The 70,391-nt window shown below is 43.3% G+C and overlaps 3 protein-coding genes and 4 non-coding genes across 10 annotated transcripts in view; 3 read left to right on the top strand and 4 right to left on the bottom strand.

The window, feature by feature from the left end:
• Positions 1–8,342, top strand: part of ZNF212 (zinc finger protein 212) — a 15,418-nt gene extending 7,076 nt beyond the window's left edge. Inside the window, exons 4-5 of one of the 2 annotated variants that reach the window (XM_074193444.1) lie at positions 1,520–1,624; positions 5,194–8,342. In XM_074193444.1, the coding sequence (XP_074049545.1) occupies positions 1,520–1,624; positions 5,194–6,077 (989 nt within the window). In that variant the 3' untranslated portion in view covers positions 6,078–8,342. Of the gene's footprint in view, positions 1–1,519; positions 1,625–5,190 lie in introns of both variants that reach the window. The other variant, XM_074193443.1, reaches the window with a different exon arrangement.
• A 6,670-nt stretch (positions 8,343–15,012) lies between these two features.
• On the top strand, positions 15,013–25,769 carry ZNF783 (zinc finger protein 783). 2 transcript variants are annotated; one of them, XM_074193442.1, is made up of 7 exons: positions 15,013–15,093; positions 16,323–16,706; positions 16,796–16,922; positions 17,183–17,299; positions 18,140–18,190; positions 21,565–21,681; positions 23,389–25,769. In XM_074193442.1, the coding sequence occupies exons 1-7, from the start codon at positions 15,070–15,072 to the stop codon at positions 24,222–24,224; spliced, it is 1,656 nt and encodes a 551-aa protein (XP_074049543.1). In that variant the 5' UTR covers positions 15,013–15,069; the 3' UTR covers positions 24,225–25,769. The 2 variants fall into 2 exon arrangements, with proteins under 2 accessions (XP_074049543.1, XP_074049541.1); XM_074193440.1 differs by having other exon boundaries at positions 18,062–18,190; positions 23,389–25,766.
• A 676-nt stretch (positions 25,770–26,445) lies between these two features.
• LOC141492775 (zinc finger protein 783-like) lies at positions 26,446–49,502 on the top strand. 2 transcript variants are annotated; one of them, XM_074193437.1, is made up of 6 exons: positions 26,446–27,056; positions 31,509–31,898; positions 32,344–32,470; positions 37,141–37,254; positions 41,626–41,742; positions 43,252–49,502. In XM_074193437.1, exons 1-6 carry the CDS (start codon positions 27,033–27,035, stop codon positions 44,448–44,450), a joined length of 1,971 nt encoding a protein of 656 aa, XP_074049538.1. In that variant the 5' UTR covers positions 26,446–27,032; the 3' UTR covers positions 44,451–49,502. The 2 variants fall into 2 exon arrangements, with proteins under 2 accessions (XP_074049538.1, XP_074049537.1); XM_074193436.1 differs by having other exon boundaries at positions 43,249–49,502.
• Positions 49,503–56,126: 6,624 nt separating this feature from the next.
• TRNAC-GCA (transfer RNA cysteine (anticodon GCA)) lies at positions 56,127–56,198 on the bottom strand. The gene has a single exon. It is a non-coding gene; the product is annotated as a tRNA-Cys (tRNA).
• Positions 56,199–57,064: 866 nt separating this feature from the next.
• Positions 57,065–57,136, bottom strand: TRNAC-GCA (transfer RNA cysteine (anticodon GCA)). The gene has a single exon. It is a non-coding gene; the product is annotated as a tRNA-Cys (tRNA).
• A 7,438-nt stretch (positions 57,137–64,574) lies between these two features.
• On the bottom strand, positions 64,575–64,646 carry TRNAC-GCA (transfer RNA cysteine (anticodon GCA)). Its single transcript has one exon. It is a non-coding gene; the product is annotated as a tRNA-Cys (tRNA).
• A 4,036-nt stretch (positions 64,647–68,682) lies between these two features.
• TRNAF-GAA (transfer RNA phenylalanine (anticodon GAA)) lies at positions 68,683–68,754 on the bottom strand. Its single transcript has one exon. It is a non-coding gene; the product is annotated as a tRNA-Phe (tRNA).
• Positions 68,755–70,391: the final 1,637 nt, after the last annotated feature.

The following is a 70,391-nucleotide window of genomic DNA, read 5'->3' as shown; positions in this document are numbered from 1 at the left end:
TCCAATCTTCAGGGTAATGGAATCACTTATTTGTACTTTTTTCTTAAAAAACTTGCTCTTAGAGTGAATTTGTGTTCCCTTCCTAGTATACACCGAGTAGAGGAAAATGAGTCAGAAGGTTGTAGAGTATGGCAAAGGGTAAACCAGCTTACCTTGACTTGAACAATTTATAGTTGTATTTTAAAACTATTTGTTGTTAATGTTCCATCTAGTACCTCCCTCACAGATTCCTTTTTGGAGAATTTTTCTGTGAAGCTATTGATTCTGTTCTCTACTCTAGGTCGACAAGGCCTTACATCATAATTAAATTGCTCGTGAAAACCATGTCTACATGTATTTATTTGCTTGTTTTTTTGTTCATTCATTTTTAAATTTGTTCACTTATTGATTTGTTTGTTTATTCATTCATTCATTCGTTTATTTATTTTCAAGGCAATGTGGTTAAGTGGTTTGCCCAAGGCCACACAGCTAGGTAATTATTAAGTGTCTGAGATCTGGATTTAAACCCAGGTACTCCTGACTCCAGGGCCTGTGCTTTATCCACGGTGCCACCTAGCCACCCCTATCTCCATATCTTTATAAAGTGAAAGAGGTAAAATTATTTTCCTGGGAACATTAAACCTTTAAGTATTAAGAGTCAGCAATCAAAATTAGGTCTTTTGATTTCAAGTCTTTTTTATTATACATCTTTGTTTTTGCTATAGTGCATGGATCTCTCTTTTGTATTAAATCAGTTACTCTTGTATAATAATTATAGCTATAAACTTCTTGAGAAAAGTCTAAGTCATTCTGTATCTTTGTATCCCCAGCAATAGTGCTTTAGTACTCATTCAATAAACAGACATCCTTGTTTCACCCCGATCTTATTGGGATTGCTTCTAGCTTATATCCCCATTACATATCATGCTTGTGGATGGTTTTAGATAAATGCTGTTTGATCATTTTAAGGAACATTCCATTTATTCCTATTCTGTCTAGTAGAAATGGGTGCTTTTTCAGCATCTATTGAGATAATCTCATGATTTCTGTTAGATTTGTTAATATGTGGTCAATTATGTTTTCCTAAACTTTGTCTTTTAAAATATCAAAGATTTTTGGGAAATAAAAATGCACAAAATAGAAACACTTGATTATTAACCACGTGGGCAAAATAAGTTTCATCTATCATCTGTAAAATGGACTGGAGAAAAGAATCACAAACCATCCCAGTCCCTTTGCCAAGAAAATCCCCAAAGGGATTATGAAGAATCGGACATAGCTGAAAACTAAACAACAAAAATAACATAATCTATGGATTTAAGTTTTATGTTATTTTTCCAATTATATGCAATGGTAATTTTTTAGCGTTCATTTATTTGAAAATTTATGCATTCCATAATCTGAGTTTACAAAGTGATTTAGGCAGCCAGGAAGGGAGGAAAATAGTAATAGTTCTCCTAAGGCCAAACATTGGGGATTTTGGTCATCAATCAGTAAGCATATGCTCAGTGTTTCTTTTTTTTTCCTTCCTTGTTCTCAGACTGTGCTATTTCCAACCCTGAGATCCTGGCCAACCAGGAAGAAGGATCTGGTACAGAGGAACTGGGGGAATTGGCTGGGGAGAGCCCTGTTGATCTGTACCCAGGTGAGTGGCTCCAGGAGACTTTCTACTGCAACTTAGAGTAGTTGTTTCCACTGAAGGACCTTACTCTCCTGCTTTCCTCTGGAACCCATCTTTGACTACTTTGGGACAGATTGTAGATGAGGTCTTTCCTTACATTATTAATAAATGTTAGTTAGCATTATAATTATACTTTTATTCAAAGGATCCTGGACAATGCTGGTCTTAAAAGTAAAAGACTCAGTTAGAAAATGGATAGATTCTGATGTGTTCCAGATCACTAATTCTTTAACAGATGACATTATTTGTAGTTAAAAAGGGAACTGCCAAGACTGAATCAGTGCTGTTTCCAATATCTGACTTGGGTTCAGTCAGTGGTCAGTAGGCATTTTATGAAGCACTTAACCTGGGACAGTCCCTGTGCTAAGGACTGGAGTTACAAAGAAAGGCAACACAGGAGCTCACAGCTTAATGGGGGAGCTAACATTGAAACAACTATGTACATATGGGCAGGTCATCTCAGAGAAAGCACCATATTTATTTTATTGCTTTAATAATATTTCCCCCCAATTACATATAAAGACAATTTTATAACATTCATTTCTTTTAAATTTTGAGTTTCAAAATTTTTTTCAGCTACACTTCTCAATCACTTCCCTCTTTGTGATAGTAAGCACTTTGATATAAATTGTTCTTGTTAAATCATGCAAAACATTGCCATATTTATATTGTGAAAGAAGAGACCCAAAGAGATGACAACAAAGGGTACAAAGCCCACATGATTGTCTTCATGGATGCTCTACTTGACTTTGATTTATGCCTTCCTTCATTAGCACTCAAGCAGTTCTCTTTTAAGGAAAGATTAGGGGGCGGCTAGGTGGCACAGTGGATAAAGCACCAGTCCTGGAGTCAGGAGTACCTGGGTTCAAATCCGGTCTCAGACACTTAATAATTACCTAGCTGTGTGGCCTTGGGCAAGCCACTTAACCCCATCTGCCTTGCAAAAACCTAAAAAAAGAAAAAAAAAGGAAAGATTAAGGGCAGATCCTTTAATTCTCTCACACAAAATGAGACCCAAGTTGATCAAATCATAAATTTCTGTTGCAGAGCCATTTTACCTAACCTATCCTCCACTAGCCAAAATGCCTTTTATTGGGCCATTCAGTAAATACTTGTAAGACTTAATCTCTGGCTGTTTTTCCCCAGTCTTTCTGTGACTCTCACCTTCTCACATTTTTCATGCACCTTTGTGAGTGCTGTAGCAGCAGAAGCCACAAAGATACTCATGAATACTCTGATTCCTACCAATGAGGTGGGAGAGGAGGGAAAATTTTGAAATCAGCATCTAGTTCCAACCCCTTGTTTTTCAAAAGAAAACTGAGGTTCAGCCAGGATAAGTGACTTGCAGGTCACATGATGGCAGCCCTGGTTTGAAAGCATTTCCTTGAACTCTGATATGACTTGCTTTTCATTATTCATACCCAATACTTTAGCTAGAAAGAGAACTGCAGCATATGCTTTTTTTTTTTTTTTAAGGTTTTTGCAAGGCAGATGGGGTTAAGTGGCTTGCCCAAGGCCACACAGCTAGGTAATATTAAGTGTCTGAGGCCGGATTTGTACTCAGATACTCCTGACTCCAGGGCCGGTGCTCTATCCACTGTGCCACCTAGCCGCCCCCAGCATATGCTTTCAAACAAGATTTGTATTATGGATGTTTCTCCTTTTGGGGGGGGAATGTGTTGGGTCTTCATTCCCAAACAAATAATTCTTGTAAAATCCAGGCAATTTGTGATATACTCCAGTGACAATATCACATCTGTCTCTGCTTTTATTTACTCTCTCTGAGTTTCCTCACATACCTTCTAAATAGATGGTATTGTTGCTCTACCCCCTTTTAAATATTCTTTTTCTTTTGTATAAGGTCCTAACAGCCATATTCAAGCTATATCCCACAAATCTTATGAAGAGAGTGAGACCCAAACTTTCAATACTGTAGGCACCAGAGCTGTGTATTACCCTTCCTCTTCTCATGTTCATTTGGCCTCTCTGCCTATATATCATTCATTCTCACTACATTTTTTTTTTTTTTTTTTATCACAATGACCAGTCTGGCTTGAGAAAAAAGTAACAATAACCCTTACTGTTGATTCATTTAAATAAGCAGAAGTCCTGAAACCAAAAGTCAGAACTTTTTCTCACACCCCATCAGTAAAAAAATTTTATTCCTGCATCCCCAAAACATATGTATTTACTTAATTTAAGTTAAATATACGTACAATTTTACTGATAATTATGTAAATATATAAAACTTAAAAAATAGAAATTAAGAAATGAGATAAACATGAAATAAGAGAACCAACCACTAGAGTTTCTTAAGGTGCACAGCAGATGATATGATCAGACTTAAGCTTTAGGAAAATCACTTTTTCATAAGTCTGTGTGAAGGTTGGGTTAGAGTGAAAAAAGACATGAGGCAGGGAAACTAGTTAGAAATTTATTACTGGTGATGAGACCTTGAACTAGGGTGATTGCTATCTGAAAGGAGAGAAGATATAAATAAAGTTTTCACTTTATATAAGTGGAATCTTCCACAAAGTGATTTTTACATAATGCAAATGTGTCCATTCCTGTGGGGAAGGGAGGGAGGGAGGGTGGGTGGGTGGGTGAGTGAGTGAGTGAGTGAGTGAGTGATAGGAAGGAGGGCTTGACAACACCATTCAAAGCCACATGGGGACTGGGCCCAGGTAATTGAGAACAGGAGGATGAATATGCAGAGGGTGAATGGGGGAAGCCAACAGGGATATAGACAGGGGAAGATACATGATACTTGTGGGGAGGGGTTCAGGGACAGACATAGTTACCCATCAGAGGACTGCTGGAAGACAGTTGTAGGAGATATGAGTGTGGTTAGAATGGGGCAGAGGTCTCAAGCTAAGCCTCCAATCTAGGACAGTGGCAGAGCTGTCTTTTCCTGTGTTCTTTCTGCTTTCACTTGGAGGTTTTTGGTTTTAGTTTGGTTTTTGGTTTGGTAATGGGAGGGGAAAGTATGGAGTGAAGAACTTAGGGGCAGAAATGGAGAAAAAAATACAGTAACTTTAACAGGTTGCTTCAGGTTGTTGCCCTATTTCTTGTAGTTGAAGGATGACACACCTAATTCTCCTCTAAACCCTGAAATGCCTTATTGTTCTAATACGCTAGAAAAGATGGTAGAAAAGTATTTTCACGTTTCCCTTCTCAACACTATGGAATAAAAGGAGCTTGAAGAAGAGGTGAAAGTTGAAGGAACATTCAAATAAGGCAGGAAGAAAGTTTTAAAACAAGATATTTTAGAGTAATCCTAAAAGATATAAATAGGATGACAGAAAAACCAAAAGTCAGACAAATATATATAATGGCTTTAGTGGTTTTAAGTGCTAAGACTAGTTTTCTCTTGATTTGCTGTAGATAAAATGTTACATTCCTAAATCATTTGCTGTTTTGATAACTTCTAAGGAGCTCTTTAAAGGCAAAGTTTTAAGATTTTTTTTTGTCTAGTCAAATGGTGTTAGATTCTATTTCAATTTTTTTGTTTTTCCTCTTTTCCCCTACAGCAGATGGAGTTGTGATCAAACAGGAGATGAAGTACCATCAAGAAAGTCATGAAGACTTTCCTGGAGAGTTTTCTGGTAGTGTTGAACAGCATACTTTGCTAATTCCTGAGCAGGCTGCAACTTGGGATGGTCAGGACCACTCCATCCTTTTGGAGACTGACCCAGAAGTTGCTAAACTGCAAGAAGCTATTCAGTGTGACCAAGACCGAAGTGATGCCAAAACCTTGGGCTTTCATCGAAAGCGGAAATCTAGTGGGCAAGCCCGATCAGGTCAGGAGTGTAGACAGGGCATGAGGTTGAAAAGGAGTCTGGCTCACCCTCGGAGCCCTCCAGCCACTGGTGCATATGAGTGCTCTGAGTGTGATGTCAGTTTCCGATACAAGCAGCAGCTGGCTGCTCATATGAGGACCCACCCTGGTTGGGGGTCCTTTGGGGATCCAGAGCCTGAGGAGAATCTACGGCCCAGGCCCCAACTCAAACCTCAGTCCAAGAAGGTGAAGCCGCACCGGTGTGAGGAGTGTTTGAGAAGTTTCAGTTGTAAGGCAAGCCTTGTGACCCACCAGCGATATCACCTGAAGGAAGGCTCAAGTGTGGGCCAGCGAGTCCAAGAGAGGTTCTCACCCAACAGTCTAGTAGCACTACCAGGCCACATCCCTTGGAGGAAGAGCCGCAGTTCACTTATCTGTGGATACTGTGGCAAGAATTTTAGCCATCCTTCTGACCTGGTGCGGCATCAGCGCATCCACACAGGTGAACGGCCCTACAGCTGTGCACAGTGTGAGAAGAGTTTTGTCCAGAAGCAGCACCTATTACAGCACCAGAAGATCCACCAGAGAGAACGTGGTGGGTTGGCCCTGGAACCTGGAGGGAATAATAGATTGCTCTAAGGATGCCGGTCCCTCATTTATCCTTGGGGCAGGGGGGGGCCGGCATAAGCCCCCTGTGAAAGTCACTGTGCAAGGGTGAGGCAGCTCTCAACTAGATCCTGCTTTAGGGCAAGGTGAGCTCAGCCACCCCTTTACTGTCCTCTCTCCTTTCTCAGAACAAGCACTAGACTGAGCCCAAACTCTTCCCTGAAAACCATGCTGAGATGGGGTAGGTAGCCTGAGAGACAGGCTTCCTTATCCTTCTTTCCACCTGCTGATGAGTCAGCCAGTCTTTGGAATCCTTTGTGCCTCTGTTTTTCACACTACCCCAGGGCTTGTGAGTTGGAATTTGGTCTTCACAAGAATCCTAGAATGAAAATTCTCAGATGTCCCCTTCTACCCCTCCAGGTGATCAGTGATTACCTTCAAGGCTTGTTGGGATGTTTTGTAACTGCCTCTGGGGGGAGCAGGGCCAGAGGTATTAGTTCTGTGGCAGGAAGTTGGGAAGCACAATACTGCATTTCTTTTGAAAAAAAGTTATATTTGGTGTTAACATGTAGAAGGATTAACTTAAATGAGCCACTTTGCTTTCTCTGTTGATATCTGTTTTGAACTCAGTTTGAAATTTTTTTCATTTAATTTTTAAAACCAAGTTTTTTGACAGTTGGATTTTTTATTTTTAATTCTAAAAGAAGTGGTTGTTCCTAACAATGGAACTGGGCCCACCCTCTAGGAGGGAATAAAGGTTATGAGATTTCTTTAGTGTTGCTTTCACTGTGACAAATCAGGAAGCAGTGGATATGTTTCTGATGTCCCTCTGACTAGCTCATAAGTAGGAATGGCTTTGTCTATAAAGGATCAAGAGGAAGAGATAAAAAGATAAACATCCTGAAACTCCTGCAGAGACTGTGACAGCATACTTCACTGGAATAAATGTAGAGTCTAGTTCCAGAGCTTTACTTGTAAGGAACTGGGTCTATTTCTTCTATGACCTTCTGTATGTATGTGTTTATGACCTTAGTTGCTCCATGAGCATCTGTGGCTTTGGTTTATTAGGGTTTTTCAGGTTTCAGAATTGGCTGTGGGTCCTAGTTTCAGAGGGTCAGTGAAAGTAAGTATTCAGTTCCTCGCCTCGGAAGCTGCTGCCAAATGCTCATTACTATTACTGATGTCTCTGATGGGAAAAGAGGGAGAAGGTTCCTGGGACAGACAGGAATTCCTTATTGTGCTCTGCATAGAATAAAATTGTTAACTAGCAAAAAGCCCTTATCTGTTCTTTTCCTACTGTCAAAAATAGCTTTCCTAGTTTTGGGGAGCTGATGTGAGATAGGCAGCCTTACTTGGGGTGTCACAAGGAAACCGTCCCAGAAGCTTGGACTTAAGACTCTGGAGTCAGTAACTTTGATTGCATTTAAATCCATGTCATCTATATGACTCAGGTTTGTTCTGCCATGGAACTAAACTTCCTAATGTTTGTGAGAACATTCAGTGTCTTCTCAGCTTTATGTCCTTTCCCTAAACATCTCCCTTTTAGTCCAATACCCTTTTAGTCCTCCCAGGATTGGATTCATCTTAGTTTTTGAACATTTGTTTTATAAATAAAAGTGATAGCACTTCCTCTGAACTATCACTTGGACAAAGGAAACAATATTTGGTAAGTTTGGTGATAACTAGTATACCCTTAAGGGTTCTTAGTCCAACTTCACCTTGATAGTACCATTGTAATTAAAATGAATAAAATCTGCCTGGTGAGATCACCACAGTTTAGTCAGTTTTGTAGTGTTAAAATTTTTAACTTGAGAAAGACAGTGATAGGTTGATGAATGCTTACCACATTCACAGGAGATGACTTATAAAAATTGATTAAATTGTAGTGGGAGATATCTCAGGCCTGAGAACCGTATCTGGACAACCTAGGAAATTAAATGAACATTCAGAAAATTTATTATGCATAATGCTCTGAAGCAAAGGAAATTTAATGTTCCCCAGGGATACTCTGATTATCTAAGCCATGTACCAGGGCAAAGATACCACATTTGGGATCTTCTCTTTGAGCTGCTTAATAGGTTCCGTCAGGGTGGTTCTAGATGGCTTTAAGGACAGACTAGCTGAACATGGCATTGCATGTTTAACTTCATTTTTAAAACTTTGTAGAAATCCAATGGGAAAGCATTTAAAAAGAGAGATGCAGCAAGAGCAATTTTTAAATACCTCCCCCTCCAAAAAAAATTACTCAAATAATGAGATCTTAAGTTCTCAGACATCGAACAAAATATTTTCTTTATTGAATCTTGAAAATTTTGTACAAATGTTTTTTACATTAATAAAATATTCTTGTTTAAGAGTAAATGAATGGGTGGCTAGGTGGTGTAGTGGATAGAGCGCCGGCCTTGGAGTCAGGAGTACCTGAATTCAAATCCGGCCTCAGACACTTAATAATTACCTAGCCCTGTGGCCTTGGACAAGCCACTTAACCCCATTGCCTTGCAAAAACTTAAAAAAAAAAGTAAACGAAATAACCCCCCATAAATATAAACTTAATTGAGTGATAAAGGGGAGAGAAAAAAATTAAAATTAAATGTAATAGAAGTAGGTATGGACAGGTGGCACAATGGATGGTGCACCAGCCCTGGAGCCATGAGCACCTGAGGCCACATCCAGCCCTGTACACCCAACTTATCACCCAGCTGTGTGACATGTAAGCCACCTGAAACCCCACTGCCCTGCAACCCCCCCCCCCAAAAAAAAAGACCCAAAATAAAATAGTAATAGTAGGGGTGGCTGGGTGGCAGATAGAGCATTGGATTGGCCCTTGAGCCAGGAGCACCCGGGTCCAAATCTGGCCTCAGACATCCAATGATGATCACCCTGCCTCCAGGCAGGCCACCCAGCCCCATCTGCCCTGCACCCCCCAAAAAAATAATAAATGTGCTTGAGTCTTTGTTCCAACAACTGTCACCAGTGGATCACATTCTTTATAAGTCCATCGCAAAAGTTACTTCCATATTTTTCCAGCGTTGCCATTACTGATCGCAACTCCCTCATATTTCTCCACTACCATGTACTATATTTTCTCTGTCCTTTCACTCTGATTCTGCTGTAGGGTAGCTGGTGCAGCAGACAGATCTCTGGTCCTGGGGCCAAGAGGCCCTGAGCCCCCATACCACCCCTTAGTCCCAGAATCCACCTGGCCCTATGGTCCTGGGCAGGCCATCCAATCCCAGCCCCTTGCTAGAAGTAAAAAAATGTTATATCTGACCACTGTCCCCCCATGGTCCATCCTCTCCTCCATCACATCCCCCCTTTCCCCTGTCCCCCACCCCCCTCCTTACTCCAGTTGTCTATACCCTATTGAGTATATATGCTTTTTCCTCTCCTAGCCACTTCTGATGAGAGCGAAGATTCCCTCATTCCCCCTTGCCTTCCCCCCTTCCATATCATTGCAATAGCTCATTGTAATAAAGAAAAATCTGAGATATCTTGGCCTATTCCCCCTCTCCTTTTTATTTCTCCCATTACATTTCCCTTTTTTTCTATTGACTCCATTTTTTTCACCATATTTTATCTTCAAATTCAGCTCTCTCCTGTGCTTCAACTATAAAAGCTCCTACCTGCTCTATTAACTGAGAGGGTTCATATGAGTACTATCAGTGTCATTTTTCTATTCAGGAATACACGCAGTTCATTAAGTTCCTCATATTTCCCCCCTCCAATCTCTATGCTTCACCCGAGTCCTGTATCTGAAGATCAAACCTGTTCAACTCTGGCCATTCCAACAGGAACATTTGAAATTCCCCTGGTTCATTGAAAGTCCATCTTTTTCCCTGGAAGAGGACATTCAGCCTTGCTGGGTAGTTCATTCTTGGCTGCATTCTAAGCTCTTTTGCCTTCCAGTATATTATATTCCAAGCCCTATGAGCTTCCAGTGTAGCTGCTAAATCCTGTGTGATCCTGACTGCAGCTCCATGATATTTGAACTGTATCCTTCTGGCTGCTTGTAATATTTTCTCTTTGACTTGGGAGTTCTGGAATTTGGTTATAATATTCTTAGGGGTTGGTTTTTGGGGATCTCTTTTTTTTGGGGGAATTGGTGGATTCTCTCCATTTCTATTTTGCCCTCTGCTTCTAGAATATCAGGGCAATTTTTCCCATAGTAATTCTTTGAAAATGATGTCAAGGCTCTTTTCCTGATCATGACTTTCGGGTATTCCAATAATTTTTAAATTATCTTTCCTAAATCTCCCTAAATTCTATTCTTCGAAGGATTTGTTCTCCTCAGAGTTTTCTTACCTCTTTTTCCATCTGGCCCATTTTGCTTTTTAAAGCATTCTTCTCAATAACTTTTTGAACTTGTTTTATCCATTTGACTCAAGCTGGTTTTTAGCATGCTATTTGCTGACTTCATTTTCATATTTTTCCTGCATATCTCTCTCTCTTCCCAGTTTTTCTTCCAACTCCCTCATTTGATTTTCAAAATCGTTTTTGAGCTCTGTTATAGCCTGAGCCCAATTTCTGTTTTTCTTGGAGTCTTTAGATGCAGGAGCTTGTGCTTCCTCATTTTCAGACTAAGTATTTTGATCCTTCTTGGGCTCATTTGCAAAATATTTCTCAATGGTGTTCCTCTTGTTTCTCTGCTTGCTCATTTTCCCAGCCTGGGCCTGGTTTGGGGTGCTTCCTGAGCTGTTGGGAGACTCCCACAAGAGTCTCCATGTGTGAGGCTCTGTCTTCCTTCCTGGTCTGTGAATGACCATATGCGCCCCCCCCTCTGCCACCGGGCTGAGGTGGAGGGGGTCCCTGCTGGTCTATTGGGGGGGGGGGCCTAGGCTGTGATCAGGATCTAAATGTGGTCAGAGCCCCAGAGTCCTGTTCCAGGGACAGAGCTCTGCAGTCTCTCTTCACTCCCCTCCTCATGGGCTCATGCCCTGGGGGCTCCTGCTTACCATCTCTGCCTGCTTCTGTTTCCTGGAATTTGGCTGTGGTGGCCAACTCTCTGTGTCCTGAGGGCTGGGCTTCTCGTGCTTGCCTTGGCTTAGGTCCCCCCATTCTTCCCCCAGTTTGTGCCTGGTGCTCTCGGGATGTAGCTCAGGAGACTCCCCCGCTGCTGTGAGCCGTGGCTTCCAGTGCCCTGGGGATGCCTCCAGGAGACTGAAGTTCTTTGGCTCTGGCAGGCTGCCCCTCCAACCCCAGGGAGCAGAGCCTTTCAGCTCTTTTCCAGGTTACCTTGAGTAGGAGAACTGCCTCATTGGGTCCCTCTGTGGGTTCTGTGTCTCAAAAATTTAGAGTCCTTTGCTTATGAGTTTTATGAGAGAGAGAGCCTAAGACATGATCCTTTCTTGTTGCCATCTTGGCTCTGCACCCCCCCCCCCCCCAATCTTGCAAATTTTGAGTTGCTTAGTGAACACTAGAGTTCAATGAAGACACTATAGCTTGACCTGAGGCAAAAACAACTGGGGTTTAGATCACTGGATTCAGGGAGAGCAACCATTCATATTCAGGGAATACCTAGTGGGCAGTATTGGGATAAGAAGGCAGAAGACAAGGGATTGACTCCCAGCAGGGGTTGCTGATCCTAGGAATGTGTCATAACTGGATAATAGACTTGCCTCAGTAGAAAGCTTGGTATTTGAATAGGTATCATTACCTGATGTTTCTGTAGTAGTAGCCTGTCTGCTGCCTGACCTTACTACCTTACATACCTAAAGAATTTGCTGGGTTAATTCCAGAAGAGTGCTTAGCTTAATAAAGGCTGATGATATTTGTCAGGATTCTGTTGGCTGCTGCTATAGATAAGGTAGGTAGACCATAGATTGCAAGTAAATTAATACTGCAAAATAGTGGTGTCTTGAGATGAGTCATTGCCTATTGAATCACAAGAATATGAGTCGCAGTGAGATGCCTCTGTCCCCTGCAATAAGAGGAGCTGACTCATGAGAAAGTTGCTGAAGAGATGGAGGTCTGATATATGGCCAACAGAGTCAAAATTATACACTGAACATGGTAGACTGAGGATACCGAAGGGTGGGGGGGTGCTTGTTCCAACAGTTTTGTCAAACAGCTGGTCCTGAAGCTGACAGTATTGGCATGCAAAATAAGAGGCCACTGTAGATTTGCCCCAACACATTTATGGGACAGTGCCCGTGGGAAGTTGGGCAAGGCCTTTTCTCCTTGAGGAGAGGTCTGCTATCAATTCCACTGTAAGGACTGAAGGATGTTAATGACACTCCCATTTTTATCCCATTCCTTTACAATCTGAAGAATTCTGAATATTGTTGCATCTGATACAGTGGATAGAGAAGCTGAGAAATTCTATGAATTTATCAAAACCATCCAAATGGAATCAATATAAACTATATCCAAAGGAAGTATATAGAATGGAGAATTTGGATGTGTGATAGTTTCATTAGTATAGACAAGTGAGGAAAAACATTTAAAGTTGCCTTAGAAAGCTAAGAGATGTCCAGCGGCTCTCCCAAGTGCTGCCGTGCTTTGACATCAATTTTTGACAGCATGGAAAGTGTCCAAATCCTTGGTGACCACACAGAAGCTCCACACCTTAAAATTGCAAATATTTTTTTTTTTTTTTAGATTTTGAAAGGCAATGGGGTTAAGTGGCTTGCCCAAGGCCACACGGCTAGGTAATTATTAAGTGTTTGAGGTCAGATTTAAACCCAGGTACTCCTGACTCCCAAGGCCAGTGTTCTATTCACTGTGCCACCTAGCCACCCCAAAATTGCAAATATTTGAGAAAAGAAACGGGAAGTACATTGGTACATGACAAAGTGAAAGTGTTTATATTTTGAGAGAAAATGGTATTACTGATGTGATCATTCTTAAATCTATATACAGTTAGACCACTGATTTGTTAGAACAAAAATCAAAATTAGTTCAAAGTTAAGGATATGAGTCATTACCAGTTTTGAATTTGGAAAAATGAAAATGAGAAAAATTGCAAACTGGCAACCTTACCTATTTCAAATTAGTTATTGATGCCAAAAGATAGAATGTGAATGGAGTAAGGAACATAAAACTATAAAGCCAGAAACTATCAGCCAGTAAGCAAAACTTGATCTGGTCAAGTAGTGTGTCAGGGACTTAGAATAATTGTAAAATGTTAAAAGAATGGATTGGTGGAGATGAAAGAAAGCTTGGTGAAAGACCTAAAAGTCATAACACATTTAAGGTTGAAGCTGAAAGGATGGCAAACATGAATTTAAAAATTTCTATAAAAAATTTTTATAGCAAATTCAAGGTTGAAATGTCACATTTGGATTCATTATAGTTCTGGGATGTCCCAGTGGAGGAAGCAGAAATGACTGAAGAAAACCTACAGAAAATACATTTAGTTTTGCATTGAGTGAATTTATGTGTTTGGGCTGACTTAATTTTGAGGGCATTAAGGAATCAAATTCTCAAGGTTTATGAAGGAGAAGAAAGTAGGCATAAAAAAATCTCAAGATCCTCTTACTGAAATAGGTGACCAAGAAGGTCTCAGAAATGGCTACTGAAGTGTATGCTTTTTTTTCCCACATCTATACACATTTTTATCATCCTTGGCACATTGAGGGAATCCATGAGTTTAAGGGAACAGAGATAACTGACTCAAAGGCATGAAAGATAAATCTATTGTGTTCACTGATTGTTGGCCATAAAAAGCATTTGATTTTTGTTAAGCAAAACATTGCTCTTCAAAAAAGTCTATCCTAATGAGATATCTTAAAAGAGGTGAAGACAAAAGAACTTTGTTCAGCGATCCTCAAAAAATGGATGGCAAGTGGAATATAAAATACACATGCATGTCAAAGGTTAGATGAGATTTTCTTGAAGTGGTGAGATTTTCCAAGTATTCCTGTTTGTGGATGATGTGCTTCATGCATCAAGCCCTCGAATATTGCAGAGACTCCTGAGATGAGTAACCTTTTCTCATGGAACAAAATTTCTGTTGGTGAGTGTGGTAGTAGGAATATTAACTTTGAAGAACTGAAGCTATTAAGCATCCACAGGCTTTGAAATCTGGGCATTATCTGCCTAATAGCACATTACAGATGAGAAATTATTAATGAAAAGTAGTAGAAAAAGTCAGAAAAAGGCATCATTGGAAAAGTTGGGTGTATAGAGGGACAGCCAGCATGCTCTTGGTATCCATTCATTGTAAGGCAAATGTGAAGAAGGTGGCAGCTTAAGCCCTGGGGCAAATTTCAGGGATGACACAAATGAGGGATTTGGGTAGGTTGAGATCTGTTTTTCACATTTAAAAACTAACCAAGTTATTCATTTCTGGCAATACTAGACAGCATTTTGACGACTCAGGCTGTATAATTTTTATATGTTTTAAGGCCTGTAATGGGTAATTGAACAAAATTCCCCCAAATTTCTGCTTTGAACTAATACGGTACGGTATTCCTGACCCCCTTTTGCTTATATTTAAACTCTTCCAACCTTCCGTCCTCGGGCTTTCCTTCTATTTTAGTAGCTTGGGTGAGTCTTGGGGTCTGTGTGGGCGCCCTTGGGTGGGAAGCGGCACATGCTGCTCCCCGGAGCCGCGGGGCAGCGCCGCGCGCAGGGTCGGAGCCCGGTGCCAGCCGGGGAGGGCGCCGGGAGCCGGGCCCTGGCAGGCGGGCCGGGGAGCGGCCGGGGCTGGGCCTGGAGGAGGGCCCGTCCGGGTGGCCTCCGTCCCCACACCCGAGGCTCGGGCCCCGCCGGGCACGGGCCCGGCTCTGCCTGGCGGGGCGGAGCAGCGGCGCCCCCCGCCATCTGCCGCCGGCCGCTTCGGGCGTTCCGCGCGGGCCGCGGGGCCGGGCTCCGGGGCCGGGCTCCGGGGGCCGCCTCCGAGGGCGGCCCGCCGCGCCGCGCGGTCCTACGGGCCGCAGGGGGCGCTGTCGGCGGCGCGGCCGGCGCTCTGGGCCGGGCCGCACGTGTCCCGGGGGCCGAGGCGGGGCTTGCCGGGAGCTCGGGCCGACTCGGCCGCCGCCGCTCCGTGTGGCCGGTGCCCGCCCGCCCCGGGCCGCAGGGAGCCATGGCCGAGGCGGAGCCCGCTCCGGTGAGCCCCGCGCCTGGGCGGCGGAGGGGGGTGCGGAGGGGCAGCGGCGGCCCGGCGCGGGGCATGGGGCTGGGCGGGGCGGCGCCCCCGGGCGGGGGGAGCGGGACCCCGGGCGCCTCGAGCCGCCGTGGGAGGCGCGGAGCGGCCCAGGCCGGGCCCTGCGGCGGGCGGCGCGCGGGGCTGGCTGCCCGGAGGTGCGGCCGGACGGGTGGGGCCTCCACGCCGGGCCGGCATTGCCCGCCGTCTGCCCAGCTCCGGGCTTCCTCCTCCCGCGCACCGCCGGAATAATGGCTTCCTTTTGTAGCCAAGGCACCTCCTCCCCCATCCCTTCCCAGAGACACCTTATCTTTTGGAATAAAGGACAGTTTGGCAAAACTAGCCCGCGGGTCACAAAAGTCTGGCAGAGAATGAAACACTCCAGTCCCATTTCCCTCTGCAAACCAGTGAGGGAAAGGGGCCAGCTTTGGTCATTATAACAGCATTACAATCAGTTTTAATCTTTTCAACATGTTTACTTTGATCATTGTAAAGCATCAATTATACATGTTTTTTTTTCCTGGCTATACTTACTTTGCATCCGTTCATTTAAATTTTTCCATCCTAATTTGCACTCACCAGGCTCATTATTTATTCAACTTCAATATAAATCATATAGCACAATTTGTATAGCTATTCTCCGATGGATGGGCATCTACTTGGTTTTCAATCTTTTTTGCTACCCTAGAGATCAGGTACATTGATTTTGGGACTTGAAATGAACTGACAATAGATACTTTTTGGCCTCCATTTTTTTGTAGAAAATTGGCAAAAAACACAGAAATCACTATAAAGTTCAGATTGACAACAATTGTAATTTATAGCATTAGTAAGACTAGGTAGGTGTTACCAAAAAAAGGTGGAGGACAGTGGAGGTCAATTTACCTCTTAGGATATTGTAATAATAAGGCAATGTGCATTAAAAGTGGCATGATATAAAGCCCTACAATTATCTCCTCCAGTTTTGAGAATACAGTAAAAGTCAATTAAAAAATATTGATTTAATGACTTCCAGTCCTAAACAGAGAGGGTAGGTGTGCAGGTTTCTCTGGGAAGGGCATGATGTGGAGGGACATACTAGGAGACTTCTAGAGCTCTGGTTTCTTTTAGGAATGGTAGAAGATTTAAAACAAAAAAACCAAAATGGGTTATCCTGTGATTCTAAGACCATCTCTAATTCCTTTTGCTAATAGGCCCTTGAGCGGAACCTACAATCTGGATCCCTGAGATCGCTGCAGGTGTCTCCTGAGAAGGACTCCTGCCTGCCCTCCCCAGAGATCACCCTGTGGACTGTAGTAGCTGCCATTCAAGCTGTGGAAAAGAAGGTGGATTTGTGCCTCACCCGATTATTTACTCTTGAGGGTCGGACAGTGACAGCAGAGAAAAAGCTGGCAGACTATGAGAAGGTGGCGGTAGAGATGGAAAACCAGCTGGAGGGTAGGTGGGCCATGTTGGGGACCCTGCTTCAGGAGTACGGGCTGCTCCAGAGGAGGTTGGAGAACATGGAGAACCTGCTGAGAAACAGGAACTTCTGGATCCTTCGGCTCCCTCCGGGCAACAAGGGCGAGGTTCCCCAGGTAATCCCCTGGAGCCTAGGGATGGTGGGAGCAGGTGAGACCGAGGTGGTGTGTATGTGTGCGAGGGTGTACAATGCTTGTGGTTTTAGGTACCCCTGACCTTTGATGATGTGGCCGTGTATTTCTCGGAGCAGGAGTGGGGGAAGTTGGAGGAGTGGCAGAAGGAGCTCTACAAGCACGTGATGAGGGGCAACTATGAGATGCTGGTCTCCCTGGGTAAGGTCCCAGACTTGGCCCCTATTGAAGAGCTTCTCGGGTTTCTACGATGCCTGGATGTGACCCAGCCTCCCCTGCCTTTGGGTCCTGACTTGGGGGAGGCCCAGGCTTGATCGCTCCATAGGCAGGGGAGCATGTTTGTCACTCATGAGTTCCAGGCCGACTTGAAGTGCTATGCTTTGTTATCTCCGTGGTTGGGTCTCCCTAGCCACCTCCAGTAGTCAGACTGATTATGTCTTCTTCCTCCATCCTGTGCGTAGACTATGCTGTTTCCAAGCCTGATATTCTCTCTCAGATTGAGCGTGGAGAACAACCATGCCTTCAGGACCGGTGGGGCTCAGATGAGGAAGTGCCAGGTCCTGGAAAGCTAAGTCCTAGTAAGTATGAGGACTCTGGGAATGAACTGCTCATTGGAAGTATGACCATTTATTTTTATTTCCTGATTTGAGTGAAGTTTCTCCATTAGCACTTCCTTTGTACCCTTGGGAGGGTGGAATTTGATATTGATGTCAATTTGTAGTTTCCAAAGGCAAAATTGTGGCTCAGAGTGGGGGAAATGGTGGCTAAAGTCACACCAATAAAGACTAGTTAACTGTATGACTCCAGATACGTAATCTAAGCAGTTCCATCTCACTCAGTTCCTCCTCATCCCAGCTGTTCAGAGCCTCGTTATTTGTATCCATATCAGCTGCTTACTCCCAATGTTTACTAACATTCTTTTCATTCTGGGAGACTTTGTCTCCTGGAATCAAGGGCCATTCCCCTTCACCCCATTAGTGTGTAATAATAGAAAACACTGGATTGAGAATTTAGAACTTCAATTATAGGGCTGTTTCTAGTGCTAAATAGTAAAATCATTTCATCATCGTGGGCCTCAGTTTTTTTAATCTTAAAAAGAAGCCACTAGATAAGATGGTTTCTAACATCTTACCTGGTGCTAATGTTCTAGATTTGATTAGGAGTCTCAGAGAGGTCCAGGTACAAGGCAGGCAGTGGCTCTGTGCATAGACAGTATCCCAGAGGAAAAGAACTGCCCAAGAATTAGGTTATCCAATAGAAATCTTGGGAATAGGGCAGATCTACCCTGGAAATGTGTCTTCTACTCAGTATTAGTTATGTACAATTTCCCCCTGCCCCAGACCTACCTTCTCCAGAGTATATTTCCAAGCAACTTCAACCTGTTCAAAGGGAAATAAAGGAAGAACCTGTTCCTATAGATCCTCAAGGCGCAGAAGCACAAGAAGACCTGATTGAACCAAGCCTCCCCGGTGAGTCAGAACATGGGGTGGGAGCTGAAGGTGGATAAGGAACCTTTGATATCTGGCTTGGGGGCCCCAGGAGCTGCTGCTGCCTTCCTCCAGCTGAAAGGGAAGACAGGGATTTTCTGAGGGCAGTGAGTTCATGGTCAGGGCCCATTCTTGTAACTCTCTTTGAACAATAACATAAGTAACTCACAATTTCATAGAGATTTAAGGCTTACAGAATGCTTTTCCCAACTCTGTGAGGACAGTAAGTTTTAAGTGTTTCACCCATTTGGCGGTTAAAGAAATGGAGGTCTACATAGACAAAGCCACTTTTTTCATTTTTTTTTTTTTTAGGTTTTTGCAAGGCAAATGAGGTTAAGTGGTTTGCCCAAGGCCACACAGCTAGGTAATTATTAAGTGTCTGAGACCGGATTTGAACCCAGGTACTCCTGACTTCAGGGCCGGTGCTTTATCCACTATGCCACCTAGCCGCCCTACTTTATTCATTTTCATATCACAGTTAAATGTCAGAGCCAAAGTTCAGATGATTGACCTGACTTCTACTGACCAAGGGAATCTAGTGTTCTTTCCATTATTCTAGCTTGGACTAGTTTTTTATTCACTGTTTCATAATTGGATTATTCATTTTCCTATTTCCTTGCCTTTGCTCAAAATAGCCCTTCCACTTTTTTTTTTTTAATCCTGTTTCCTCTTGAAAAGCCCAGTCAGTGTCTCATGGAACAGTACAGCAAGCCTTAACTCTGGCGTCTGGATTTAGATTCAAATCCAGACTCTGCTCCTTACCATCTCTTCAGCTACTCCTGGACAATTCACTTCATTCCCTGGGTCTCAGTTTTCTCAACTGTAAAATAAGGGAATTGGACTAACAAGCCCTTGAGGTCCTTTTCAGCCCTAACCCTCAGGTCCTGTGCTCTTTTTGCTAGACTACCTTGGAACATTGTCCTCATCCTAACCCCTTGGGGCTCATAGAAGTTAAGGGACTGACTTGTGGTCAATCAGGGAATAAATGGCCAGGCTGTTACTAGAGGTTCCTGTCCTTGAACCAGACTTGTATTTCCCATTTAGCTCATGCCACATAACATTTATGGGTTATACATGCAAGTGATCTATCTCGCCAACTAGAGGAAAAGTTCTCTAGGTAATGTTGATTCTATCTCCTACTTCCTATCTCTCATGCTCTCTAGAACATGGCCTCTCATCCAGCAGGTTCACAAAAATAGGCCTTCCCTGTGCAAAGACCTGTGCTAGGAACCATCTCAGGCCCTGGAAAGGATAACATAACAAAGTGGTGAAGGCCAGCTGGGGGTCAGGAGCTCCTGGGCTCTAGTAGGGCCTTAAGTAACTCTCCAGAGGAATAGGTTGTAAATAAGATGAAATCTGCAGCAGTGGAGAGCCTTTCTACCCTCTTGTTTGTGTGCTGATGAAGTCACAGGTGTGGATCCCGGTTTAAAAGGATCCATCCATACCAGCTGTGACCATGGGAAAGTCACCCTCTCTCTCTGATGATAGTTTTCTTATCAGCAGAATGGGAATAAGTTATACTATCTATTTCACAGATTTTTTTATGAGGAAAGTACTTTGTATACCTTAAACTTCTATATAAATGTTAGCTGGTTCTCCTCTATTTATGAGACTTGATCTCTTTTTTAAAATTTTTTTTTTTTTATTTATTTAAGGCAGTGGAATTAAGTGACTGTGCCCAAGTGACGCAGCTAGGCAATTATTAAGTGTATCTGAGGTCGAATTTGAACTCAGGTCCTCCTGACTCCAGGGCCAGTGCTCTATTCATTGCACTAACTAGCTGCCCCCATGATCTCTTTCTTAAAGGATTTTTCAATCTAGTTAGGAAGATAAAATATATATATATATGTATATATATATATATATATATATATATACATATATATATATATATCATAAAATTCCCTTATTTCATAGTTGAGGAAACTTAGACCTAGGGAGTGAAATGACTTGTCCAGGATCAGTTGAAGAGGTAGTGAGGATTGGAGGTGGGATATGAATCCAGATCCTGACTACAGGTAGGGCTTATTGTACTGCTCCATGAGACACTGATTGGACTTTCCAAGAGGAGGCAGGATTTTAGGCTGGAGAAATACATTGAGCAAAGGCACAGAAATAGGAAAATGCCTATTATGGATGGGTTTTGCATCTTTTGGGAGGGAAGGTGTTTGTTTAAGGGCATAGAGAATAAGTGTATTAGATTAGATTAGGAGAGATCAGGATGGTCAAGAAAGTCATTTTAGCAAAAGTAGGACTTGAGCTTGATCTTAAATGATGATTAGGATTTGTCTTGGCAAAAAAAAAGGGGGGAATCATATTTCTTTGGGGTAGAGGAAACTAGAATTAGAATTGGGATTGTGCCAGATGAGTTTGGGGACTGAGTATAAGTTTTATTGCAGCAGAGGAAACAAGGCAGTCTCTTTTCAAAGATATTTAGGAAAAAACTCCCTGGGGTTGTATCTCTAGAGATGAAAAAAAGAATTCCTTCAGTTAGATTGATACACTTTCTGCCATAATTTAATCTCTTTTGCTGTCAGGTAGACAGACCTTCACAGGCTTGAAGAACAACTCGACAGCACTGTACTTTGAGAAAGACAGAAGCCTCTCTCTCTCTCTCTCTTTTTCCTCCACCTTGCTTTCTTAGGACTCAACCTTACTGTCCCTCTCCCTAGTTACTTTCACCTCACTTTGTTCCTTTCATCTTCTGCTTTCTGAATTTTCTTACTGCCGTGTATGTATATGTGTGTGTCTGATCTCTGCCATCAGGTAGTTTCCCAAGAGTAGGAGCTCTAGAGAGAGAGCTTCTTTGGCATCTCTTAGGATTTTGAGCCTGGGGCAACTGTTCCCTCACGGGGTTAGCTTTAGGAGGACTGTCTTACTCCTGACCAACTCTGTGCCTCTTTAGGGCTGGGTCAGATGAGAGAGTCATCCACATTCTTCTGGCAGTCTGTTCCAGTCTATCCTTAGGAATCTGACTAGCCCATGTTGGGATTAGGGAGTGAGGCACAGTGGTTTATTTCCTAGGACTGATTAGAGAATGTGTATAAAACCTAAAGCATTATAGAAATGTCAGTTTTTGTCATTAACAGGCTGACAGCAACCTGGGCTTCTTTGCCTCCGAGATGTTGGCCTCATTAACTCTGTGCTCTAAGCTCCTGAGCCATGGTTGATGGGTGACTGACTTCAGGTCCTCATCTGGAACCCGATGGGGATCCTCCTTTACCAGTAGGTATCTGCTCAGGGTGTGCAAAGATGTTTCACACCTGCTGGGAAACAGTGATGCTGAGTCCCATTCTTGTACCAGTCATGATGTCCAGCATCCAAGGAAGACCTTAATGGGATTCTCTTTCTCACAGAGCCTCTCCCAGCTGGCATCAATGTTTTGTCCTCGATTAAACAGGAGGAAGAACCACCAGGTGGGGAAGAAGCATCAGTCTTCCCACAAAGGGAGACCCTGCCTTTCCTGAGACTAGGTAAGTAATAGAGGAAGGGAAGATGCATGTCCTCAGTGCCTCCCAAGTGCCACACACTGCTCTGATAATGAGCATGTTACAAATATGATCTCATTGGATCATCAGAATAAAGCTGGGAGGGAGGGGCTGTTAAAATCCTTATTTTGTAGATGAAGAAATTGAGGAAAACAGGGTTAAAATGACTTTCCTGGTGTCACACAACCAGTAAGTGACTGAGGCCTAATTTGAATTAAGGTCTTTCTGACTCCAGGCTCAGTGGTCTTATTTACTGAACCAAGGTATCCACCCTATAACCATTGCCCCAAATAAAAAAGTCAGCCCTAGTTGACTGACTGACTGACTGACTGACTGAGGGTGATCTCCAGAGGTTCTGTTTCCGTCCTCCTCTTCCAACTTCAACTCAGCTCCTTGGTTCTGTCCCTAGGGAAGTTTTGTGGCAGGGATGGGATTACTTCCTGTTCTATGAGATTTGGGAAACTTAGAGAATCTAGATTCTAAGTTCTTTCTCTCTTTAGCACTTAATCACCACTTGGGACTCCTATTTGTTCACTGACCATTATCTTCAGAATAAGGTGTCAGACCTCATTTATCCTCATTGCTAACTTCTCACTGACCTTACTATAGAATAGAATGGATTCTACCCCAAACAAACTAAAATGATATCGAGGACCTCTTGTCTGTGTTGAGGTTGGATGAATCTTGGACTCTAGGCAGAAGACTCACACTGACATTTTGGGCGAATAGTAAAGAGGGAGGGAGTAGTAGTGGGAAGAGGTCTAACTCCTGCCTGTAGCAGTTTTCTAGGAGAAATGAGATCTTCCATAGTTCTCTCTCTCCTAGTTTAGTCCTTCTCTAGCTCCCATTGCTGCTACTCTACTTCAGGCAGTCAGGCAATATTTATTTTTCAAACATCCATTATGTCGGAGACGGAATGATGAAAATAATAATTCACGATTTATGTAATGCCTTAAAGTCTACACACCACTTTGTTTATGTTATTTTATTTGAGATGATAGAATCACAACCCTTGCCTTCTAGAAGTACAAACTATTTGAGGAAACAATGGTACAAGGCAAGATGGAACCAAATGTCGGATGGTGTGGTTCAGACTGAAGTGCTAAAAGAATTCAGGTAGAAGAGATGGTCATAGGGGGGATGAACAGTCAGGGAAGGCTTCAGAAAGGGGGTGGGATGTGAATAGACCAGAGCCACTGCTCCAGAGGGTGGCCCCTGGGTGGGCTCCTTTGGTTGTGTTCAGGAGCTCTCTGACTTTGCTGAAGAGTGTAAACACCTTTCCTACCCCTTATTGCCAACAGGCCTCTACCTTTGACCTTCTCTTACAGAGCTAAGAGAGAATTCCAGTTGGAAAAAAAACCCCACTGCATTCTTTGAAACTTAGTTCTTGTTACTTGCCCTTGACCATTAGTCCTTTCACCATCTTGCAGTGTGTCTTTGGGAAAATTACCCTACCTCTCAACTTCAGTTTCCTTATCTGTGAAATGAGAGCATTAGACTTGATGATCTGCAGGTTTCTGCCTCACATATGCTGGGATTCTGGGGCATTGAATGTGGAGAAGGGAGAGTGATTAAGAAAAATTTCATGGGAGGAGGGTGTAGGACCTGAGTTTGGGTACAATTTTGAGTAGCATGGAGGTGGAAATGACCCTGGTTTGTTTGAAAGTCTCTATGTATGGATTCTTTCAATAGATAATGGACTTGTGAGCATCAAAACAGAGAGTCCAGTGGATGAGGTAGACCCACAACAGCTAAGCTTGGAGCAGGGCTCCAGGGCAGCAGAGGACATGGTTCCAGACAGAGGCAGAGAAATCGTGGCTAACCCGACTGAGTACCCTTGCTCTGGTCTGCCAAGGAGTCGGGGGAGGGAGAAGCCCCCATCCCCTGTTGCTAGTGAACCGCCTCGGGTCCTCCCGCGCCGGAGAGAGCGGGCCTTCCCATGTCCAGATTGTGGTCAGAGCTTCAGACTGAAGATCAACCTGACCATTCACCAGCGTAGCCATGTGGAAGAGGAGGACTGGACATCCCAGGGCACCTGGCCAGATACATGGGAAGGGCCTCCTGCCTCCTTGGAGCCAGGGGAGGTGGTGGTGCCTGGCCCCATCATCCAATGGCTCCCGGAAGAGCCAGAGAGCCCCCAGTCCCTGGCAGGAAGGCCTTGCCAGGAACAGCGCCCTGCATCCACCCGGACGTCCAAGCTGTACCACTGTAGCGAGTGCCTGCGCCTGTTTGAGCAGCGCAAGAGCCTCTTGCTGCACCAGCGCCTGCACACTGGCAACAGCCAGGGCTGTCCCACTTGTGCTTATTGTGGCAAGGGTTTCCGGCGACCCTCGGATCTATTTCGGCATCAGCGCATCCATACCGGTGAAAGGCCCTATCAGTGCTCTGAGTGTGGTAGGACTTTCAATCGAAACCACCATCTGGCTGTCCACATGCAGACTCACTCCAGGAAGCACCAGGACGGCCCACACTGTGCCAAAAAAGGAAGCCTGGCCCTGACCCGCCCCAACCGGGCTGAGGAAGGTTGAGCCCCAGGGGCCCCCAGGCTGGGGGCAGCTCCTCCCCTTGTGCTGGGGCCTCCTGCACTGCTGGTGGGGAGAGCTTGCCATCTTCCTGCTCTCACCCTGGAAGGCCTTCCTCTCCCACCTGCCTGGCATTCCTGTGTGGCAGAGCTCTTGCCCTGAAACAATTTAGGAAAGTTTTTCTTTGTGGCAGTCATGAATGTGGTCAGACACCTACATTTCCTTTTCTCCCAGTCACTGGTACTTGTTCCTCAGGGTCACTGAACCCAGAGGATCAAAGGAGATGGGCCCATGGGGGTGGGGAGGGTTATCACTGGGCACAATTGGTAGGCTGGGGGAGTGCTGGGACCTGGGTGGGTTATTTGGCCCTTCTCATAAGCCCACTGAACCCACTGTGGCACATCCTCTCCTATGGGAGCTCAAATGTGTGCCCAGGGACCATTTTATAACCTCAGGACTTCAGAGTGATGTGCATTTGGGTTGATAGTTTCCTTGAGGAGAATCACTGTCATGATTTTTCCTTTTTTTGTTGTTCTGATGTTTTGTCTTGAATCTCTTTTTCCAATGGATTTTTTTATCGCTTGCATAAGTCATCTGAGTTATCTCAAAACTGTACAGGACTGTGTGGCCTTGGGCAAGCCACTTAACCCCATTTGCCTTGCAAAAAAAAAACTGTACAGGAGAGACTTGGTAGAAGTTGACACACAGTGGCTCTGGGGTGTGCGTGTGTGTGTGTGTGTGTGTGTGTAGAGGTTGACATGCATCTGGCTCTGAATGTATATGTTATGTGTATATGTATGTAAATATGTAAATATATAAACACATGTATTCTGTATGCACGCAAGTCTTTGTATGTCTCTAGTGTATTCAGCTACACATTTGCACACCCACATGATAAAGCTCAAAAAAAAAGCTTCAGTCTTCATTTAAGAGGACTAAGCCTTGAGCTGGCTAGGATTCTGGAACCTGTGATTATAAACCTTAAATCACCAGAGTTAGGTGTGGCATTTGACCCTTATTTTCCCTAATGTTTTCCTTCAAAATTCTTTTACATCCCTACTATTCATAATCATCTGACATATCTATAGCTCTTGATGGTTTATGAAATGCAGTCTTCACAGCTGAGGTATTTGAGGCATGGATTATCATCCTTTTATTGATAACAAAATGAGGTTCAGGACAGCCTAGCTTAGTTGGACATTCAAACTTGCTTCCAGTGTTTTCTGCACCATACAGTGGTCTCTATTCTTTTATCCAAATTTGATGTGTGCTTTTGTGCAAAAATCAGAAAGGATCCAGTTCTCCTGGACTGTAGCTGTTCTTGATTCTAAGCTAACCTTTCTCTGCGGATAACAAAACATTAGCTGGAGGGGTAGAATCCTCCTCAGCCAGAGGAAGGCCATTCACCCGGCTGCCGGCCACCTCCAGTCCACTCTGCCCAGGGCCCCTGGCCTTGGCCTTTGAAAATCTCACTCATCTCTCAAAAGGGCCACAGCCTGTGGTGGAGCGGGGCTGCCCCCGGATTAGATGGCCTCGGGGTCTCGGGGGAGGCAGTGAGGCCAGCCCGACCCGGAGGCCCGGCCTTCTGGCCTTGGCCGTTCGTTCAAGCCGCAGATTGCCGAGTCGGGCGCTGCTGGGCGGCGGGTGACCCTTCCCTTCTCGTTCTTGGGGAGGCGCCCCCGGCCAGCTTTGCCCCGGTGCCCCCGCGCCAGACCCACAGGCCCGACTTGGCCCGGGACGAAGCCTTCGGGAAGGGCCCGAGGCCGCGTGGGGAGGGCTTGCTAACTGATTCCACTCGGGACGGCCCCGGCGCCACGGGGGGCTGCGCTCAGTCCCTCTCCCCCGGCCTCCCGGGGGTCTGGGGGGCCCCGGCGCCCCCGGGGCGGTGGGAGAGGCAGGAGCCGCGCCCCTCCCCCGGCCGCCCTGGGGCCCGCGAGCCCCGCGCGGGGAAGCGCGCTTCTTGGCCCCTCAGACCGCGCGGGGGCGCGGGGCTCCTCTGGGGCCTCCGCGGTGTCCGTCCGGCCGGGAGGCGGCGGGAGGCCCCGCGCTGCCCCTCGAGGCCCGAGGCCCGGGCAGGCCGCCGGGGCCGGGCCGCGCAGACGGGATGGGCGGGGGCGGCGCCTCCGCCGTTCGCTCCTACGGGCCCTGGGGGGCGCTGTGCCGTCCGCGGCCGGGGGGCGGCGCGAGCGTGCGTCCTTCCGCAGCAGCCAATGAGGGCCCGCGCTCCCAGGATGCAGCGGCTAGCAACACGGCGGCAGCTGCGGCAGCGGTGCGGCTGGCGCTGCAGAGGGAGCTGAGCGCAGCGGGCCGGGCCGGGCCGGGCAGAGCCGAGCCGGGCAGAGCCGAGCCGCAGCGGGCCGAGCCGAGCGAGACCGAGCCGGGCCGGGCCGAGCCGAGCCGCAGCGGGCCGAGTCGAGCGAGACCGAGCCGGGCCGGGCCGAGCCGCAGCGGGCCGAGCCGAGCGAGACCGAGCCGGGCAGAGCCGAGCCGGGCCGGGCCGAGCCGAGCCGCAGCGGGCCGAGCCGAGCGAGACCGAGCCGGGCCGGGCAGAGCCGAGCCGCAGCGGGCCGGGCCGGGCCGGGCAGAGCCGGGCAGAGCCGAGCCGCAGCGGGCCAGGCCGGGCCGAGCCGCAGGTGCTGCCGCAGAGCCGGGCCGGCGCCGCCGAGCGCGGCCCAGGAGCCCGGGCTGTAGACCCGCGCCCTCCCCGCGGCCGCGGCCAGAGGCGGCGCCCCGGCCCCCGCGCGCAGAGAGACGAGGCCCGGCTGCCCGGAGCCCGCGCGTCCGCGCCGCAGCCGCCCAGCGAGACCGAGGGTCATGGCCGAGGCGGCCCCCGCCCCGGTAAGAGACTCCCCCGGCCCGGCCTCCGCCGCGGCGCCCCCGCCCCCCGCCGGGCCCGGCCTCGGCTTCTGCGGCGCCGGCCTGGCCACCTGCTGCCCGAAGCGGGCCCGCGGGGCGCCGGGGCCGGGCCCCATTGTGGCCCCGGAGACGCCGCCCCCCGGGGAAGCGGCCCAAGGGAGTTCTAGATCCTTCTAGACAGGGGGACAGTTGAGGGCAGTGCTCGACCCCCTTTAGGGCCTTTTCTTGACTTGCGCAGCAGGTGAGGGAAAGACGGCCCTGCCCCCCCCTGCGCGTAATGCCCCATCTCTGAGGAAGCGGCCTGTTGATGGAAGAAGACCCCCAGCCCGGTGTGAGGGTGAGACTCCGACTCCCCTGCCCTTTGAACCGAATGAGCCTCCCCTCCTGGCAGGCCGGCCCAGCCGCGCAGGGTCATCAGAGGCGCCGTTCGGGGATAAGCGGCGGTGGAGCTGGATTTTCAGTCACGCACCTGCATCTGAATGAACAAGTTGCCAATCGCAAACGCTTAGAAATTGCCTACCAGGTGCCAGGCATTAGACAAAACGGAGAAAAATATGAAAAATGTTAGGCAAGCTCCTTCTCAGGGATTATACAAGGTATTTGCAGAGAAATGCCATTACTTAGGGCCTCTGGGAACATAAAGGAAGCTGGGGGCGTGGAAGGCTAGAGGGAGAGCATTTCAGCATGGGAGACAGCCTTGACAAAGACTGGCGAGGAAATAGAACGTACACCAACTAGACTGGAACGTTAAGTCCATGTGCGAGAGTAATGTGTTGACCTAGAAAGATTAGCTAGACGCTCCCTAGTGATAGAATTTCTCCAACCAAAGGCCTCAAAATACATGGGTTGAAGGGACCTCCTGAATGTGGGAGAGTGATGGGTTTGTAATTTTCCCATTATAAAGAATGGTTGAGGGGATTCTTAAGTTTATCTTCATGCTGAAAACTTCCCAGAAATATGAAGTGTTTTTGATGCATAGTTTAATATTTTACTGAAAAATATCCCTAACATTGACATTTTTCTCTTAGAACACTTGTTCTCATGGTATAGAGCACCTTATTAGACAAGACACTTCACTTCTGAGCCTTTGTAAAATAAAGGATTTGGACTATATGATCTTTAAGGGCTCTTCAGGTCTAAATTCTAATACATTATGGAATACCATTTGAGGAACCTTTAGTCCACTAAATCCAAGGTCTTCCCCAAGATGGCCAATAAAGTTTGTTCTTTCCTCCCTAACCTGCATTCTCTGCTTGATCCTGTGAATAAAGCCTATTCTTCACCTTAGTTCATATTCTTTTTTCCTGTTGCCCTTCAAACTTGGAATGCTCTTTTTTCTTCCTTTCCATTTTTCTAAGTTTTATCCATCTTTCAATTAGTCTATTCTTTTCAACCTGTCTCACCTGTTTTTTTTTTCTGAATTTTAAAAACACTTCATCTGTCATTTATTTAACACTTAGTTCTTTTCTCTTTCTTTTCATAAATGTTTATTCTGTCTTTCCAAGTAAATGATAAGCCTTTTTAGGAGACGTCTCCCATGTTACCTATCACAGAATGGGTGCTCAAGAGAGCTAGAGGAATCATTAGAAGTCTTCAAAGCCAGTTCCTTTCTGGGAGAAAGTAGGTCCAGAAGAGAGGACCCTGAGTCCCAAGTTATTTTATCAGGTATTTCTTGTGCTGTACTGTTTGTCAAGTCATTGTTTTCCTTTGGAGTGTAAGCTCCTCAAGGGCAGGACCTGTTTTGTTTCTGTCTTTGTATCCCAGCACCTACAGTAGTACCTGGTGCAAAAGCAGATAATTCATAAATGATTTTGGACCCACTGCCAGGTCCACATGAGTCATGAGAGAAGGTATTAGAGTCCTGGGACCCAGCACAAAGTATCCACTTAATAAGGGCCTGTTGAAAGAAGGATAGCTAGAGCAGGTTTTCATTTAGTTGCTTTGAATTTTGGCCATATCCTGCCTTTCTCTGTCACGTCATACTTCATGCCTGGACTGGAGATCCCCAAGAGGTATGTACTGGTAGCATCAAAATTTTGAGACATCCAATCCAGGTCTGTAGTGTCAGGGTGAAGATCCTAAATTGCTTATCCCTTTCCTGGCCCATCCAAATCTATGAATTTCCACTGTTTACTAGTGGATCAATGTCTTTAACATAGGAAGGGTCTGTGGTATAGTAGACAGAATGCTTTTGCTTGGACTCAGGATACTTGGGTTTCAGTTCTTAGTTCTAATACTGGTAAGTCACTCAACATCTCAGGACCTCAATTTCCTCATCTGTAAAATGGGAATAGTTGTATTTTTGCTATCTCATATTATAAGGAAAGTAATATGTATATATTAAGATACTATATTTCCATGTAGAAATGTGAGTTGTTGCTTCTCTAAAATTATGCCTCCATTTCAATCTGTGTACTGTTCCCCCACCCCAAAACCTTCACTGATTGATCTCTCCTACTAGATAATTGCCCCTTTATTCCTAGATCTCCATAGCACAGGTTTGTATCATATCAAAAAACTATTAAGGTAGTTTATTCACAATTTAATTGAAAGTTAAGTATAACCTGAGCTACATTTTAAAGATATTAAGGGAACTTCTCTTGAGAAATCTTTTTACTAAATCATAGACTAGTCCCTGATTTCTGTTTTTTATATTGGGATTCTTACACTTTTTTGAGACTTTTTTCCTAAAAAATTTATATAAATTTTATTTCCCCCTTTTTTTAAAAAAACTAAAGTCATCCACAAACATGAGCATTTCTATAGACAAAAAGACAATTTTATATATGAAACAATTATATCACACGATGGACCTTCTGTTCTGGTCATACACTGCTTTGATATCTTTTATGCTACTTTGTATGTGTAATTCCATCTTTTGTAGCTGTGGCCTACTTTTATCCAACATGTAACCCTTTGGTTACCTTTCAACAATCTGCATTTTGTTTTCTGTGAGACTGTAGTATCTTGTGATTTGAAACCATAGTGTAACCCTGGAAGAATGTTGGTATTATGAAATGTATGGTATTTATGGTTCCTGATGCTTTGCATATTGTAAATGTATAATAAATACTTCATTAATTCATAATGGAGTTATTTTAGATAGAAACTTAGGGTTATCAAAAGCTCCTAGAAACCCAAGTGCCAAAGTTTCCTTCTTCCTTTTCCTCTTTCTCTCCTGTCTCCATTACTCTTTTTCCTCCTCCTTATCTTCTTCCTCTTCATTTCTGAGACCAATTCATTGTCCATCTGCATTGTGTATCTATAATATATGTACTGTTGAACTAACTCTATTAGATTGTCTGTTTACATCTCAGTCTAGGCAATAGGTTTTCTTTATCCACTTTTCTTTTTCTTATGAGGATAGACCAAATCCTAATACTGACATAGTTTATTTCAGGCTCTATATGTTATCCATATAGTACTTCTTGAGTCTTCTATGTGCAAGGAATTGTTGGGGCTTTGGGGAAACATAACATTGAGATCTGACTGCACCTTAAGGTGCTCTCTCAGTTCCAAGAGAACCTAGGTTTCTCAGACCTTCTTACTGTTGATTAACTCAGTTTCCTAGTAAACAGTATTTACTAAGTATTTAGAAAAAGAACTAAAACTCCATGAGGACCTTGGTTTTTAGCATGGGAGAGAAGGAATGAAGTTGAGGGGATAGCATAGATGACAAACAGAACAAAAACAAGTGCCTACAGTGGCAATAAATGAGGTTTTCTGTTTTTGATCATTTTCACATGATGTACTTATCTTCCCACTTTAGTTGGGAAACCTTTTTCCTTTTATCAATGGATGTTTAGAAAATAAAGTTGACTGTGTCCTAGGGTCTCTTTGAACATATTGGTCCTAGGAGAAGGTAACAAGTCATATTTCTGTGGCACTTTATATTTACTAATAGAACATTGAGCCTGGAATCAGGAAGATTTAAATTAAAATCTAGCTTTTGAAAGTTATTGACTGTGACCTTGGAAAGGTCTCTGAACCTCTAGTCCAGTTTCCTCAACTGTTAAACAGCATTTCCTTCTTGGAGTATCTTGAGGACAAAATGAAATTATTGTAAAGTGCTTTGAGGTTGCCAAGTGCTTTATAAATGCTAATTATTATTATAGATGGTATGACTCTTTTTACAGATGAAGAAACTGAGGCCCAGAGAGGTGAAATGGACTTGTGTAAAATAGTGGCGTCTCATGATAATAAGCTCTCAAAATCCAAAGGAGCCCTGGAGATCATGAGCAATAGATTAAGAGTCAAGTCCTCAGATGTGAAGTGTGAGTGTCCCCACTGGAACACAAATCTGGAACGCTGGTCCCTTCTCAGGGGCTCTACTTTCTCAGCTCAGCCATGGCTCTCTGCCACATAGAGAGGACCTCCCCCCCCCCCCCCCCCCGCCACTCACCCTCACTTGTTTCTGTCTTTCCTTGTATTTAGTCTCAGGAATGGGACACCAGCATTCAGCAGCCAGCACCTCCAGCGTCTCCTGTGATCCCTCAGCGTGAAGCCCAGATCCAGTCAGCGGAGATCTCACTGCTGGCTATCCTGGCTTCCATTCAGGCTGTGGAGCAGAAGGTGGAGTCCCAGGCTGCCCGCTTACAAACCCTGGAGGGACGGACAGGGACGGCAGAGAAGAAGTTAGTTGATTGTGAGAAGACAGTGGTGGACTTTGGGAACCAGCTGGAGGGCAAATGGGCTGTGCTGGGCACCCTGCTTCAGGAGTATGGGCTACTGCAAAGGAGACTAGAGAATATGGAGAACCTGCTGAGAAACAGGAACTTCTGGATTCTGCGGCTCCCCCCGGGCAGCAAGGGCGAGATCCCCAAGGTATTCTGGTAGATCCTAGCTTGACATATAATGTTCTTAAAAGGCCTATGCAGCAGGCTCTCAGCCAATAGAAAGTAGCATTCTTTGTCCCTAAAGCTAATAGTTATCCCAGGGATCTTAGGGAGTATTGAGAAGGACAGAGGTCAGGGGATAATCATCCAGGACTAAAGAAAAGGAAGAGCTTTGACGAAGGAGTCAGGGTGTGTAGGAAAAGGTCACCATGGTAACAGGTGTACTTGGAACTACTATAAAGTAGAGAAGAAACCTCCTGTAAAGACCTGTAAATTGCCTGTAGCTTGGAGCTGGACATGGAAAGAGGGTATATGGAATAGGAAAAGCAAACCTAACCACTTAACCCTTTAAACTTAGAGCAGATTGAAGCTTAGTGGAGATTAACACATTATCAGATGTGACTGAAACAGGTGTCTCATTTACTATTTTCTAGGTACCTGTGATTATTGAAGATGTGGCTGTTTATTTCTCAGAGCAGGAGTGGGGAAATCTGGATGAGTGGCAGAAGGAGCTCTACAAACATGTGATGAGAGGAAACTATGAAACATTGGTGTCCTTGGGTAAGGGACTACTCTCTGTGTTAAAAGGCCTGAAGTCTCTTAACAGAAATCCCACTGGCTCAATTACTTAAATTAGAATCCCTATATTTGAGAACTAAAGGGAACTTTGAAAGAACATCTTTCTGAAACAGGTAAGGTGAGAAGAAATGGGTTGCAAGCTAAAAAGAAATAGAGAATGCACAAAAACCGTGGGACTCCTGCCTCTCTAGCATGATGCTATTCCTCTTATTCTGTGAGTAATTATTTGTATACGTGATTTCTTTCCCTCTCCTGTGTTGTAAACTTTGGAATGGGACCTTGTCTGCTTAGCTGAGTTGAATGTGTTTGATAAATATTGGCCAAGTAACAGGTTGGTGATGAACACTGAGTTTTAGCAGTGACTCATTAGCCTCTTTTCATTTAAAATCCTTCCAGTCCTCATCTTTCATTCATTCAGAATCACATATGTAAGCTCTTTTCTACAGACTTCCAGGACACTCTTCTTTCTTCTTATGAGTTTCAATGCCTGGCTCACATCTTTCTCAACTCCTACCCTCATACTTGGGGATTTCAACATATGTATTGACAAACAGTACGATGGTTAAGTTCCTTAACCTGCTCCCTTTCCATGATCTTCTCCCCTGCCCTACCTCAACCACAAACAAACGCTTTGGCAGCACATGCACTAAAATTAGAACAATACAGAGAAATTAGCATGCACCCCCCCCCCCCCCCCCACAGAAGGATGACCCACAGATTCATGAAAAACAAACATGGTCATACCCAAATACACCACCTCCATATTCAAGTACTCTAAAATCCCCTATCTGGTATAGCCTTTTAGCTTTCTACCTCTCTATGCCTTCTATAGCAAACTGAACTCTTCTTATATACCATGACCTCTCAGTTCTTTCAAGCTATCACCTCTGTACTAGCCACTCCTTCCTCTTCTCCCCATCTTGACCCTCTCATGAACAAATTCAACAATTCACTCTTTTCTTCCTTTGAGACCTTATGTCCCTTATCATTTTGCTTATTGTGCCCTGCCTTTCACCCTCTTTTGTCTTGGCTACTATACTTGTGCTGCTCAATGCAGGCAGAGAATGTCATGGAGTCATTCTGTCTGGGTCCTTTACAAATTTATGTTCTACAATCGCAACAAGCCCTCACTGATGTTATACAGTCCTACTCCACAGCAACTCTTCTAAAACTTCATCCCTCCTCAAACTTCTCATAGCTCCCCTTTCTTCTCTTCCCTCAAGTTGAGAACCTTGCTTCATATTTTACAAGAAAATTTGAATTCATTTACCATGAATTCCTACTTTTCTCCTCTTCCTCATCTGTCACTCAGATGCTTTCTGCCACTATCTTCTCCTTCCCTCCAATTTCACTTATCAGGACCTCACGCTTACTAAGGCTAAACCCTCCACTAGTTCAGTTGATCCAGTTCTATCTCATCTCCTCCAGTACATTGCCTCCTCTATCATCACCACTCTTCCACTTATTTTCAGTCTGCCTCTCTCTGCTGCCTCATTCCTGACTACCTACAAACATGTCCATGTCCTCCCTACCCTGAAAAAAAATCCTCAATTGATCCTTCTATCCACACTCTCTCCTATATCTAATCTCCCTTTTTTTGACTCAACTTGAAAATGGACATCTACAATAGATAACTCTACTTTCTTTTTCTTTTTTTAACTTTATTTTTCCAATTTATGTAAAGATAATTTTCAGCATTTATTTTTTGTGAAGTTTTCTCCCTTCTGTTCTCTCATTGTAGGATAGCAGATAATCTGATTATACATGCACAATCATGTTACACATATAAGAATCAGAACAAAAGGCTCACAAGAACAAAAAAACAATTTTTTAAAATGAAAAATAGTTTGCTTTGGTCTACATTCAGACTTCTTTCTCTAGATGTGGATGCCATTTTCTATCACAGGTCTTTTAGAATTGTCTTTGATCACTGAACTTCTGAGAAGAGCTAAGTCTATCATAGTTGATCATCGCACAGTCTTGTTAAAGTACACAAGGTTCTCCTGGTTCTGCTCACTTCACTCAGTATTACTTCATGTAAGTCTGGATTTTTCTGAAATCTACCTTCTAATTTCTTGTAGAACAATAATAATCCGTTACATTCTTATACTACAACTTATTCAACCATTGCCCAATTGATGAACATCCCCTCAGTTTCCAATTCTTTACTACCACAAAAAAGAACTGCTATGGATATTCTGGTATATGTGGATCTTTTCCCCTTTTTTTATGATCTCTTTGGGATATAACTCTATTAGTGATACTTCTACTTTCCTCTTACCTTCATCTTAACCCTGTACATATGGCTTCTGATCACATCGTTTAGAAATGGTGTTTCTAAGTTACCACTGATCTCCTAATTGCAACATCCAGTGACCTTTTCTTAATCTATATTTTCCTTTATGCCTCTGTGTCCTTTGATGCTCTTGATCACCTTCTTTTCCTTGGTTATTCTCTTTTCTCTAGGTTTCCAGAGCATCACTCTCCTGGTTCATCTCCTACCTATCCAAGCTCTTTCCCAGTCTTCTTTACTGAATCTTTATCTAGATCTTGCCCACTAATTGTGGGTGTCCCCACAAGGCTCTCTTGTGGACCTTCTTCTCTTCTACCTCTTTACTTTTTCACTTGATGAACTCATTAACTCCCATGGATTTAATTATCATTCTTACGCCATTGATTCTTAAATTTGCTTTTCCTGCCCTAACCTCTCTGCTGACCTCCGGTATCACATCTCCCATTGTCTTTAATCCATTTTAAACTGAATGTCCACTAGACATCTTAAACTTTTTTCTTTCCTTCAAACCTTCCTCCCTTTCATATTTCTTTATTACTGTCAGAGACCCCACCCCATGACTGTCAGGCTCACAGTCTAGACATCATCTCTGATTTCACACATTCTCTCCCTTCCCATATCCAAGCTGTTGCCAAGGCCTGTTGAAGCCATCTTTGCAACATCTCTTGAATATACCCTCTTCTCTCCTCTGATCCTGCCACTGCTCTAGTGCTGACCCTCATCACCTCACACCTGGACAGTTGTTTAATTATATAAATATTTTGTTTTCCAATTATATATAATAGTAGTTTCTACCAATTGTTTTTGCAAGGTTTTGAATTTTACAATTTTTCCCCTTCCTGCCCCCTCCCCCCAACAGAAGGCAATCTGATATAGCCTTTACATTTGTTTCCATGATGTTCCTAGATCAAAATTGATTGTGTTATGAGAAAAACCCATATCTTTAAGGAAGAAAATATTAGAGATGGCAAAATTATATAATACATACGACAACTTCTAAAAATTGAAGATAATAATCTTTGGTCTTCGTTTAAACTCAATAGTTCCTTCTCTGGATTCAGATGCTATTCTCTGTCACAGATCCCTTAAAATTATCCCTGATCATTGCACTGTTGGAGTGAGCAAGTCCATCAAGTTCGATCATCACCCCATGTTGTTAAGGTGTACAATGTTCTGGTTCTGCTGGTCTCACTCAGCATCAATTCATGCAAGTTTTCCAAGCTTTTCTGAAATCCCATTCCTCCTGATTTCTAATCAAACAATAGTTTTCCATCACATACATAGACCACAATTTGTTCAGTCATTCTCCAGTTGATGGACATTCCCTTGATTTCCAGTTCTTTGCCATTACAGAGTTGCTATGAATATTTTTTGTATATGTGGAGTTTTTACCTTTTTTTCATGATTTATTCAAACCTGGATTATTACCTGCTCTGGATCTGTCTAGCTCAGCGTTTCCTTACTTTTAAGTATCCTCCATTCAGCTACTAATTCAGGGTTGTCAACCACTGTTCCATAAACTTGGGTGGCTCATTGCCAGTCTCAAATACAAAATCCACTGACCTTCAAAGTCCTTCATACCCTTCTGCCCCCACACCTTTCCAGTCTTCTTGTACCTTCTCTCTCCCTCCAGACTTGGTATTCCAGTTACACTTACCTCCTTGCTCCTCCAGTAACAAGACTCTTCCTCTCCACTGGGTATTTTCTCTGTTTGTTCTCCCTGACTCACACACTTTCCCTCCTCAGCTCTACCCCTTGGTCTTCCTGGCTTCCTTCAGGTGCCTCCAAATGCTGTCCTTTAGCAGAGACCTTTCCAATTCCTCTTTAGTCCAGGGTCTTTCTGCTGTCAGTTGTTTTCTGTTGATCAGAGGGTGTTCTCTGGTTGGTGTGTTTTTGTTTGCTTGTTGTCTGCCTTGTTAGATTGTGAGCTCCTGGAGGAACTGTCTTTTGTTTCTTTGTATATCTCCAATCCTTAACACAGTGCCATGCGCAGAGTAAGCAATGTAAAAAATGCCTCTTTTGACCTGATGGACCCAGGTCAGGGAGGAAGTTGCTTGTTCAGTTGTATTAGTTCAGTGATTACTCTTTCCCAGATTACATGGATATATTTGTGCTGTTTGAAATGTGACTGGATCAGGAGACAACTGTAGACCCCTCACTCGCTACTAAGGAGGACTGATCTGTTGGGACATAGAACAAGATTAGGAACAATAGGATGTGGGGATAGAAAACCTCAAAGGGCTAGGTTTTTTACTCATGCCATTTGACATGGAATGAGAATGATTAGATCCATGATTTTAAGTCCCAGATGTTAACTACCTAGTTCATGTTCCTTCCAACCCTTCACCTTCTTTTTCAGATTATGCCATCTCCAAACCAGATCTCTTATCCCGTATTGAGCAAGGGGAGGAGCCGTGTGGCCAAGAGCTCTCGAACCCAGAGGAAAGAGAGAACCCAGTCCATCCCAGTGCTGGTGAGTACTCTGCCACTGGAAGGCTGGTGGAGGGATCTTAGTTAGCTACTGGTAGCACTGTGCCATGGAAAGAATTGGAATGCCTGGGTTTTTTCATAGGAGGAAGGGACCAGAGAAGCCATTTCTCATCTTACATCTTACATCTTACTGTGGCTATATAAATTTTTTTGACCCAAGGTCATACAAGTAGAGCCAGAGTTAAAGCTGCAGTCCTCATTCTCCTTATTCCTAATCCATTGTTCTTTCCTTCTTGGGTGAGTCATTTAATCTTTTGAGATTTTGAAGAAACTGATTGGGTCATCTAATCAGATTCATTTAGATCTAAAGACCTAGCCTTTGATCAAGCATCATGCTAATTTAAAAAAAAAGCCTTAGATTTTTTTCCCTTGTATGATCTCGGTAAATTTGTTTACTGGCTTAGCCATGTGGTTATTATTAAGCTTGGTCATAAATCTCTTCCATTATTCCAAAGGGGTAACAGCTAGAACTATTGTCTTCTTTCAAGGCTATGAGTAGAATTTTCCTCCAAGAAGACTGGAACACCCAAAAAGCTTTTCCTTGTAAATATGTGTACTCGAGTAAAATAAATCAATACAGTGACCTGGGCAGGTCACTTAACCTCTGTCTTACTCATGTCCTTAACTATAAAGTGGGGGTAATAATCTAGGGAGAGGATCACCTGAAATCATATTTATATTAAGCACTTAACACAAGCTTGATAAGAGAATAGAATTTGATAAATGCTTTCTACCCTCCCTCATTATCAGTATTTTAAAGTCAAGATTGGTAGCTTCTTTCATCAGCTCTCTGAGATCTTTCGAAGTTTTCTCCTTATGGTAGCGAATTTGCTGCATAGATTTTGTCATTGGTTCTGTTCATTTCACTCTGCTTCAGTTCGTATAAATGTTTCCATCTTTCTCATCTGATATTTCCAGAGTTCATTCATTAATAGATTAAACCCATTGGTACAATGCCATAAGGACTTTTATTGAGGTTTGTAGCTTGTGTGACTCAAAAGAGGGAGCCACTTTGCAAAGTCTGATCCCTGGGACGATCTTGGTCAAATCACTCATCATTCCTAGATCTGTTTCCTCATGTGACCTTTGAGGTTAATTCTAGCTCTAGAGCCATAATCCTGTGATTCCCTGAATCTGGAGAACAGCTTACATCAGTTCTCAGATTTTTCTATTGTCTTATGGCAACTCCTTCAGGCATTTGGTTTTAATAAAATTGTACCTTGCTCATCCAATGCCATATTACAGAGCAATGGAAAGAACCAAATGAGTCTGCACAGCTGGATCTATGGGAGAGGGTGAAAATTCAGGCTTTTGCGTGGTGCTGTATAATATTGTAAACGTTTTGGTTTTATTCCATGACCTTTTTTCTTTTTTTCTCATTCTCTTTATTTTTAAAAATTGTGTTGATATATCTTGTTTTTATGTCAACTATATTTATTTATAGTTGACATTATTTATTATATTATTTATGTCAACTATATATATTATATAAAAAATGTAGGATTTTTTATGATAGCCTCCCCTTAACAGAACTCTGTCCCTTATATTCAAGAATGTAAAGGGAAAAAATCCCCATAACTAGTCAACATATCAGAAAACGTATGGTGTTATATGGAGTATCCCACACTTAAAACTCCCCGTGCTTTTGTAGAAGAATACAGAGTGGGTATCTTTTTGTATCTCTTTGTGGCCAAACATAATTGCAGAAATTGTTTTGAATGTTGTTGTTCTTCCCATTTATGTTTTTGTGGTTATTCTGTGTAAATTATACTGTTTCTACTTTACTTTGTGTGTGTGTTTATATTTCTTCTCATACTTCTTCAGTATTCATCATGTTCATCATTTCTCACAGCACAGTAATAATTTATTACTTTTCATGTGCCACAATCTGTTTAGCCATTCCTCTGTCAGTTCTATTTCTTAACTACCAGAAAAATCATTTAGTCAGCAAATATTTTAAGCCCTCCTCTGACATGGGGCAGGGGGTGGCAAAAGAAGCCAAAAAAACCCAATCCTTTTTCTCAGGGGGCTCACAGTCTAATGGGGAAACAACATACAAATATCTCTTTAGAGGCAAGATAGACATATGTAATAGTCATAGTGGGTTGACATTAAGATGAAGAAGGACTGACAGGCTTTTTGCAATAGGTGATACTTAACATGTCTAACCTTTATCAGATTGCTTGCTGTCTTGGAGAGAGAGAAAAATGTGAAACTCAAAAGCTTACCAAAGTGAGTGTTGAAAATTATCTTCGCATGCATAATTGGGAAAAAATAAAACATTAAATGCAAAAAAAAGGTGCAACTTAGCTGAGACTTGAAAAAAAGCCAGAGAAGCTAGTTGGTAGGAAAGATGGAGTGGACAATTCCCAGCCAATGAAAATACTTATATGTAAGCAAGAGTCAAGAGACAATTTTCATTGGATCGTAGAGTACATAAAGGTGAGTGAGATGCTGGAAGCCTGGAAAGATAGGGAGGGCCTAAGTTAGGAAGAAAGCAAAATAGAGCCTGATTGGGAAGTCAGAAAGAAGGAAGGGTTTGAGGAAAAAATTTTGGAGATGTTTGGTTTAAGATGTCTATTTGAGACTGAAGGTCTGGAAATACTTCAGTCATAACTAGATGTGAAATCATTTGCTTAGATTTGATCATTGAATCCATGGGAGTTGATGAGATCATCAAGTAAAATTATATAGAAGGAGTAGAGCAGAGGGCCCAGGATAGAGCATTGGCAAAGGAGACAGGAGTGGTCAGATAGGTAGGTGGAAATCCAAGAGAGTGGTGTCCCAGAAACAGAAAGAAGAGGAAAGTGATTGACAGGGTTGGGGCTGCCAAGGGGTCCAGAAGTATGGAGACTGAGAGAAGTACTTTAGATTTGGCAGTTAGAAAATCATTAGACTTTGGAGACAGCAGGTAAATGCAGTTAAGAGAGGGAAGGGAAGGAAAGTGGAGGTGCTTTCTCCAGGAGTGTTATTAAACAAAAAAAGGAATGATGACTGGCAGGTCTAGATGAGTCAAGTTTTTAAGACTCAGGGAGACATGGGCATGTTTGCAAGTATTAGAAAATAAGCCAATAGACGGAGAATGTTTGAAGATTGCTTAGAGAATGGGTATGCTAGAGGAAACACTTTGCTGGAGAAGACAGTTTATTAATGCAGTTTTATGCATGTAGAGAAGTTTGCCTTGGCAAGAAGAAGGTCTACCTCTTTGTGTGAAACAGTTTTAATATACTTTTTCTATAAATAGGTAAATGTATATATGGTTCACAAATTTATATTCATAAAGTATTTTTATGTATTTCTCTCTGCTATAGGAAAAGTAGTAAAAGATATTTGAGTAATGTGAGATGAGGAAGAAGGGAGAAAAGGCAACTCTCAGCAATCAACTTTAGTTTTTTTAGTAACATATGAGTCTGAGGGAGTGGAGGAAGAGATAGCCATGGGAGGTTTGAAGAGAGATGAAAAGGTTTAGAAAAGATGCTTTGTTGGTGGAATAGGAAGTTGATAAGGGAGGTTAAAGAGATTGTTTTGCCTCAGGAAGGGTCTAGGTGAGATTCTGCAACATAATTTTGTAATGAATCCAGTCATCAAAGGTATGATTATCCCCACCCCCCCAGCTTCATTCCACAGCCCACGATTATGAGCAGAGGTAGTTGTAGTGGGAGTAATCTGAGACTGGGAATTGGCAGAGCAAGATCTGCAGTAGGATGAAGGACAAGGGACTCAAGACAGTGTAGCAGTCCATCACCAGATCAGGATGGAAAAGGGAGGAGATTGTAACCAGTACAAGGATGATGGCTTGGGAAAGAATTGTAGGGGGAGGATCAGAAGTCTCAATGTGGACAAAGAATAGGGTGTGAGGTAGTGAGGGAGAGGTGAAAAGCTAATAGATTATGGTCAGATGAGGGAATTTCAGGTCTTGAAAATGAAGGTAAGGAGCAGCTAGGTGGTACAGTGGATAGAGCACCAGTCCTAGAGTTGAGTTCAAATCCAGACTAAGATACTTAATAATTACCTAGCTGTGTGATCTTGCTTTAAATAAATTTAAAAAAATTGAAATTTAAAAAAAAGAAAATGAAGGTGGCACCTTTGTGGGTGTTGGCAAGATTGAGGATGTTATTTCCTCAAGGTAAGCTATTCAGTGGGATTTAGATTGGCACGGCCTCCTGACTGGCAGCCTGGTGTTTTTCTGCCAGTTTTGTAAATCTGGGAGGTTTCATGTGGCCTGTGATGCATCAGAGGCAAATCGGTCACTGGATCATCTGCTCTGCTGCTTTGTGCCTGACCTCTGGCTGCACTTGCAGAGTAAAAAAAAGTCCAGTGATTTGTAATTCTAAATTCTTTCTTTCCCTTGTAGAAACTAGTACTCTGGTTTCTTCTCAAGATGTCCTTCCCTGGATTAAGCAAGAAGGAGGATGTGGGAGAAATCAACAGGGTCTGCAAGAGAATGAAATCTCCACTGACCTCTGCACAGGTAAAGGTTAAATCTTCTCCCTCTAATTATGGTGTGTATATTGTTAGGGAGAGCTTCAAGGTTCCCAAATGGATGTAATAGATACAGAAAAGTCATCATGTCTTTGGAGAAATCCATCTTCCATAGTCAAGTAGATGTTGCCTTTATCTGGGAATTTCTACTTGAGTTTTCCCAAGGAACAAATTTTGCATTAGAAATAGCAAGTAAAAACAACAAATGTAATCAGCCATGAAAGGAACCTTGGAGCTCATCTAGTCCAATCCCCTCATTGTAAAAATGACAAGAGTGAGGAAAGATAACTTTACTATGGTCACAATGACTCTGAAGTCAGTGGACTTTGGAAATAATTCCTAGGTTGAGTTTTAAACTTCTGACTTCGAACTCTTACCCAGGGTCCATGCCCCAATCTCACTATGGTTGCTCCTTCTTTTACCTAGGGAAAAAAAGACAATAATTTTTTGTTATTTTTTTTTTTACAATTTTTCATCTAATCTTACTTCCCTCCCCCCCACAGAAGGCAATTTGCCAGTCTTTACATTGTTTCCATGGTATACATTGATCCAAATTGAATGTGATGAAAGGGAAATTATACCCTTAAGGAAGAAACATAAAGTATAAGAGATAGCAAGATCAGACAATAAGATATCAGTTTTTTTTTTTAAATTAAAGGTAATAGTCCTTGGTCTTTCTTCAAACTCCCCAGTTCTTTCTCTGGATACAGCTGGTATTCTCCATTGCAGGACAATATTTTTAATTTGAGAGCTAATACCAATATTTCTGTATCTCTTCTTCATTGTCTGCTGTGGACTCCTTTCTTAGGCACCTTGATTTTATGGGTCATTATTTTAACATGAAAGTTGCCTTTTCCTTGATTTCTTCATTGAACAAGTCTTTGTACCTGAGCTACTCTGTGTACGTATGTGTCTGAGTGAGACTTGGGGCATAGAAGTTGAGGAGGTGTACGTTCAAGGACTTTGCAGTCTAGGTGGGGAGATTAAGGCCCAATAAACACTTGCCAAAAAGTCACAAAATGATTCATGATGAAGTGCAATCCATAAGTCAGAGGCAAGTTCCCCAGATGATTAAAGGTGGGAAAGGTGACTGAAGTAGAGAGTTCTGAGGAAGGCCTTGTGGAGAATATGGAGCTGGGGCTGGGCCTTGGTGAATGATGAGGATGAAGAGACATGGAAAGGAAGGGGAGGACATCCCCAGGAGGCTTATAGCAGGGTCTGTTTAGAGAAGTGGTGTAGGAAAGTAGTAGAAGAGAAGGGTAGATTGAGATGGGGCTGTGACTGATTGGGGTGAGAGAACCATGAGATAAAAGCTCTTCTAAACTCACTGGACCATTGCTTAAAGAAACTAGAGTCAGAAGTGATTCATACGAGTGTGTGTCTTTGTCTGTGTCTTTGTCTATGTATGTGTGGTGTGTGTGTGTGTGTGTGTGTGTCTGCACATGCATTTGTGTGTGTGCATGTGGTGTGTGTGTGTCTGTGTATTTTCTCCCAGCAGAGGACTGGCTGGTCAGTAAAGAGAAGGAGAAGAGCCAGGAGAAAGGACCCAAGGACCTGGAGCCTGGTTGGGTTCTGCAGGGCCGGGATAAGGAGAGCCTTCATCAAGCCCCAGACCTGAGCTTGGGAGGAGCCTCTTGTGAGAACCCTTGCAGTTCATCCCTTCTCAGAGGTCCAGCTGGCAAATCTGCCCCATGGGATCGAGACTTCAGTGCCCTTCCTCCCGGTCCCTACTGCCAGGATGTCCCCGCCTCAGTCTCGACAGACAGGCCTTACCCCTGCGCCGAGTGTGGCCAGAGCTTCAGCCGGAAGGAGCACCGCACACAGCACCAGCAGGCTCTCCACAGCCCACGGCCCTTTGCCTGTCCACAGTGCCCCAAGAGCTTCGCCCAGCAGGCCACCCTGACCAGCCACTACCGCATCCATACTGGTGAGCGGGCCTATACCTGTGCCCAGTGTGGGAAAAGCTTCATCCACCAGTCTACTCTCACTACCCACTACCGGACCCACACTGGAGAGAAGCCGTATCCCTGCGCAGAGTGTGAGAAGCGCTTCAGCCGTCTGTCCACGCTTCTGGAGCATCGGCGAACCCACACGGGGGAGAAGCCTTACCAGTGCACTGAGTGTGAGCGTCGCTTCAGCCGCCTGTCAACGCTGGTGGAGCATCGAAGGACCCACACTGGGGAAAAGCCCTATCAGTGCGCTGAGTGTGAGAAGCGTTTCACGAGGCTGGCTAACCTGACAGTTCACCAGAACACCCACTCTGGAGAGCGCACCTACAAGTGTGCCCAGTGTGGTAAGCGCTTTGCTCAAAAGCCCAGCTTCTTGCGCCACCTGCGCAGCCACACACAAGAGAAGCTCTATCCGTGCGGGCAATGTGGCAAGAGCTTCATTTGCCGTTCCTGGCTGGTTCGGCACCAGGGCAGCCATGTGGGTGAGCTGCCTCGGCCCTGTACTGAATGTGAGAGGGGCTGCCCACCCTCCAAAGACCCTCCTGCTGGCCCACTTGGGAGTGGAGGCCAGGAAAGACTGCAGGCTCCTGATAGCCTCTTGGGAAAGCATGATGGAGAAGGTGCAAGGACTGGGCAAGACCAAAAGGGGCGTCGGGGGGCCAGAGAACAAGGCAGCAGTGCCCAAGTGAGCCTTGGGGAGCCATTGCACAACCCACATTCATATGTGAAGATGGAGAATGTGGGCTAGGGTCCTGGAATAGCCCTGCCCAAGGTCATGAGCCGGGTGAGGGCAACTTACTCTCCTCTGGAGAATTGAAGCTCCCTCTCCTTGAAGGGAACTACAGTCAAGGACAGAGCATCTCTGGGCACAAATGACCAAATCTTCTCAGGAAGAAAAACAAATGCTGAGGGGCAGGCTGAAGCACTTACAGGGTTTCTTTCTGCAGACTCAGGAGATGGGCTGAATGGGAGCTCTCCTCTATTGTACTGACCAAGTGGCCTGCACTGACCCCAGGGGAGCAGATCCTGGATGGTGGGGGCAGGGGGGCTCTAAAGACTTCACTCTTCTCACCCTGCTGAGTTGGGAAACTCAGGACTGTGGTTGCTAATTTTCCTTTGAAGTCCTCAGTTATCAGGAGGAGTAAATGTTTAACTATGCAGATTCTGAAGCATATCCTCAGACTGGACTGAAGGTTTCCCAGTGACAAATTTTCTAGTTTGACTAGTCCCTACTGTCTCATTTTTAAATGACCACCACAGGAGACCAGCGCTCTTCCTTTGTACCTTGGTACCCTTTCCATGAAGGCAAGGGCTGGAGAATTCCCATAGCGCCATCCTCACTCAGGGTGAGGGGGTGTAGCTGGGCATGGTCTCCAGTGTCCTCTGGAGGAATGAACTAGTGCTTCCTGTGCCACCTAGCTCGGACAGTTTAAGGGCCCTGAGCTCAGCATTGTGTTTGATTGGGCTTCCAGTTCCCTCCTCTGTGAAACCAGACTGTTCTAGATGACCTCTAGACTCCCTTCCAATTCTTGAATCTGTGATCCTGAGAACTCTTCCTGAAAGTGGGGCCCCTGGGCACTCACATGCCTCCTCTGAGGGTATTTGATGTTTCACTAAGGCTGAGTTTTACCTAGGATAGATTTCTGATTCTGAGGTCATTATGGTCTAACTGCAGATGGGCATGGAGCTCATACTACATTTATGCCTGGTTCTGTCTTTTGCCTCAGCTGTATTTGAGATTTCTAACCTTTAATAAAACCCTGCTTTTTGTTTTTGTTTTTAATTTTTTTTAACCTGTTCTAAAGTAGCCTAGTTTTCCTGACATCCATGTGACCTCAAGGGTAGTGCCATCATCCCAATTCTGTTCAAAGGCTAGATGTGAAATTCTCTCCATGTTTGAGAGCTCCTGTGCCCCTACCACTGGGCTTTCCCAATACTTTCCTATTTCTAGCCCGAGGCTGCCCCTTAGTCTCAGCTCTCTTATATAGTAGGAGATGATTGACAGTTCTGAACCCAATGACTGATCAAGCCTCTCCTATCTCAGGTTACTAGGTTTATCCACTTTGCTAAGTTTTTTCCTGTGTGTCATCCCTTCAAGTGGCCTACTCCTCAGAGAGGAGTTGTTTTCCAGAGTTCCATCCTTAAGAGTTTCACATTTTAAAATAACCACATATGTGTAGTTCTGTTATGGCTGTCAGGGATAGAAAAGCTCTCTTATCTTTTGAGGAGATTAGATATGCACATGAAAAAGGAAGTAACAATACCAAGAGCTCCTTGAACAATCCATCCCATGGATTAAAATGCCTTTAAAAAAACTGGCCTTGATAGACTTTTGGCCTATCGTCTTTGGGGCTTTTAAGAGTCAATATGAACACATAACCATTTTGGGACTCCAGCCATCTTGTAAAATTGAATTTCCACTCCTTTTCAGTAAATCTTTGCCAAGGCTGGGTTCATCAACCAGCCAATTAAAGACGTGCACATGTTGCGCCAGCAACTCAAACTTTGTACAATTTTCCTCTGTCCATAGCTGCCAGGATCCTTCTCATGGCGATTGCTTTTGAAGATAGTAGTTGAAATATGTATGTATGTTTGGGTGCATATTCTGATTTATTTTATAAGAACAAGTAAGAAGAGTTGCTACTTATTCCCAATGTCTGTCTCTTTCTTGCTTCTGGGACATGTTGGGAAATGCTAGTAAAACTCCTCACCTTGAGATTGCACTGGGGGGACAATCGAATGTTTCTTCTTCCGTTGCCTCATGGGTTTGAGGCATTCTTATGTTTCTCTGGTAGGCAGGCGGCAAGTGTTTTAGATCGTCCATGGATTGGTAAATTGTCATGTATACTTACAAACTCTGTAATTAGGCAAAGTAATTATGCAGTTTTGAGGTTGAATTGCTCTCCTTTGCTTGTGTTCTTTTGATGGTTATTTCTTATTTATGATGCAGTAACTGTGTTTTTGACTGCAGGATATGAGCAGTGGTGAAATAAAGCTATTTTTAAATGTGCCTACTCTTTGAAGACTTTTTTTTTTAAATGTTTACAGTGGATTCTCTGGGGAAATGGCAGAAACTTTGTTCCAAGAGCACATTAAGAAAAAACTCAATTCAGTTCAACAAATTTTTGTTACTGACTGTGTGCATTGACTATGTGCATTCTTCCTCCCAGCAACTAAGCTTCCTGTTCTGCGGGTCCCTTGTGTTGGCCACCCAGGCCCGCCCTTCTCTAAAATTCTTATCTCCCCAGTCAAATAAATAAATCAAAAATCATGCTCCTTAGCACTACTTTTGTGAGATAAAAACTCAAGACTTCCAATATAATTCCCTTATTTGATTCCAGGGGTCTCTAGGTAGCCAGAGTGTTGAATCTTGAGCAATATATGTTCTGAAGATTCTTAAAAGATTTGTGATGAGCTGGTCTCTTCACATTTCCCTCCATTTAGACTGTCTTACTAGTTCTAGGTCAGATTCAATCCACCTGTGAAGGAGCAACTGAGCATCTGCTTATGGCCCTTTAGTTCATCCTGTCCACCTGAGGGGGTGTGGACAAAAAGGACTAAAGGAGAGGACAGAATCAAAACATTAGTAATGTTTTGTGACTGAGAAGATGATGGAACCATTGCCAAATCCCAAACAGGAGCTGTTGAAGTTCTGTTTTTATTGTTTGTTGGGACCCAGTAAGGAAGAATTCATTAGTTTTGAATATGAAGTCTTAGTGGCAAGTCAGCTTGGGAGAGAGCAGGACTAAAGAAATGAGAATCTTCTCAGTAGAGTTTATGTCCTAAGAGATGACCGAGAGAATGTAAGATTTGTTGAATTTTGTCAAAATAAAAACATTCTCTGATTACTATGACTAAATTGGGCCCTAGAGAAGAGGTGAGAAAGTATATTTTCCCTCTTTCATGGGTGGTAGTGGTGAGAAAGTATGGAAGTGAGAGGTATTGAATGGATATGAAATATGGTGTGTACTGTCAAGTGCAGTTGATGTGTGGATTGAGTTTGCTTAATTTTTAACGATATTTGGTACATGGAAAGGCTTAGGGAAGTGGGGATAGAGATAGTCAGAAAATAGTGTGATATTGAAGTCATCAGTAATTTCTTGGTCATCAATAATTCTATCACTGAATGGATAAACTGGAAGCCTTGACCCAGTTCTAATATCTCCCTAATTTTTAATACTAGTGAGTGTGGTACCTGTACTGGTCAGTTTTCCTAGGCCTCTAGGTAGTTTTGGGATATAACCTGTTGAATATGATTCTATTTAACCAAGTGAAGCTATTATTACTACCATTGGCACAGAAAGAAGACTGGATTTGGAGCCCTTACTATCTGTGAAACTTTGGTCAAATCATTTATTTTCTATAGTCCTCAGTTTCCTCTGCTGTACAGTAAAATGATTAGACTAACCTCTATGGTCCCTGTCTGCTCCAAATGTGATCCTGGGAAGTGGGGAAAAAAATTTCAAGTTTACAGAGAAAAATGACTTATGAAGTTCTCTTGAAACTGAATGACAGGTTTGTTGAACCTTTAAACTGCATCCCACCTTCATGAGTCCTTGTTCAGGATTCACCAAGGAGCCAGCTGTGGTAGGGATAGGATAGGAAGGACTGTTTTACCAACCTTAAGCCTCCAACTCCCTTCCCTGGCATCCCATCCCTTGGAAACTTGAGTCCCTCCTGACTCTTCCTGTAGCCACCAAGACCATTTTGTCACATTCATCGGTCTGACTCAATCTGACATCCAGCTATGAAGTCCAGCTATGTAGTTCACATGTGCCCCAGCCATTCAACTGAATTTGCCAGATTCTTTAGGCTTAGATTATATACTCTGTAGCTCTCTGAAGCTTGCCATCATTATTGTTAGAATAGAACCAGAAATTCAGATCCCACATCTGATGGTTGCCACCTGTGTGAACCTGGGCCTTAGTTTCCATATCTGTAAATCATGGGAGTTGGTTTAAAAGACTTCTGGGGTTCCTCCAGCTCTCAGTCTCTGATCTTATGCTCTCATGTGTTTTCTTCATAACAGCCCAGGAAGAAAAGACAAGCATTACTGATGTTCTGTAGCTGAAGAAATGGGGATAGTTCAGTGATTTGCTCAGGGTTATAGAGACCCTGGTACCTGTTGGGACCTGGGCTTAGAACTTTTGAAAACAAATGCTTTTTTTTACACATTCCACACCCCCCTGAGGTTGTCACAAATCACAACTTCCATTTACGGAAGCATCTGACAATGTTACATGAACACTTAAGTAATACTCTATACTTTTTACCAGCAATATGAAGATGAGTAATTTAATCACTTTGAATCTCAGAGAGATGTCTCAGGTATTGAGAAGTTAACTATCAGGAGACATTTTCTTCACTAGGAGTTCCTTATGCTGGGGAAGTCATATCTCCATCTAAAAGGATATATCATACCTGGGTAGATCATGGAAACCCAAAGAAGAGAGTATTTCAAGAAAGAAATAATTTACACTGGAATGCTGTAGAAACCAAGAAGTAAGCCAACTTGAGCAAATGCTCAAGGACTACTAAAGTCACTGAGGCAGTGACCCAGAGGCAGCTAGATTGCTCAGTGAATATCTGGCCTTGGACACTAGCTCAAGACAAAAGTTGTAGTTTGAAGCCATGAAAACCAGCCATGAAAATTTATTTATCTGACCTTGAAGGGGATGGAAGATTGAATTGCTCAAGGTGGGGATCTTGAGGCAGTGAAAGAATGTGCTAAGAGTAGAAAGGGAAGAAAAAGAAATGGATTGTGAAAGGATTAAAAATTGGATAAAAGAATATATTGCTGGGGTGGCTAGGTGGCGTAGTGGATAAAGCACCGGCCTTGGAGTCAGGAGTACCTGGGTTCAAATCCGGTCTCAGACACTTACTAATTACCTAGCTGTGTGGCCTTGGGCAAGCCACTTAACCCCATTTGCCTTGTAAAAAAATATATATATATATTGCTGCCTGACGCAAGGTAAGAGTATACATATACCCTGCATGCCAACCTGAATTGGAGAGGCCATTCAGAAAAACTGAAGCAGTTTCTGTAAATGTAGCCTGTGTGAGAGTTGGGAATCCTTGTTTCAGTTCCTATTCATAGAAGACTTGGGTCTTAGAATCAGAGGTCTAGGGGTATGCCCCCATTGTTATTTTGCAGTTATATTAATTCTCAGGATTATCTATTAGCCAGACTTAATTATCTTTCAGAAAGGGATATTTGCCAAGGGGTTCTAGTAAGAACAGGTTCAAATTTTGACATACTCTTCTACCTGTAGCACAGGAGAAAGGGGGCTTCATTTACTGAAGGCCCTTTGTTGGAACCTTAGAGATGCTTCTCTGTTTATCTGCTGGGCTCTTTGGAGAGCTTGAAATCTGCCTTTAGTCTACTGTTGTCCCAGTGCCAATTCTGTCATCTAATAATCAAGGAATGTTTCAAGGACTTTGATGAGAAGTCCTTCAGTCTCTGAAGTTTTCAAGGTGGGGGGAGACTGTAACCAAGGGGCCTTGGGCACTGTGCCTCTCCTCCCAAGTGATTCCTTCTCAGGGTTTAGTTAGAAGACTCTTTCTGGTCCATTTCTTCAAATCAATTGGGTTTCGAACTAATTCCTCATTTTTATATAAGACATTACCAAGTTTTCTCAGCCAATCCAGACGTAGTTCCTGGTCCGTATTTCATTTGTGTGGATAAGGACTTTGCTTTGTCTAAAGCTACCATTGATTTGAATGTTCTGGTATCAGAGGGTAGCATTTTATCATTTAATTTCAGTGAGGTGGGGTGACTTGCTTGATTGATTTGCTCAATCAACTCCCCACTCTTAAACTCCCCCCCCCCCCCCCCCGTTTTAATCTGCTGTTCAGCAGACCCACTCAAATGTTTGTCAGAATCTATGGTCCCAAGCCTTAGATAATTTTGCATGACTGGACAAGGGGCTATGTTTCTTTTTCAAATGACTTTCTTGGTTCTCATACTACAGAATGACAGTTGATAATCATCTTTTCCAAATAAATTGTTGTTTAATTGTGTCTGGCTCTTCATGACCCCATTTGGACTTTTCTTGGCAAAAATATTGGAGTGCTTTGCCATTTTCTTCTTCCAGCTCATTTTACAGATGAGGAAACTGAGGCAAACAAAGTTAAGTGACTTGCCCAGGTTCATACAGCTGGTTAGTATCTGAGGTCAGATTTGAACTCAGGAAGATGAGTCTTCCTGACTCCAGGCCTGGTTCTCTATCCACTTTACCACTCAGTTGCTCTTCCAAGTAAATAGTGATATAATTGAACAAACCAGTACCACTTTACAAAGTTGAAAAAGGCATTCCCTAACTTCAAAACAATAAAGAAAAGAAGGCATAAAAATTACAGAAGAATCATGCAATCCTCAGTAATTTCAACAATTAAACCTGAATGCAAATTTGTTCATAGGCAAATATGGGACATGGGTAGCAAGGACTGCAGTTTTCTTTTTCTTTTTTCATTTTGAGAACATTTGGCCCAGAGGTCTATGTATAGCCAAAGATAATCCAAAATGACCTGGAAGTGTTCAAGTACAAGAGGAGTAAATCAGTAAGCCAAGATCAATTATTACTCCTCATGCAGTTATCCAGTTGGGTAATGTGGGTCATAGACATATAAGAAAGACATGGAGATTGATAATAGAAGGAGGAGCTGGAGTTAAAAGGTGAAGCAGCTTGTAGGGGGACATCTGGATTTAAATCAGGATCCTCTTGATCTGTAATCCAATACTTGCCCCCAGATTGCAAGGCTACCCTCAATAAGCACCTTTCCAAGCCCCCAGCCATAACCCATGACAGTTGGGTACCAGAACCATTGCCAGCCCTGCCCTGGGAAAAGACTGCCATTCCTAATAGCTCTCCAACCACTAACCAGTCCCTCATATGCCCATCAATCAATCCACCTACATCCCTCTGGGCTCTTTTGGGGAACATTTCCCACTAAACCCCTAACTTCAGAGACCCCATCCTCAAGTCTCAATAGTTCCAGTCAGGAAGCTGCCTGCAACTTTTACTGGGGTAGATATTGAACACAGAACTTGTCTGCAAGCCTTATTTAGACCTCTGAAGTCATTGAGGGTCACATTTATGAATCCTTTTCCATAATATGGCCATGGGATGTCATTTCTCAATAGGACCCTAGCCCTAGACTCAACAAGGTTGTGTTAGTCTGAGAGATCCTGATCCCCCAATATGGGAATGAGGCATAATGGAGGTAGGATGGGTATTTGTGCTCCTTCCTCTCCCTATATTTTCTGGCTCATTATTTCCCAGGGACAATCTATTAAATAAAGTTTGTGATCTGCATAAATAGGATTATTTCGCCTAGGGAAAAATCCTAAATCCTGTCTAATATACAAAATATATGCAGTAAATACCAAAGCAAAGGACTATTACTTACTTCCCCTACCCCCTAAAACAAAACTTTTTTCATAAACACTCATCACCACATACATAAAACAAATGAAAACTCCACACCTCCATTATACTCTCCCAGGCAGTAGACTCTGGGAGACTGGTGAATCAGCTAAATAGTTAGGTACATTCACCTCAGATCTCAAACACTTGAGGTACATATCATTTGGCTGTCCCTGGCTGGCATAAACAATCCTCTTGGAAAGAGTCATTTCATGTAAGAAGAGTACAGTGCAGAAGGCACCCCTACTGCCAGGCAGCCCCAAAGAATAGCAAGATTCTTGAACTTGGGAGGTAGTGACCTAGGCTAGAAATATTCATCTTGGGATTGCTATTGGGTCACCTGTGCTTGGGCAAGAACACAACAGGTCACCAGAGACTCAGGCCCCAGGCTCAGACTTGCCCATGGAAGCCAGAGAATGGGGATCTGAAGGGCCTTGGGACGGGTCCACCACCACCCACACTCATGTTCCCTAAGATGCCTCTCTGCACTTGGCCCGAGGTAGAGGAAGACCTGTGCCACAGACACACAGTCTCCTGAGTTGACTGACATTCCCAAGCCTTCTAAGCCACATCAGTGCTGGGGGTACTTGTTGTTGAGCCTTTGTTCTCGAAGAGGACCATGGCTTCAGGGAGGTGAATTGGATTTCAGTGAGGGGGGAATGAGTCCCCAACCTCACTTTCTCCTTTGGAGCCATTAGAGTCCAATGGCCAATTATGAATCAGGATGACAGGAGATACAGTGGGATACAGTGGGAGATGAACTTTTTTTAAACTAGGATGTTTACTTTAATCCAACTGGAAATCCCCAAACACATAGGCTGCTTTTTTGCCTCCTCTCCTAAGACACATGATTGGGAGTAGAGGGAGACCTCTGGGGCTATGGCACAACCAGAAAGCCTGACTGGGCTGTTCCATTTACTCAGCCTCCTAATTCAGCATTCAGCAAACAGAGGGGTTCTCCAACCTGGATCTCAATACCAAAATTGGGGCCTGTGTCTGTAATATGACTAAGGGAGTGGAAGCCCTAGGAAAATGGGACAACCAGTGGGAGGATGGGAATCTGACCCTTGGTGATAGCCAATGATGGACTTTTCTCCAGCACAATTACAATAGCATCCCTCTAGTCTGCTTCTCAACCATCTCTTTTCACTTGCCTTCTCGAATTCTGGGTCCTCTATGATGCAAGTAGCATTTGAAGCAGGGTAGAGAAAATTCCTGATTCCCTATCTGTTGGGTTCACACCTTAAATGCCAAAGAAGTTCATCTCATATCTCCTTTACCAGCTAGGTCTCCCTCACTAGATAGCCTCTATACTCCAGACTAGTGACCAGTAGGTTAGAATGTCATATTCCCCCATCTCTCTTCCCCTCTCTGGCCCACCCCACATTTTTCAGAGGGAAGATATTGAGCAGCAGAAGATGAACAGACATGGATGGATTATAATCTGTATTACAAATCTTAGATAATCTTTTCATTCCCAAACCACTTTTCTTCTGAATTTCCCTATTTCTATTAAGAACAGATTCTAGTTTTCTTGACCTGTCACTCAACTGAACCACCCTCTTCACCAATACGAATGATTATGTAATCGACACATCAGAAGACATTTTCTCAAGTCTCATCCTTGACTTGCCTGCAGAATTTCAAACTGTCAAGCACCATCTCAACCTGCATGCTTCTCATCTCTCAGGGCTTCTGAAAACACTTATGTGTGTCACAGATTAGTAATTGCGTATATGCACACTTTTTTAGAGACTTTTAAAATCCCTGAAAGGGAGGGTTGCAGTGAGTTTTAAACCACTTTACAAAACCATATAACAATACAACACCTACTGATTAATTTACAAGAACACTTGACCAAAAGCAGGGAAAATGGAAATTTTCTAACTGAAATGCAACAAAATCCATCCCATAATAGGAAGCTGAAAATGAAAAATAATTAATATTTTTTGAAAAAAGCCAATTGTGCACTAATGCCACCATTAGCAAACATCAATTTATGGAGTATACTTTTCAGGTATGGTGAAAATTAAAATTAGTACAGAAATGAACAAACTTAGAAACATTTTAAAACCACTATAAAACACAACATGGTAAACTGAAATAATAATGATACTTAGGACATATATATACATATACACATATATATATCATTTAAAGTATATTCTCTGACTGCTATCACTAAAATGATTATTAATATATTGATATTATGCAGATAATGAATATTATTTCCAAAAGACAGAAAATTCAGCTAATTATGTAAGAATTTCTATTTTTGTAAAGGCTCTATAATTTATATGATTACAACTACATAGGTACAAGGGCATAAATGATTGGCATATTGGGAGATGGGATGAAAACGTTTTGAATAATAGGGGACTCAATAAGAAAATAATAGGTTAAAAAACACCTACATCCATCCACCCATTGGGAAATCTCAATCAAGAAAATGTCTACAAGGGACAGAAGAAGGAGAGAACAGAGCTGTATTAGAACCAGCTACCTCTGGAACCTCAGGCCAACTCCCTGGGCCTGAGCCACCAGCCAGGAAGCCCAAGGGCTCAGCACTCTGGGCCAGCCACCAGCCCTCTGGCTGGGAAGGCACAAGGGTTTGCCAGCCAAGAAGAGCCTCTTCCAGACCCTCAGCAGTCTCCGGTGCCAGAGGGCCCTCCAAAGAGCTCGATCCAACTACCGTCCAGTCCATATCGGCCAGTCTGGAAAGAGACAGGGGGGAGGCCAGGCCTGGCTGGGCAGAACAGGAGACAGGGATGGCGAATTTCCAGTCACAGTTCAGGAGGACAAAGGCAAGAGGGGAGCTGTAGGTAGGTAGAGAAATGTCCAGGCAGGAGGAGACAGGGTTTGGAAAGGCAGAGACAAACTGGTTGAGGGGCCAAAATGCAAAACACTCCAAGGAACAAGAGACTGAGGCTGGGATTGGAATTTCCTTTGCCCGTTTCGTAGCCAGAATGTCAGGGCTCTTGGGTACACTAAATTGTGGCTGAGATTTCTTCAATATTTGGAACAAGATAACTTGTTGCAACCTTGGATGATTCTGCTACAACCAGAGGAGCTTGTCAATATGAATAAGGGATTAAAAATGCAAAGAAAATTGTCCCTCCTGGAGGACAGAGGAGATCAATCACCCAGGTCTGTCACCGGAAAGTGGCCAGAAGAGTAACAACACATAAGAGACTGGCATGTTGGGTCTAAAACTCTAATTGGTAAGGATGCTGACATAAGCATCCTGCTGTATTCTGAATGATAATGAATGTGAGCAAAGGATATGTAGAGGGAAATGAAAGAAAATAATGTATCTGTCATAATATCAAAGGTAAAAAAAGAAATGTAATCTGAGTACTAAAAAAGAAGAGCCCTCTAGGCTGGAGGCCCATGGGTAACCTCGACCAGGAAAAGCTGGCACTGGCCCCCCGCCCCCCCCGAAAAAGCGGCCTCTGGCAGGAGGGAGGAACAAGGAGATGAGGTGCCAGATGTGAGGCAGGGACTGGTAGAGGGAAGGGGGCACCTGGGCTTATCAGGGACCTGGATGGAAGCAGATTTCTGGGTGACCCGAGACCTCTGAGCCTATAGAACTGCTGCTGCCTGAAGTCTGCCTGGGCAGCAGTGGGCTCTGCCAAAGAGGGAGACATGTTCTTGAATCTTCTGAAGATCCCACTGGAGGTTCTCAGTGGCAGGAAAGTGGCCCCAAGGATAAGTCAGCTGGGCCTGGCCAGACTCTTCCCTGAGGCTGTGCTACCCCCCCCCCAAATCTCCAGGAAGATGGTATCATTAAGGCCAAGGAGAGGCAAGGTGGCATCATGGAGTGTGTGGGGGGGCTATCTCAGGTAGGGAGTGGCCTGCACCTGGTCCCAGTATCCCCAGAGTGTGCCAGTCTCAGCTCCTGCTGAGGCTGAGGATGGACAGTCCGTGGGGTTTGTAAGGAATTGGGAGACCAGGAGGAAGAGGAACAGCTGAAAGTCCTAAAAGGTGAGGCAGCTGGTAGGGGGCACCTGGATTTGAACCAGGGACCTCTTGATCTGCAGTCAAATGCTCTACCCCTGAGCTATACCCCCTGGCTCGCAGGGACACCCTCAATTAGAACCTTTCTAAGCTGCCAGTCACACCCAGTGCAGTTGGATTCCAGAGGCATTGCCAAGGGTTGGGACAAGCCACTCCTTAGCCCAACTGTAAGTCCTGACCCTACCCTGAATGGCATATCACTGGGGGCTGAGCAATAGCCACCAAGCATTGAGCATTCCCTTGGGCCTCAAACATTGCTTTCAGATCCCTACCCAGCCCTGTTATTGGTCCTGAGTGTCCACCCACAAAGCCCTAGCAGATGGTCCACAGGCCATCAGGGAGCTGGAGAGCCCTGAACTTTCAGCCAGCAGCCCCTTGGCCTAGTCACCTCTAGTCCTGGATAGAGAGAAGAGGCTCTCCCCAGTTCTTCTCCATCTCTTTCTACTACTTTTGCCACAGACCTTTGGTTTTCATTGACGTGGATAGGGGCAGGTTCCTGGGTAGCCTGAGACCGCTTGAACACCAGGGTCTCTACTACCTGGTCTGAAATCTGCCTGGTCAGCAGTGGGCTCTGCCAAACTGGGGATGTGATCTTGAGGTTGGTGAAGAGCCCACTGGAGGTTCTTGGAGGCAGGAAAGTGGCTCCAAGTGTAAGCCATTTGGGCCTCACCAGACTCTCTTGCAAGAGTCTGTGTCACCTGAAAAGAAGTTATTAAAGCCACAATGAGGTATGGTAGGGTCTCATGGGGGTGGGAGGATATACCTGAGGTTGGGAGTGGCCTGGGCCTGGGCCAAGCATCCCTGGAGTGTGCCAGTCCCAGCTCTTTCTGAGGCTGAACATGGACGGAGTCTATGGGGCTTTCATGGGAGGCCATGAGTAAGAGAAGCAGCTGGAAGTCCTAAAAGGTGAGGCAGTGGTAGGGGGCACCTGGATTTGAACCAGGGACCTCTTGATCTGCAGTCAAATGCTCTACCCCTGAGCTATACCCCCTGGCCCATGGGAACACCCTCAATTAGCACTTTCCAAGCTGTGGGACACACCCAGTATGGTTGGATTCCAGAGGCATTGCCAGTGGATGGGAGAAGCCTCTCCAATGCCTAGCTGTCAACCCTCAGCATGGGAAAACCAGCCCCCCCTTCCCACAATAGTACATCACTGGGTGGGGGGGTCCAGCCTACATCCACTAAACCATCAAACTGCCCCTTGAGCATCTACCCTTGCCATGAGGGACCTCTCTATGTCTGTAAATGAACATGAGTGCCCACCAGAAGGGCCTGCCCAGCAGAAATGCCCCAAAGCTCCCCCAGACTACCTCCTGAAAGACTTGCTTGGGCTTGGTATAAGGTATGAGATGTTGGTCTATGCCAAGGTTCTACCATACTATCTTCATGCAGGTTTTATGAAACAGTGAGTTCTCATTCAGGATCATTCAAAACATATAACTATAATCATTTACTATTGTTTCTTTTTTTTATCACTGATCCATCACTGTTTCTTAGCCAGTACAGTTTTGATGATTGATGTTTTATAATCTAATTTTAGATCTGGTATGGTTAGCACACCCTCTTTTTCATTTTCTTCATTAATTCCCTTGATATTATTGAGGTTTTGTTCCCACATGTGAATGTAGTTACTATGTTTTCTAACTCAATAATTTTTTGTGTAGTTTGATTAGTATGGCACTGAAAAAACAATTTAATTTAGATAGAATTGTCATTGTTTTATTTATCTGGATCTATGCACGATCAATTAACATTCACCCAGTTATTTAGATCTAATTTTATTTGTATGAAAAGTGTTTTGTAGTTGTCATCATATAGTTTCTGAATTTGTATTGGCAAGTAGACTCCCAATTGTCTGCTTTTCCTTTATTTTTATATTTTTTAGATTTTTGCAAGGCAAATGGGGCTAAGTGGCTTGCCCAAAGCCACACAGCTAGGTAATTATTAAGTGTCTGAGACTGGATTTGAACCCAGGTACTCCTGACTCTAGGGCTGGTGCTTTATCCACTGCACCACCTAGCCTCCCCTAAAACTAACATTTCTAAGAAATATTGAACAAAATGATAATAGGCATCTTTGTTTTACCCCTGATCTTATTGGAAGTGTTTCTCTCTGATCCCTACTACATGCTTGTTGATGGTTTTAGATAGATATTAATCATTCTGAGGAATTCTTCATTTATTTCTATACTCTCTTGTGTTTTCAATAGAAAAGGGTGCTATATTTTGTCAAAAACTTTTTCAGCAGCTATTGAAACCAGCATGTGATTTCTGATGGGTTTATTATTGAAATATTCAATTATACTGATAGTGTTTCTGTTATTGGACCAACTTTGCATTCCTGGTATCAATCCTACTTGATCATAGTGTATTATCCTAGTGATAATTTGCTGTAATCTCTTAGCTAATATTTTGTTTAAACTTTTTGTATCAATAGTCATTAGGGAAATTGGTCCACAATTTTCTTTCTCTGTTTTAGTTCTTCCTGGTTTAGATATCAGCACCAGATGAGGAATTTGACAAAATTCCTTCTTCACATATTTTTCTTTTTTAAAAAAGTTATTTATTTTGAATTTTACAATTTTTCCCTGTTCTTGCTTCCCTCCCCCCACCCCCCACAGAAGACAATCTGTTAGTCTTTACTTTGTTTCCATGGTATACATTGATCTAAGTTGAATGTGATGAGAGAGAAATCATATCCTTAAGGAAGAAAAATAAAGTATAAGAGATACTAAAATTATATAATAAGATAACATGTTTTTTTAAAATTAAAGGTAATAGTCTTTGGTCTTTGTTCAAACTCTACAACTTCACATTTTTTCACAGAATCTATATAGAATTGGAATCAATTCTTCTTTAAATGTACATTAGAGTTCACTTATGAATCCATCTGGTCCTGGAGATTTTTTTTTTAAAGAAGATCATTGATGCATTGTTCAGTTTCTTTTTCTAAAAGAAATGGGATTATTTCCTCTTCTGTTAATCTGGACCATTTATAGTTTTTTTTTTTTGTTTTGTTTTGCAAGGCAAATGGGGTTAAGTGGCTTACCCAAGGCCACACAGCTAGGTAATTATTAAGTGTCTGAGACCAGATTTGAACCCAGGTACTCCTGACTCCAGGGCCAGTGCTTTATCCACTGCACCACCTAGCCGCCCCCATTTATAGTTTTGTAAATATTCATCCATTTTATTTAGATTGTCAAATTTATGAGATACAGTTGGGTAAAATAGCTCTGAATTTATTACTATAATTTCCTGCTCATTGTTGGCGAATTCACCTGTTTCAGTTATGATATGGGTAATTTGGTTTTCTTCTTAATTTTTTTGATTAAATTAAGCAAAGGTTTAATCTATTTATTAGATTTTTCATAAAACCAACTCTTAATTTTATTTATAAGTATAATATTTTTCTTTGTGGCCACCCAGTGCTTACATAAGCCCAGGTGACCAGAGGTTAGACACATGTTCAGGAGGTCAGCCTTTTAAACCAATGTGACCTGGAGAGTCTACTGCCCATATCTTGAACCAAACCTGCCAAGGGTCTATTTTCTTTTGACCTGTGTACTGTGATAAGCTCCTTCTGTCCTTGTTGCCAGGTTCTCCATCTTATTTTGACTCACCTCAGAGCAGCACCTCTTCACAGGAGGACCTCTAGATTAGGATCAACTACCTGGGCCTGAACCATTAGGAAGCCCCAAGGCCTTGCAGACTCAACCAGGAAGTTCTTGTCCTGGCCACCTTGAATCCTGGGGAGAAAGAGGAGACTCCTACCCCCCCCCAGTTCTCCCCCAGCTCTCTCTCCTGTTTTTGAGCCATGCTGCAGCTTCATACCAGGGAGGGCCATGCCAGTGTCGCCTGCTGCAGCCCAGCCATATTGTCCACTTGAGATGGCCGAAGGAGGTGGAGGCCTGTGGACAAAGAGCAAGAGCAGTGGGGAGAGAAGCAGTTCCATAAGATGGGTACCCAGGCTAGACTGGGGGCCCAAGAGGAGCCTCACCCAGGGAAAACTGTCACAAGACAGACTTGCCCCCCATAAGAAGAGGCCTTTGGTAGTGGGGACGATGAAGGAGATGCATCTGAATCAGACAGACCTGGTGGAAAGAATTGGATGCCTATCACCTGAACAGGGGCAGGCTCCTGGGTGAAAGCCCCCCAAGCCCCCAGGATCTCTGCTGCCTGAAATCTCCTTGGTCAGCAGTGGGCTCTGCCAAGGCAGGGGGAGCATGTTCCTGAGGTGTGTGAAGAGCCCACTGGAGGTTCTGAGTGGCAGGAAAGAGACTCCTAGTGTGAGTCACCTGGGCCAAGCCAGACTATACTATGAGTGGTTACCTGAGTTAGGGAGTGTCCTGGACCTGGGCCAAGCATTCTGGAGTGTGCCAGTTACAGCTCATGCTGAGAGTGAGGATGGGCAGAAGCTTTGGGGCTTGTAGAAATTTGGGAGACCAGGAGGAGAAGGAGTAGCTAGAAGGCCCAAGAGGTGAAGAGACTGGTAGGGGGCACCTGTATTTGAACCAGGGACCTCTTGATCTGCAGTCAAATGTTCTACCCCAAGCAGGGTCACCCTCAATTAGCAGCTTTCCAAGCTGCCAAGCTCAACCAATGCAGATGGATTTTAGAGGCATTGCCAGTGATTAGGAGAAGCCTTTCCTGGGCCTACCTGCCAGTCCAGACCCTAGGCAAACCAGCTACTTCCAGTGGCACATCACTGGGGGGATAACCAACAGTCATTGATATGTCAAGGGTCACTTTGGAGCTCTGCCATTGCTTTGAGATCCCTACCTAACCCTTTAATTGGGCCTAGGTAACCACCCACAATGACTCAGAAGATACCCAAAAGAGAGACTTCCAAATTCCCTCAGATCATCAGGTAGGACCACCTCCTGAAAGACTTAGAAACATGGCCCTCAGCATACATGGTGGACCTTTTTCATAGGCCATGGTCAGGTCTGAACCTGGAAGCCCAGCTTGGAAGCCCCTCATCATTTGGGCTACCCCATGAAGGCACAGGTTAGGTCTACTGTTGAATCCCTTGGCAGAAGACAGGGCAGCTGTCTTTCCTGAAGCTATTTTTGTGACCACCTGAGGCTGGGAATCCAATGACCAGAAGAAACTGTCCAGGAGTTGGCTAGCCTCTGCAGCCAGTGTGACCCGGAGACTCTGCTGCCCACAACTTGAGCCAGACCTGCAGAGGCCGCATTTTCTCCTGTTCTCTATTCCAGACCCAGTATCTTCAGCCCTTATTGATAGGCTATGAACATCCTTTTGAGCCTTTTCAGGGCATCCACTTTTTATTTTTTATTTTTTTTATTTGTTTTTCTGATAACAGGCAATGGTAGCTTTTGCCACTTTTTTGAGTTTTACAATTTTTCTCCCTCCCCCTTCCCTCTCCCCTCCCTTGACAGGAAAGCAGGAGGATATAAGTCTTTATGTACACTCATTCTAAACATAGATCGATATTGATCATGTTGTGAGAGAAGAATCAGATCCAAATGGAAGAAAGAAATATCAGAGAGAGAAAAAAGAGATAACATATAAGACTACTTTTAAAAATTGAAGATAATAACTTCTGGTCTTCATTCAAATTCCACATTTTCTTCTCTGGATATGGATGGCATTTTCCATCATGAAACTTTTAAAATTGTCCCTGATTATTGCACCAATGGAATGAGCAAGTCCATCATGGTTGAGCATTACCCCCATGTTGCTATTAATATGTATAATGTTCTTCTGGTTCTGCTCATCTCACTCAGCATCAGTTCATTCAAGTCTTTCCAGGCTTTTCTGAAATTCTGTCCCTTATTATTTTTAATAGAACAATAATGTCCCATCATATACATAGACCATGTTTTGTTCAGCCATTCCCCAATTGATGGGCATCCCCTCAATTTTCAATCCTTTATCTCTTACAAATAGAGCTGCTATGAATATTTTTGTACATGTGGGATTTTTACCCTTTTGCATGATCTCTTCAAGATACGGTCCTAGTAGTGGTATTGTATGATCAAAGGGTATACATATTTTTTTTTTAGGATTTTGCAAGACAAATGGGGTTAAGTGGCTTGCCCAAGGCCACACAGCTAGGTAATTCTGAGCCCGGATTTGAACCCAGGTACTCCTGACTCCAGGGCTGGTGCTTTATCCACTGCGCCACCTAGCTGCACCTGGGCATACATATTTTCATTGTCCTTTGAGTGTAGTTCCAAATTGCTCTTCAGAAACAGTGAATCAGTTCACAACTCTACCAACACTGCATTAGTTTACAGTTTTCCCACATCTCCTCCAATTTTGATCATTTTTCTTTCTAGTCATATTAGCCAATCAGATATTTTCTCATTTTTCTTCTCAATAATCCTAGAGGTAGGTTCTATTATTATCTTCAAGTGGTCAATAGAGGTTAAAGTAACTTCTCCACGATTACTCATACAATTAGTGTCCGTGGCTGGGTTTGAAATCAGGTTTTCTTCACTCCAGATCTACTCCTTTGTTTCTTGTGGTCCTTAATGGTGTTAGCTAAGTCACTTAACCAGGTCCAACTGATGTATTGCTCATACCAACTGAACTAACCAGTCAAACATTGTGTATGTCCACTGAACCCCAAATGGAGAAGAAGTTGTCCAGGGGAGTCAGGGAGCCTACATTTAGGTTCTAGGTTTATTATTAGCTGTGTGATTAATGACAAGTCTATTTTGGGATTCAGTTTCCTTATCTGTAAAATGAAAAACAAAATTGAACTAGGTCTTAATTTCCTTTTAGTTCTCAAACCTGTGATCCTATTATTATTAATCTTTTGTTGCTTAGTTGTTTTCAGTCTTGTCTGATTCTTTTGTGAACCCATTTGGGATTTTCTTGACAAAAATGGTGGTTTACCATTTACTTATAGATGCGGAAACTGAGACAAACAGGTCAAGGTCACAGAGTTAATAAATATCTGAGTCTGGATTTGAACTCATGAAGGTGAGTCTTCCTGACTTCAGAGCCAGCTGCTCCCCCATTTTAAATTTGTATTTTATTTTTCAAATTACCTATTATGAAAATTTTTCAACATTCATCCACTAACTATAAGTTACACAATTTTCTTTCACCCTCCCTTCCCCTTTCCCTTCCCTCCACTGCAGTCTAGTGAATATTGTTCTTGTGCATTTGTGCTTAACATGTTTACATATTAGTCTTTTTTTGTATGAAGAGTTAGGACTAAGGGAAAATCCTGGCAAAGGAAGGAAAAATACAACAGAAATTTTTTAAAAAATACAGTGTTTATTTAGATTTTGTGGGTTTTTTTTTTCTTTTCATCTGAATGTGGTTGCCATCATCCATAGCATTTCTCCCGGGGTTTTCCTAACTTTCTGAACTGTTGAGAGGAGCTGCATCCATCAAAGCTGCTCAACTCACAATGTTGTTGCTAATGTGTACAATGTTCTCTTGGTTCTGCTCCCTTCACACAGTATCAGTTCCTGTAATTCTTTCCATGCTTCTCTAGGGGTCCAGCCATTTATGGTTTCTTTCATCTGGATAAGTTAGAATAAAGGTAAAAGGCTTGAGCCAAATATAATTTGCTTCAGTTGTGTAGTCTGGTATAATTGCAGATTTGGTTCTGCTGGGCATCTTTCCTGGAAGATAGGAAGAGGCTAAGAAGAAAAGGTATTCTATAGCATGACCTCCATGTACTGTCCAAGAGGCACCACTCCTCCTTGGTAACACTGCATCCTTGAATGTCACCAACTCCTGGGGTGGGGGTGGGGGGCTTTGGGTCACAAGGGTTGTTCTCTCTGGGTCTGTACTCTCTCCATGGAAATGGCTTTGGTCCAGTGCAAGCTGACCTATCTCCCAGACAGGCAGAGTTGGCTCCCAGAGGGCAGGGAGATCTCAGCTCCAGCTGCTTCTGCTTCTGCTTCCAGACAGCACTCCCTTTTTATTGGATGGCTGCTGAATTAGCTCAGTTGGAAGTTCATGGAAAATTCCTAAGCTTGCCCCCCCCCCCCAACCAGGACACTTTTGGGCTGGTCACCTCAAGTCCTGGCCCCAGAGAAGAGGTTATCCCCTGCTCTCACTCAGCTCTCTCTGCTCCTTTTGGGCCAGGTCTGTAGTTTTAATTGACTTGGATGGGACAGGATCCTGGATGTCCTGACCCCCCCTGAGCCTCCAGGTCTCTGCTGCCTGTAATCTGCCTGGTCAGTAATGGGCTCTGCCAAATAGGGGGCATGCTCTTGAGACTTGCAAAAGCTACACTGGAGGTTCTCAGTTCCAGAAAAGTGGCCTCAATGAGTTGGGCCTGGTGAGACTCTCTTTCTGGTAAGGCCATGCCATCCCAAAAGATTTCCAGGAAGATGTCAGTAAAACCACAGTGAGGGCATGGTAGGGTGTTAAAGGGGTAGCTACCTGAGGCAAGGAGTGGCTTGAACCAAGCACCTAAAAGATGAAGCAGCTGGTAGGGGGCACCTGGATTTGAACCAGGGACCTCTTGATCTGCAGTCAAATGCTCTACCCCTGAGCTATACCCCCTGGCCCACAGTGATATCTTCAATTAGTACCTTTCTATACTGCTTGTCACACCCAGTTCAACTGGATTCCAGAGGCCTTGGCAGATTGGGGAGATGACACTCCAACACCCAGTCCTCAGCCTGGGCATACCTGTCTCCTCAATAGTGCATCACTGGAGGCTGGCCACCAGCCACCAAGCCATCCAGTGGCCCCTTGGGCTTCTACCATTGCTGCAATAGGACCTGAGTGCCCACCCACAAGGACCCACCCAACAGGCACACAGCAAAGATGTCCCAAAGCTCCCCGAGACCAGCAAATGGGACACTTCTATAAAGACTTGCTTGGACTTGGAAAAGGGTAGTAGATGCTGGTCTATGCCAAGGTTCTGCCATACTATCTTCATGCAGTTTTTATGAAACAGTGAGTTCTCATTCTAGAATCTAGATTCTTTGAGTCTGTTGAAAAGCAGATTACTATAGTCATTTACTACTGCTTCTTTTGCTCCTAATCAATTCCACTGATCCACCAATCTGTTTCTTAGCCAATACAAAACAGCTTTGATGATTGATATTTTATAATATAATTTTAACTTACCCTCCTTTGCACTTTTTATTAGTTTCCTTCATATTCTTGAGGTTTTGTTTATATATATACATATATATATGTGTATATATATATATATATATATAAATTTAGTTATATGTTTTCTAGTTCAATGATTTTTTTTGGTATTTTGATTAGTAAGACACTGAATAAGTAATTTAATTCAAGTAGAACTGTCATTTTTATTATATCACCTTGGCCTAAACATGATCAGTTGATATTTACCCAATTATTTAGATCTGATTTTGTGTGATAATTGTTTTGTAGTCCTTGCCATATTGTATCTTAATTTGTTTTGGCAGATAGACTCTCAAGTATATTATGTTGTCTACAGTTTTTTTGTTTGTTTTTTATTAGGTTTTTAAAAAATTTTTGCAAGGTAATGGGGTTAAATGTCTTGTCTAAATTCACCCAGTTAGGTAATTATTAAGTGTCTGAGATAGAATTTGAACTCAGGTCCTCCTGACTCTAGGGCTGGTTCTCTCTCTCTCTCTCTCTCTCTCCCCTGATGATTTATGTGATTTTATTTTATATCCTACAACTTTGCAAAATAACTACTAATTATTTTAAGTAGTATTTAGCTGGTATTTTAGGATTGTTGAAGAATACTATTATATCATCTACAAAGAGTGAGAGCTTTGTTTCTTTATTACCAATTTAATTCCTTCAATTTCTTTTTCTTCTTTTATTGCTAAAGCTTGCATTTTTTTATTTTGAAGATTTTATTTATTTTCAGTTTTACAAATTTCCCCCTAATCTTAATTCCCTCCACCACCACCCCACAGAAGGCAATTTGCCAGTCTTTACATTGTTTCCATGGTATATATTGAGCCAAATTGAATGTGATGAGAGAGAAATCATATCCTTAAGGAAGAAACATAAAGTATAAGAGACAGAAAGATCAGACAAAAAGATATCTGTTTTTTCCTAAATTGAAGGTAATAGGCCTTGTTCTTTGTTCAAACTCCACAGTTCTTTATGTGGATACAGATGCTATTCTCCATTGCAGACAGCCCCAAATTGTCCCTGATTGTTGCACTGATGGAATGAGCAAGTCCATCAAGGTTGATCATTACCCCCATGTTGCTGTTAGGATGTACAGTGTTTTTGTGGTTATGCTCATCTCGCTCAACATCAGTTCATGCAAATCCCACCAGGCTTCCCTGAATTCCCATCCCTCCTGGTTTCTAATAAAACAATAGTGTTCCATGACATACACATACCACAGTGTGCTAAGCCATTCCCCAATTGAAGGACATTTATTTGATTTCCAATTCCAATTCCAATTCCAATCACCACAAACAGGGCTGCTATGAATATTTTTGTGCAAGTGATGTTTTTACCCTTTTTCATCATCTCTTCAGGGTATAGACCCAGTAGTGATACTGCTGGATCAAAGGGCATGCACATTTTTGTTGCCCTTTCGGTGTAGTTCCAAATTGTTCTCCTGAAAGGTTGGATGAGTTCACAGCTCCACCAACGATGTAATAGTGTCAGATTTCCCACAACCCTTCCAACAATGATCTTTATCCTTTCTGGTCATATTGGCCAGTCTGAGAGGTGTGAGGTGGTACCTCAGAGAAGCTTTAATTTGCATTTCTCTAATAAGTAATGATTTAGAGCCACTTTTTCATATGGCTATCGGATTTATTTGATCTCCTCATCTGTAAATTGCCTTTGTATATCCTTTGACCATTTGTCAACTGGGGAATGTTTGTTTTTTAATTTGAGTCAGTTCTCTGTATATTTTAGAAATGAATCCTTAGTCAGAAACATTAGTTGTAAAGATTGTTTCCCAGTTCACTGCATTTCTTTTGATCTTGGTTATAGTGGTTTTGTCTGTGCAAAATTAAAGCTTATATTTCTAATAAAATTTTGAATAATAGTGGTGATGTTGGGCATCCTTGTTTTACACCTGGTCTTATTAAGATTGCTTCTAGCTTATCCATTATATATATGCTTGTCATTGGTTTTAGAGAGATATTGCTTATCGTTTTGAGGAACACTCCATTTATTTCTATGTTCTGTAGTCTTAGGAAAGGGTGCTAGTATTTTGTCAAAATCTTTTTCAGGAACTATCGAAAGAAGCACATGATTTCTGTTATGTTTGTTATTGAAATACTCAATTATGCTGATAGTGTTCCTGAGATTGAATCAAACCTGCATTCCTGGTATCCTACCTGATCAGAATGTATAATCCTAGTGATAATTTTTCTATAATCTCTTGTCCAATTTTTATATCAAAAGTCATTAGAGGAAATTGGTCTGTTATTTTCTTTCTCTGTTTTGGTTCTTCCAGGTTTAGATATCAGCACCATATTTGTTGTCAGAGAAGAAATTTGACAGAATTGCTTCTTCACATATTTTTCAGAGTCTATATAGAATTGGAATCAATGTTCTTTAAAGGTATGTTAGATTTACTTTATCAATCTGGTCTTGGAGATTCTTTTTCTTAGGAAAGATGGTTTGTTCAATTTCTTTTTCTGAGGTGGGATTTTTAAAGTATTTAATTTCCTCTTTTGTTAATCTGGACCATTCTTAGTTTTTAAAAGATTCATCCATTTCACTTATTGTCAAATTTATGAAATAGATTTGGTAAAATAGCTCCAAATTATTAATTTCTTACTAATTATTTGTGATATAACTTTCATTTTTGATATTGGATTGTTTTTTGCTAAAATTAACTGAAGGTTTATCTATTCTATTGGCTTTATCATAAAACTAATTCTTAGTTTGATTAGTTCTATAGTTGCCTTTGTGACCACCTGGACTTGGGAAGTCCAGGCAACCAGATGTCAGACACTCTGTGTCCAGGAACAGGCCAACCTCTCCAGCCACAGCAGGGGATAGAGAAGCGGCTCCATGAGACAGGGCACCAGGGCAAGGCTGGAGGCCCAAGAAGAGCCTCACCCAGGAAAATCGGCCCAAGACACACTTACCCCTAGAAGAAGAAACCTTTGGCAGTGGGGATATTGCAGGATATGAGGCACTAGAAACAGACAGGCCCTGGTGGAGGCAAGCGGGCATGTGTTCCCTGGATGGGAGCAAGTTCCTGAGTCCCCTCAGCCCCAAGGTCTGGCTGCCTGAAGTCTACCTGGTCAGTAGTGGACTCTGTGAAGCAGGGGGAATGCTCTTGAGTCTTGTGAAGGCCACCCTGTAGGTTCTCAGTGGTAGGAAAGAGATCCCAAGTGTAAATCAACTTAAATAGATCAGACTTTCCCCAGAGACTCTGCCACCCCAAAAGATGTCCAGAAGGAAGGTGTCATTAAATCCCTGGAGAAGCAAGATTATATCATAGAGGGGGTGTCTGTGTGAGGTCAGAGAATGCCCTGGGGCGGTCCAAACATCCCTGGAGAGTGCCAATCACAGCTTCCGCTGAGGCTGAGACTGGACAGATACCGTGGAGACCAGTAGGAAGAGTAGCTGGAAGGCCTAAAAGCTGAGACAGTTGGTAAGGGGGCACCTGGATTTGAACCAGGGACCTCTTGATCTTCAGCCAAATGCTCTACCCCTGAACTATACCCCCGGCTCACAGGGACACCTTCAATTAACTCCTTTCCAAACTGCCTGCCACACCCAGTGCAGGTGGATTCCAGAGGCATTGCAGTGCCTGGAAGAAGCCTCTCCTGAGCTCATCTGTCTGCCCTGACCCTTAGGCACATTAATGGCACATTCCTGGGGCCTGCCCAACAGCCACCAAGTCATTGAGTATCCCCTTGGCTCTTTGGCATTATTTTGAGATTCATCCTCTACCCTCCAATTGGATCTGAGTGCCCACCGTGAAGAGCCTGGAAGACATCTAGTAGAGAGCTCCCCAAGATCTCCCAGGTCATCAGGTAGGACCATCTCCTGAAAGACTTGCTTGGTCTTTCTGCTTCATTGTGGCCTATGAGCAAGAAAGCCTGGCCCTCAGCACAAGGGTTGCTCCTTTTCTTTGTTTTTTTTTCAGATTAATAATTTTATTTTGTTAATTACATGTTATGAAGGTTTTTCAGCATTCATTCACTTGCATAAGTTATCACTTTTTTCTATCAGTCTCCCTTCTATCACTCTCCCTTCCCACCATCCTGCCCAAAGCAATGAACAGTCTGCGTTATGTACAATCATATTTACACATTAGTTCTTTTCTGTATGAGGAATTAGGACTAAGGGAAAACATACAAAACCATGGCATAGAAAGGAAAAACATAAGAGAACTTTTTTTTTAAAAGTAAGAGTATTCATTTAGACTTTGTGTTTTTGTTTTTCCTCTCGGATGTGGATGTCTTCCAAAGTTGTCCTACTTTCTCTAAACTGCTGAGAGGAGCAGTATCCATCATAGTTGATCAACTCACACAAAGTTGTTAATGTGCATAGTGTTCTCTTGGTTCTGCTCCCCGCGCTCAGCATCAGTTTGTGTAATTCATTCCATGCTTCTCTAGAGTCAGACCATTCAAGATTTCTTACAGAACAACAGTTCTCCACAACATTCATATATGATAACTTCTTCTGCCATTCCCCACTTGATGTGTTTTACTTCAATTTCAAGTTCTTTGCCACTACAAATGAATAGTTTTGAACCTGTGGAACTTTCTCCCCCTTTTTTTACATTTTGTTCTGATTAGTGGCTTTGTATTGGTATTGTTGGATCAAAAGTTATGGTCATTTTTATCGCTCTTTGTGCATAGTTCCATATTGCTCTCCAAAATGGTTGGATTGGTTCACAGCTCCATCAACAATATATTAATATCCCAGTCCTTTCACAGCCTTTTCAACAATTATCGTTTTCCCTTTTTGTCATCTTATCCAATATGATAGGTGTGAAGTGGTACCTCATAGTTCTTTTTTTTCATTTCTTTAATCAATAATGATTTGAAGCACTTTTTCAAATCATTATATATAACTTTAATTCCTTTGTTTGAAAAGTGTTCTTATCCTTTGACCTATCAATTGGGGAATGACCATATAAATCTTATTTAATTCTTATATGGTTTAGAAATGAGATTTATATTAGAACCCCTAGGTGTGAAAATTGTTTCCCATTTTTCTGTTTTCCTTCTAGTGCAGAAGTTTTTCATTTTATATAATGTCTTCCATTTTGTAATTTATAATGTACTCTACTGTTTGACCATAAATTTCTTCCCTTTCCATAGATCTGACAGATAGAGTATTTCTTGATCTGTT

Source organism: Macrotis lagotis, chromosome 7 (assembly GCF_037893015.1).
Source record: "Macrotis lagotis isolate mMagLag1 chromosome 7, bilby.v1.9.chrom.fasta, whole genome shotgun sequence".
Lineage (NCBI taxonomy): Eukaryota > Metazoa > Chordata > Mammalia > Peramelemorphia > Peramelidae > Macrotis > Macrotis lagotis.
This window is presented reverse-complemented; position numbering and strand designations above follow the sequence as displayed.

What these genes read in the sequence shown, in the direction of transcription:
- ZNF783 (XM_074193440.1), top strand. Translation starts at nt 15,070, where the DNA reads ATGGCCGAGGCGGAGCCCGCTCCG. An exon ending in CCGAGGCGGAGCCCGCTCCG is followed by an intron (nt 15,094 to 16,322) that starts GTGAGCCCCGCG and finishes TTTTGCTAATAG; the next exon opens with GCCCTTGAGCGGAACCTACA. An exon ending in CCTGCCTTTCCTGAGACTAG is followed by an intron (nt 21,682 to 23,388) that starts GTAAGTAATAGA and finishes TTCTTTCAATAG; the next exon opens with ATAATGGACTTGTGAGCATC.
- LOC141492775 (XM_074193436.1), top strand. Translation starts at nt 27,033, where the DNA reads ATGGCCGAGGCGGCCCCCGCCCCG. An exon ending in CCGAGGCGGCCCCCGCCCCG is followed by an intron (nt 27,057 to 31,508) that starts GTAAGAGACTCC and finishes CCTTGTATTTAG; the next exon opens with TCTCAGGAATGGGACACCAG. An exon ending in GCAAGGGCGAGATCCCCAAG is followed by an intron (nt 31,899 to 32,343) that starts GTATTCTGGTAG and finishes ACTATTTTCTAG; the next exon opens with GTACCTGTGATTATTGAAGA.